The sequence below is a fragment of the Lepidochelys olivacea genome (assembly GCF_965140295.1).
Source record: "Lepidochelys olivacea isolate rLepOli2 genome assembly, chromosome: 1".
In the NCBI taxonomy this organism is placed as follows: Eukaryota; Metazoa; Chordata; order Testudines; family Cheloniidae; genus Lepidochelys; species Lepidochelys olivacea.
The window spans coordinates 48906740-48958296 of NC_140411.1; the positions used below are offsets into that span (position 1 = coordinate 48906740).

The 51557-nt window shown below is 45.8% G+C and overlaps 1 protein-coding gene across 1 annotated transcript; it reads left to right on the forward strand.

The window, feature by feature from the left end:
• The first annotated feature begins 14959 nt into the window (after nucleotides 1-14959).
• On the forward strand, nucleotides 14960-48421 carry MEDAG (mesenteric estrogen dependent adipogenesis). The gene is given in 6 exon segments (XM_084617896.1): nucleotides 14960-15356; nucleotides 35401-35513; nucleotides 39425-39543; nucleotides 42783-43057; nucleotides 43059-43066; nucleotides 45975-48421. Coding segments are annotated over 6 exon segments (843 nt in total). The 5' UTR covers nucleotides 14960-15102; the 3' UTR covers nucleotides 46049-48421.
• Nucleotides 48422-51557: the final 3136 nt, after the last annotated feature.

Below are 51557 nucleotides of genomic sequence, written 5' to 3' on the forward strand. Positions count from 1 at the left end.
ACTCACTGGCCGCTGCAGCACGCAGCACACAGCCAGTGCTGGCTGGAAACGGGTTGGGGGCGAGGCCCTGCTGGCCCTGCTGCTGCACTGACAGACCAGCAGGGGGAGTGACCGGCCCTGCACTCTACAGCTTTGACCCGCCACCAGCCTTGCACACTCACCCCCATCATCAGCAACTGGACCCTCCCTGGCAAGCAGGGATCTGGCCAGCAGCAGGACCTGTCAGTACTGATGGGGGGAGACAAAAAATATGGGACAATTTGCCAATTTTTAAGAAAAAGTCGGGACACCTGCAGGAGGGCTTAAATACGGGACTGTCCCTTTAAAACCGGGACGTCTGGGCAGCCTACATTAATGCTCTGCCAGGTATGGCTAAGGTTAGCAGCTTAAATAAATTATCTTAAAGAGCTCCACCTAGTGGCTGAACACTATAATACAGTTTAGTTTTCCATTATATCTCCCCCTTTAAGTTTTACATTTCTACCATTTACAAAATATAAGCTATTGTGCTATCTTTGACGTTCGGTACATATCAGTCTATTAAATGTCTCTGAATTGAACTGTTTTACTAATTACATGACCCAGACACATAACAACTTGGTCATCTGGCTGTCCATTAGTTACAATGACTGGCTGTGGTCATTTCTGAATCTCAGAGTTCCCTTCTTCTTGATCTGCACCTACCATCCGTAGCATTTGCCATGTTGATTGCTCTTACTGAGGAACAAACTACAGATGTCGACAGTTTCTGCTGATCTCTCCACTGGTGGTTTCGATCATATATGACCTGGGCACTGAATTCTTTTTCTTTACAACAGCTGGAGTTTTCCATCCTTTTTCTCCATCCAGTTTGACATGAACAGTCACCAGTCTACACCCGGCAGTTCTCTAACTGAGTGACATCTGTTTAGCATTCCACTACAGTGCATTTCCCTATAAATGTAAAATAATTTAGTTTTGTTTCATAATCATGCCACTATAGTACAGGATTATTACTCGCTGACTGAGCCCTGGTCTACACTACGAGTTTAGGTCAAATTTAGCAGCTTTAGATTTATTTAACCCTGCACCCGTCCACATGACAAAGCCTTTTTTTTTCGTCTTAAACGGCTCTTAAAATCGATTTCCTTACTCCACCCCCGACAAAGGGATTAGCACTGATATCGGCCTTGCCGGGTCAAATTTAGGGTACTGTGGACGCAATTAGACGATATTGGCCTCTGGGAGCTATCCCAGAGTGCTCCATTGTGACGGCTCTGGACAGCACTCTCAACTCAGATGCACTGGCCAGGTAGACAGGAAAAGGCCAGCGAACTTTTGAATTTCAATTTCCTGTTTGGCCAGTGTGGCAAGCTGCAGGTGAGTGCAGAGCTCCTCGGCAGAGGTGACCATGATGGAGTCCCAGAATCGCAAAAGAGCTCCAGCATGGACCGAATGGGAGGTACAGGATCTGATCGCTGTGTGGGGAGAGGAATCCGTGCTATCAGAACTCCGTTCCAGTTTTCGAAATGCCAAAACATTTGTCAAAATCTCCAAGGGCATGAAGGACAGAGGCCATAACAGAGACCCAAAGCAGTGCCGCATGAAACTTAAGGAGCTGAGGCAAGTCTACCAGAAAACCAGAGAGGCAAACGGCCGCTCCGGGTCAGAGCCCAAAACATGCCGCTTCTATGATGAGCTGCATGCCATTTTAGGGGGTTCAGCCACCACTACCCCAGCCGTGTTCTTTGACTCCTTCAATGGAGATGGAGGCAACACGGAAGCAGGTTTTGGGGACGAGGAAAATGATGATGTTGAGGTTGTAGATAGCTCACAGCAAGCAAGCGGAGAAACCAGCTTTCCCGACAGCCAGGAACTGTTTCTCACCCTGGCCCTGGAGCCAGTACCCCCCAAACCCACCCAAGGTTGCCTCCCGGACCCGCCAGGTGGAGAAGGGACCTCTGGTATGTGTACCTTTTAATACTATACATAGTTTAAAAGCAAACATGTTTAATGATTAAATAGCCCTGGCATTTGCGGCTCTCCTGGATGTACTCCCAAAGCCTTTGCAAAAGGTTTCTGGGGAGGGCAGCCTTATTCCATCCGCCATGGTAGGACACTTTACCACTCCAGGCCAGTAGCACATACTCGGGAATCATTGTAGAATAAAGCATTGCAGTGTATGTTTGCTGTCATTCAAACAACATCCGTTCTTTATCTCTCTGTGTTATCCTCAGGAGAGTGATATCATTCATGGTCATCTAGTTGAAATAGGGTGCTTTTCTTAAGGGGACATTCAGAGGTGCCCATTCCTGCTGGGCTGTTTGCCTGTGGCTAAACAGAAATGTTCCCCACTGTTAGCCACGGGGAGGGGGGAGGCAAAATGAGTGTACCCATTGTTCTATAAAATGTGTCTTTTTAAATACCACTGTCCCTTTTTTCCTCTCCACCAGCTGCATGTGTTTCAAGGATCACAGGATCTTCTCCTTCCCAGAGGCTCGTGACGTTTGGAAGGTGAAAAAAACACACTCACGATTAAATGTTCTCTGGGCTCATGCTGTCCTCCCACACTGAGAGAGCACAAACGAATGCGTGGAGGCAGACAATGTTAGAGTGCAGGAAAGCACAGAATGACTGGGAGGAGAGGTGGCGGGCTGAAGAGAGTAAGTGGCGGGCTGAAGAGAGGGCTGAAGCTGAAAGGTGGCAGCAGCGTGATGAGAGGAGGCAGGATTCAGTGCTGAGACTGCTGGAGGATCAAACTAATATCCTCCAGCATATGGTTGAGCTGCAGGAAAGGCAGCTGGAGCACAGACCGCTGCTACAGCCTCTGTGTAACCAACCGCCCTCCTCCCCAAGTTCCATAGCCTTCTCACCCAGACGCCCAAGAACGTGGTGGGGGGGCCTCCAGCCACCCAGCCACTCCACCCCAGAGGATTGCCCAAGCAATAGAAGGCTGGCATTCAATAAGTTTTAAAGTTTTAAACTTTTAAAGTGCTGTGTGGCCTTGTCCTTCCCTCCTCCACCACCCCTCCTGGTGCTTCTCTCCTCCACCACCCCTCCCAGACTACCTTGGCAGTTATCCCCCTATTTGTGTGATGAATTAATAAGGAATGCATGAATGTGAAGCAACAATGACTTTATTGCCTCTGCAAGTGGTAATCGAAGGGAGGAGGGGAGGGTGGTTAGCTTACAGGGAAGTAGAGTGAACCAAGGGGCGGGGAGTTTCATCAAGGAGAAACAAACAGAACGTTCACACCGTAGCTTGGCCAGTCATGAAACTGGTTTTCAAAGCTTCTCTGATGCGCACCGTGCCCTCCTGTGCTCTTCTAACCGCCCTGGTGTCTGGCTGCGCGTAACCAGTGGCCAGGCGATTTACCTCAACCTCCCACCCCGCCATAAACGTCTCCCCCTTACTCTCACAGATATTATGGAACGCACAGCAAGCAGTAATAACAGTGGGAATAACCGAGTCAGTAAACTGCACCAGTGCGCTTTTAAACATCCATATGCACATTCTACCACCATTCTGCACTTGCTCAGCCTTTGGTTGAACAGCTCCTGACTACTGTCCAGGCTGCCTGTGTACGGCTTCATGAGCCATGGCATTAAGGGGTAGGCTGGGTCCCCAAGGATAACTATAGGCATTTCAACATCCCCAATGGTTATTTTCTGGTCTGGGAATAAAGTCCCTTCCTGCAGCTTTTGAAACAGACCAGAGTTCCTGAAGATGTGAGCGTCATGTACCTTTCTTGGCCATCCCACATTGATGTTGGTGAAACATCCCTTGTGATCCACCAGAGCTTGCAGCACTATTGAAAAGTACCCCTTGCGGTTTGTGTACTCGCCGGCTTGGTGCTCCGGTGCCAAGATAGGGATATGGGTTCCGTCTATGGCCCCACCACAGTTAGGGAATCCCATTGCAGCAAAGCCATCCACTATGACCTGCACATTTCCCAGGATCACTACCCTTAATATCAGCAGATCTTTGATTGCGTTGGCTACTTGCATCAGAGCAGCCCCCACAGTAGATTTGCCCACTCCAAATTGATTCCCGACTGACCGGTAGCTGTCTGGCGTTGCAAGCTTCCACAGGGCTATTGCCACTCACTTGTGAACTGTGAGGGCTGCTCTCATCTTGGTATTCATGCGCCTTAGGGCAAGGGAAAGCAAGTCACAAAGTTCCATGAAAGTGCCCTTACGCATGCGAAAGTTTTGCAGCCACTGGGAATCGTCCCAGACCTGCAACACTATGCAGTCCCACCAGTCTGTGCTTGTTTCCCTGGCCCAGAATCGGCGTTCTACCACATGAACCTGCCCCATTAGCACCATGATGCCCGCATTGCCAGGGCCCGTGCTTTGAGAGAAGTCTGTGTCCATGTTGTCATCACTCTCGTCACCGTGCTGACGTCGCCTCCTCGCCTGGTATCGCTTTGCCAGGTTCTGGTGCTGCATATACTGCTGGATAATGCGCATGGTGTTTAATGTGCTCCTAATTGCCAAAGTGATCTGAGCAGGCTCCATGCTTGCCATGGTATGGCATCTGCACAGAAAAAAAGCGCAGAACGATTGTCTGCCGTTGCTCTGATGGAGGGAGAGGTGACTGATGACATGGCTTACAGGTTTGGCTTACAGGGAATTAAAATCAACAAAGGGGGTGGCTTTACATCAAGGAGAAACAAAAACAACTGCCACACAGAATGGCCCCCTCAAGGATTGTACTCAAAACCCTAGGTTTAGCAGGCCAATGCTCAACCCACTAAGCTATCCCTCCTTCTGCTATTTCAGACAGGACTGAATCTCCATTAAAGTTTTCAAGGTGCCCCTGACAGACCTCACGAAAACGATTGTCGGCTGTTGATTTCAGGGAGGGAAGGAGGGGAGAGCAAATGAATACAAAACAAATCTGGTCTATTTCTTGTTTTGATCCACTCCATCTATCTTTTACATCTTTGGCTGGCAGCAGATGGTACAATAGGACTGCTAGCCACCCTCATCTCCTGCTTGCTCACCATAAGATGGTACAATAGGACTGCCTGCAGGACTGAAGAGAATGACCTGGTCGAGTCACTTCTAATTTAGTCCCTACACCCATATCTGCCTACGTGCTCCTGATCGACCTTACCGCGGTGGCCAGGAGCACCTCGGACACGATGAGGATGGTTTTCAGCCCTATTGCACCGTCTCCTTCCACAAGGCAATGGGTTGCTACTGCTGTGTAGCAATGCAGTACCTCGTCTGCCAACACCAGGAGACATACGGTGACAGTGAGCTGAGCGGGCTCCAGGCTTGCTGTGGTATGGCGTCTGCACAGGTAGCTCAGGAAAAAAGGCATGAAACGATTGTCTGCCGTTGCTTTCACAGAGGGAGGGAGGGAAGGAGGGCCTGATGACATGTACCCAGAACCACCCGCGACAATGTTTTTTGCCTCATCAGGCATTCGGATCTCAACCCAGAATTCCAATGGGCAGCGGAGTCTGCGGGAACTGTGGGATAGCTACCCACAGTGTAGCACTCCGGAAGTTGACGCTAGCCTCGGTACTGTGGAAGCACTCCGCCAAGTTAATGCATTTAATGCACTTAGAGCATTTTGTGTGGGGACACACACAATCGACTATATAAAAACAATTTCTAAAAAACCGGACTTCTATAAATTTGACCTAATTTCATAGTGTAGACATACCTGACTCAAGCCTATTCCTAGTTACTTGGGCTGTCCAGTGGGAAAAGGTTTTAGCCATTAAACATGATCTGTGAGGAAAGTTTGAAAGAACTGGACATTTTTAGTATAGCAAAGAGAAGACTGAGGCAGGACATAAGTCTTCAAGTATGTAAAAGGTTGTTATAAAGAAGATAATGATCAATTGTTCTTCATATCCACTGAAAGTAGGACAAGAAATAATTTGTATAGTTTGCAACAAGGAAGATTTAATTTAAATATTAGGAAAAACTTTCTAACTAGGAACTGGAACATATTACCTTGAAAGATTGTGGACTCCCCATCACTGGTGGTCTTTAAGAGAAGGTTAGACCAATCTGTCAGGGATGGTCTAGGTATCTAGGTATTCCAGGTATCTAGGTCTAGGTCTAGGTATTCCTGTATCTGCACATGGGCACGGACTGGATGACCTCTTGAGGTCCCTTCCCACCCTATGTTTCTTTGATTTCTATAATTAATAAGATGAACAGAAAATAGAGAACACTCCACTTATGCCATTTGACAGAGTTAATGTTGTTGTGCAATCCTAAACTTTTGAAGTTGTTGACTTTTTTATTTTTAATTGTTTGCATCCTTAACATTACATGAACATAGTCAGGTCCTCACCTAGTGTAAAGCATTGTATCTCCACTGTATAGCTCCGCTAAAAACAATGGAATTATAACAAATTACATTAGTTGAGGATTTGGCTCAGTGTTTTATTCATTTAATTTCCCATGGTTTTTTTAATGGAAAGATAGAGATGGATGAATAAACATTGCCTGCCTGCCTGTGGTGCCCCTGTGAAGTACACACTTTTTTATCTATACCATGAATACTCAAGATATAAGTTACAAAGTGTGATACTGACAGACTGGTCAACTTGGGCATGACCCCTAACAACCTAACAAGAGGCACTGAAATGTAATCATACAATCTACTTGTATGTGAATTTCAGAGAGAGGTCCTAGACCAGCAAACCTAACTCATTTATTTGTAGGAATAGAAATCAAGGGTAGATGCTCAGTGAATTTGTCTGTGTTTACTTGTATCTTGTTAGAAGTTTAACAAAATTATCTAATAAGCTTGTCAATGCTAATCCTGTTTCTGTCTCATAATGCTTCATTAATGTATTCTATTGATTCACAGATCAAAAGGGGACATTATCATTTAGATGGGACTTGTGGTGTTGTCAGAGTTCCTTCCCCACTCTGAACTCTAGGGTACAGATGTGGGGACCCGCATGAAAGACCCCCTAAGCTTATTCTTACCATCTTAGGTTAAAAACTTCCCCAAGGTACAAACTTTGCCTTGGCCTTGAACAGTATGCTGCCACCACCAAGCGTTTTAAACAAAGAACAGGGAAAGAGCCCACTTGGAGACGTCTTCCCCCAAAACATCCCCCCAAGCCCTATACTCCCTTTCCTGGGGAAGGCTTGATAATAATCCTCACCAATTTGTACACGTGAGCACAGACCCAAACCCTTGGATCTTAAGAACAATGAAAAATCAATCAGGTTCTTAAAAGAAGAATTTTAATTAAAGAAAAGGTAAAAGAATCACCTCTGTAAAATCAGGATGGAAAATACTTTACAGGGTATTCAGATTCAAAACACAGAGGATCCCCCTCTGGGCAAAACCTTAAAGTTACATAAAACAGGAATAAACCTCCTTCTTAACACAGGGAAAATTCACATAAAACAAAAGATAAACTAATCTGCCTTGCCTGGCTTACCTATACTGGTTGCAATATTGGAGACTTGGATTAGGATGGGTTGGAGAAGATGGATTTCTGTCTGGCCTCTCTCAGTCCCAAGAGAGAACAAACACGTAAACAAAGAGCACAAACAAAAGCCTTCCCCTCCTCCCCCCAAGATTTGAAAGTATCTTGTTCCCTTATTGGTCCTTTGGGTCAGGTGCCAGCCAGGTTAGCTGAGCTTCTTAACCCTTTACGGGTAACAGGATGTTGCCTCTGGCCAAGAGGGATTTTATAGCACTGTATACAGAAAGGTGGTTACCCTTCCCTTTATATTTATTACAGGTGTAATAATATTATTGTCCTGTTAGCTCCTCAAAACTTGTAATTCCACATAGTAAATCACTTGTGAACTGTCGTGATAGTTTGAATGGCTAATTGCCTTATGTAAATGAATGCAACTAGTTTACCTGTGTATGCATAGGAAATAGAAGTTTAGCTTCAAGGCAAAAATCTGCACTGCCTATTCTTTGTCAGGGGAAGGTCCTGATGTGACAACTGCTGTCGAGAGGCTTATCAGCTGGCTAGAAAACTATAAAGAAAGCTTCAGGCCTGATCCTTTTTTCCCCAGGTCTGCTTAAACTTTAACAGGGAAGGTCTAAGACAGAAGACTGAGATCTCCAGATTTTCTATGGATTACCCTGGAATTCTCATGGAAGAACTTGAACAAACTCTACACCTGGGCTGCCTTTTAAATTGATTCCAGAAAGAGTTTTACAAATCAGCAGCCTCATCGTCTCTGCTATGAAACTGACCTAAAGACTTTTCATATATCTGTATGTATATTGATCTTTTAACCACAGCAACTCTTTTCTTTCTTTTTCTTTTTCTTATTAAACCTTTACTCTTTTATTTACTAAAGGATTGGCACCTAAGTATCGGGTAAGATCTGAGACTCATATTGTATCAGGCCCTTTGGGACTGGTCAACCCCACATATAGTGAATCAGGTATTCAATAACCTCTCACTATATTAGTCTTGGCTCTCTGGGGACTGTATTCGGCTTCTTGGTAACCACTGTGGTATTACAGAAGCTGTTTTGTTACTGGCTTAGTGAATCTAAATTTAGAATAAACCACCAGTTTGGGGATTGTCTGCCCTCTTCCTTGCAGTTTGCCCTGAGTATAGCATTCTCAGTGTGGCCCATCCAGGCACCCGTCACACAAGGAGTGTACACTTAGTAAAGACCCAGATGCAGTGGTACCTTAAGGGATGCTTGGTGAGCCGCTTCTCAGGCAGGGAATAGTTTGGGGAGCAACTTTCTGATCATGTATCTATTTCATGGTCATTGGAAGCTTCAGTGCATTCTGGAATGCAAAGCAGACATCCCAGGAAATTTTAATTGAAGGTGTGATCCAAAGATTATTTTAAAAAAATACCTATTGTGAATAAAGAGTAAGATGGCTGGATAGGGGCAAAGATATCCATCAGATGACAGGGGAGCATGCAATGGAAGAGCATGGTTCCTTGGGTCCATCCCCTGTGCCTTGAAACACTCCATTCCAAAACCACAGAGCCCTGACCACATGGCTGTTAAAGTGGATAGAACTGTCCAGTCTCAGAAGGAGGAGAGCACAACACATGTTGTCTCTCCTCCCTTTGACATTATTATGCCATATCGGTGTATTTTCCACTCCTTTCATCTCATTCATGCCATGCAGTGGTGGGGATGATGTGGCCCTTAATTTTCTTCTTTTAGTAACATTTCCTACTTTTTCCTTTTTGCAAACTCCTGTTTTTCTGGGGCAAGGGCATTGAATTGAGCATTACTCCTTTTCATTTTATTATGGCCTTCTGGTGCGAATTCTTCACAATTTCCATTCTCCTTTATATAAACAATCTATCTTGGCTTTTAAAATAGTAGAAAAACTACAATGAATGATTTTGAGAATCTTCTCTGTCAGCCATACTTTTATCTTTTTTTTAGCAAACTGCACTCAATGGGAAAGGGAGAATACACTGATCTTCACTCAGTTTTCCCCTTTTCTTGAGTGGCTTCTCAGCCAAGCTTATGAACTTTATTTCAAGAGCGTACTTTACAATTAAAAGGGAAAACAAAAGTAGTTACAAACTGATCTGAAAACTAAAGGGACCTGACTGATAGAGAACCATAGGTCATGGCCACTTTTTGTCATTTCTATATACCCATGAACATTACAAAAGGAGCAGGAACAAAGTTGAATTCTGCTGTAAAACACGTGCTCAAATCCCATTAAAGTCAGTTGGAGTTGAATGTGCATGTATCTGAGGAGAGAATTTGGAACAAAATAACTGATTCCTCCCCCCCCTTGCAATTTTCTTTTATCTTAAATTAATTTGAAGGCATACTTGCTCTAGGACCCTGCAGAGTCTCTGCTGCAGGAGATTTCATTTTTCTCTCTGGTTACACTCATACAGCTGTCATTTTCCCAAAGGCTGTTTTGAAGTTGGTTACACCATACTTCACGCCCAGCCATGTCTAATAGCTCAATTAGTTTATCAGTCTGTAAAAGTTGAAGTGGCTGAGCATGATTAATTTGTAATTCCAATAACAACTGGAGCCACCATACCTGAATAAATGTAATCACAGCTTAATTTTCTTGGAGCTAAAAATCTCCAGTTGTTTTTATTACATATGAAAACACAGAGAAACTTTCTAAGATTAAAAACAAATCTCAGGCTAGCAGACAAGCGTCTCATTCAGATTGTCAAGGTAAGCACAAGAGTTCCTATGTACAATATGGCACGGAAGGGAGCAAACCAGGAATAAAGGAAATGTCCAAAAAGCAGAAGTATGGATGTTGTGAAAACAGTGGCTCTGTAGCATGCTCCTCTTCTTCATGGGAGCCAGAGAACCTCTCCTGATTCAACTTTGCATAGCGTCAAATGCCACAGAGAGATATGAGCATGAATGGAGGAGATCATCATTAGTGTTATTAGGGCAGTCTGTGTCCCATGTAATCTAACTCAGATTAGAAAATACAATAGAATAGGGGGACCAGATGTCCCATTTTTAAGGGACAGTCCCATATTTAAGCCCTCTTGCAGGTGCTGCCAGGTCCTACTGCTGGCCAGATCCCTGCTCACCAGCCGCCCGCCCACCAGCGGTGAGTGGGAGGGTCCAGTGGCCAAAGATGGGGGTGGATGTGCAAGGCTAGTGAGGGGGAAAGCTGCAGCGCTCCCCTGCTGGTCCTTCAGCGTAGCCCCCGCTGCATGCCAGCTCTCAGTCAGCAGGGTCTCACCCCCTGTCCTGTTTCCGGCCAGCACTGGCTGCGCACTGCAAGCTGTGGTGGCCAGTGAGTGCGGGCAGGGCCAGGCAGTGGCTGGTTATGTGTCGCCTCTGCTGCCCACCCATTTGCCCTTTACGTGTTCCCCCTCTTCCTGTCCTCTCCCTGCTTTTCCCCTTCACACCCCACTGCTCCCCCATATCCATCCCGGCAGGCCGCATCCCATTCCCACTGCTGTGCAGAGAACCAGCCCCTGGTCAGAGTGCTCAGCTCACCAACAGTCTGGCCAACAGGCTCCTTCCTTTCCCTACTACTTCTGGCTGGGCCGGCATCCTGGGAAAGCCCAAGACCCTCCAGCTCGGGGTGCTGGACAGGAGAAGCCAAGCCCTGCATGTGCTAAAGCCCCACACAGCACTGGTATGGGGAACCCTCTCCGCCCCTCAGCTAAGCTCTGGAAGGGGGAAATCGATTTCCAGTCTGTTCACATCCCAACCCTGCAGGCTCCACAGCAGCCCCATGGGCAGGGGCTTAGCATCCTCTTCACTTACCCACCCTCCAACCTGGGTCTTGCCCCCAGGGCATGCAAGGCTGCTCTGTCCCCTAAACACCCTCCACTGCTGAGCCACCTCTCTGGCGGGTTCGCTGAAGCCCCTGGAGGCAGGTTCTCCCTGGGCCCTCGTGCACAATGCATCTTTAGTTAACCTTTTCCTGCCCACGCTGTAGCCAGTGGGGACAGGAGGTGGCTGGGTTATGTTGGTGTCCAGCAGCAGCCCGGAAGTGTTAGCTGCCTTTGACACTGTATGGGCAGGAAGGGACAAGCTGCTTCCAGCCACCAGGGCAGTGGGGCGGGGGGTAAGAGATGAGCTCTGCAAAGACAGGGGCCAGGTCATCCCTTCCCCACCTCTCCCCTGGGGCAGGAAGCAGCTCCTGTCCCTTCCTTCCCACACAGTGTGGAAAGGCTGCTGCTGGTCATGTTCTGGTGTGAACCCTGGTAGAAATCTGGGGGTAGGGGATGTGACACTTCATGTTCCCCCACGTGTTGCCTCAAGAAGATGCGGCGCCAGGTACCAGAAGAGGCAGGTCCGTCCTGGGGGCCCAGCCAGGCATGGAGGACAGAGAGCGCCAGGCAGGAAGGGTCAGGTTGATCAGTCACCCCCAGTGTGTGAGAGAGATGTATGGGAGTGTGTGTGTATCACCTCTCCCCGTGTGAACCCTAAAGGCTTAAAGATAAGAAGGTAAATAAAAAGAATCCAACTAGACAGTATTTCTTTTTAACAGGGGCTCAGTCAACTTGATGTTAATTTGAACATTTGTACTGCATAGTTCTGATTGATTACCGTTGAACTCGCCTGAATACGAGTAATTTTACCTGTATTCAGCATAGGGAAATATGGTCAACCTACAGTAGAACCTCAGAGTTACAAACACCTCGGGAATGGAGGTTGTTCATAACTCAGAAATATCCGTATCTCTGAACAAAATGTTATGGTGGTTCTTTCAAAAGTTGACAACTGAACTTTGACTTAATACAGCTTTGAAACTTTACTATGCAGAAGAAAAATTCTGCTTTCCCTTTATTTTTTTAAAAGATTATGTTTCACACAGCACTGTACTGTATTTACTTTTGTTTGTTTGTTTGTTTCTGCTGCTGCCTGATTGTGTACTTCTGGTTCCAAACGAGGTGTGTGGTTGACTGGTCATTTTGTAACTCTAGTGTTCGTAACTCTGAGGTTCTATTGTGCATGAGATTATACACTTAGGGTTTGTCTACACTACCCACCAGATCGGCGGGCAGCTATCGAACCAGTGGGGGGTCAATTTAAGATGCGATAAATCGACCACTGAGCGCTCTTCCGTTGACTCCGGTACTCCACCAGAACAAGAAGCGCAAGAGGAGTCGACAGGAGAGTGTCAGCTGTTGACTTACCACAGTGAAGACACCGCAGTAAGTAGATCTAAGTACGTTGATTTCAGCAACGCTTTTCACGTAGCTGAAGTTGCGTATCTTAGATCGACCCCGCGGGGTAGTGTAGACAAGCCCTTAGTTACAATGTAAACAATTACAATAGGTTACTACTACATAAAAGCTTCTTCTCTCGCCTCCCCAAGAGAAAGCCTTTGTTGGTTCCTGAACTGAACAAAACCAGCAAGGCCTTAAAAAGGAATTAGACTACCTAGAAATGATGTAGCATTGCTTTCATGAGGAGAAGTTACAAGTAAAGCTTCTTTAGGAACACACAACTGACCAAAACATTTATTTTAATAATCCAAAATACTCTTGGTGTAATTTCTCTAAATCAATAGCATTACAACAGGGTGACTATATGAAAGAAGACTGGCCTAGAGCCAAACAAAAGCGATTGAGTAGATGTGTGAATATGGAAAAACAAGGAAGATGTGAGCAGGGTTCACAACACATTTGTTTTAAATATTACTATACACTGTATGTTCAAACAAATGACTATGCATCTTGGGTGAATACCATCTGGTCCTGGTGACTAATTATTGTTTAGTTTATCAATTTGTTCCCAAACCTCCTCTACTGACACCTCAATCTGGGACAGTTCCTCAGATTTGTCACCTAAAAAGAATGGCTCAGGTTTGGGAATCTCCCTCACATCCTCAGCCGTGAAAACTGATGCAAAGAATTCATTAAGTTTCTCTGAGATAGCCTTATCATCCTTGAGTGCTCCTTTATTATACGAGGTTTGAGGAAAATATAGTTCTCAGAAAATCTGGAAGGTTCCACAAGATTTTACAAAGGTCCAGAACATTCTAGGAGGTTAGTGAAAAGTTAATCCACGTATGGAATACCTGAAACAATTTACTTCAAACATTCTATTTTCCCTTTGTCGCTAACAACAAAAATAGTACCCTGGGCCCAGCACCTCATCAGGGGCTGCTTCCCATCTGCTTCTGGCAACTCCCTCCCGCCTTGGAGCTGGGCACCCCTGCCTCCTGCAACCCTTCCTCTGGAATGGCTTAGCTGAACCATAATGGGACCTGTGCACCCTCTGTGAAACCTTCCTGCACTCCACACCCCCAGCTGCACTCCTGTCTGGTCCCCCACAATCCCCAGGGTTGGCTTTTTATCTAGATCAAGTAACATTTCTATGCTATGGAAGCAGACATATCATAAGGTCCTGTCTTAGTAATGCAAAATGGACTAGTTATCAAGATCTCCAAAAAGCACTGAGGATGTACTTTGGTTTTAATTGCATGGTGGTATGGATCTTTTGTTTGGTTTCTGTGACACAGAGACCACATTTTCAAAAGTGGTCTGAATGTTTGTGACACTTGTTTGCATTTGGTGCCTGGCCACATGATGGCTGAATGCAAAGCAAATGCTCTTTGTGCTCAGATTGCAAGTTTTTTCATGGGCAAAACTGTGGGTTCTTGAACCCCATTGAATCACTCCCCTTTTGTAAAAAGAAAAGGAGTACTTGTGGCACCTTAGAGACTAACCAATTTATTTGAGCATAAGCTTTCGTGAGCTACAGCTCACTTCATCGCATTAATTTAGTTCCAGTAGTGTTGTACCAACTTGAAACTAGAACCATACACTGGTGACTGAAAACCTTTTGATGTGCCCTGCTACTTAAAGTTTGGCATCCAAAAGCTGATTTACAGATGTTTTATGTTGATACAATATATGTATTTATTACTAATGTTTGAAGTCTCATAATTCCTCTTGTGCACACTTTCAATCAGATACAATTTAGCTGGAAAACTGTTAGGTTTTCAATACGGGAGCTTTACCTTATGATATCACGGACAAAATTTTGAAGATTATCTCACTTGGGACAGAATTACCAATTTGAGGTAATTTCTGCAAGGCTCCTGCACTGTAAAATTTAGCACTACATCACTGCCAGTGAGCATTCTGTATAAATGTGTAAACAGAACGTGTGTGTGTGTAGATGAGCTACGTCTTGTTCAGATAACAGGGGTATATGTTCTGATTTTCCACGATGGGAAAGGGAAGCAAAATGCTAGATTTCAGACTCCTGGGCGAGAGGGGAACCTATTCCTGCACCAGGGCCCTCTGGGCCTGGCTATGCCCCGCTGGCGAGCCTGTGAGGGGACGAGCCCAGCTGCTGAGGAGCTTGTGGGGAGCAGGGCACAGCAGAGGGCAATGGAGAGTGTTGGGGGCGATGGGGACGAGCCTGGGGCAAGCCGGGCCGAGGCAGCCCGCGGGGCTGTCGGCCACGCTGGCGCAGCCAGGCCAGACTGTGGAGCCAGGCGGGGCGCTGCAGGGGAGAGCGGCACTCGCCGGCGGCGGCTTGCGCCAGGTTGCTGGCTGTTTTTCCGGCCAGAGGCGGAGCCTGGTGGGGGATATATACAACGGGAGCAGCGCGGGGCGGCAGCACCCTGGGCCCTAGGTTCGCCCGTGCGAGCCGCAGCCTGAGCCCGGCCCCCCAGCCCCGCCGTCCGCATCGAGCCCCGGCTGCTGCCGCGGCCTCTCCATGGCCAAGCCCAGCCCGAGCCCCATCTCCGCGGGGGAGCTGCGCGGCCCGCGGACCTGCGACTGCGAGCTGGCCCTGCTGCCGCTGCGCCAGCTGCTGCTGCTGCAGCCCGACTGCTTCCAGCTGCGCGGGGACCAGCTGGCCGTGCTCCGCCCGCCGCGCCACGGGCCCGCCGGCGGCTTCACCGTGCTCAGCGACGGCGCCCTGCACCATGACGGGCAGCGCCGCTGCCGCCTCACCGGCCACTTCCAGAGGTACCGAGCCCCGCCCGCTCCGGGAGCCTCTCCCCTGGGAGCCCCGTCCCGGATCCTCCCTCTGCAGCGCCCCGACAGCGCCTGCTGGGGTCCCGCCCACCTTCCCTCGCCGGGCTGGGGACGCTAGCAGGGAGGCTCCCTGCCCCAGACTTCACCTCCCAGGGGCCCTTCCCCAGCCCTGTGCAATGGTGGGACGTTAGGGGACCGATGTGGGTGCTGTCTGGACTCCAAGAACGGCCACACCGGGGCAAACCAATGGTCCATGTAGCCCGGTATCCTGTCTTCTGACAGCGGCCAGTGTCAGGTGCTTCAAAGGGAATGAACCGAGCAGGACACCAGCCAGTGATCCCTCCCCTGTCTCTAGTCCCAGGCTCTGGCAGGCAGAGGCTAGGGGCTATCCCGAGCATGGGGTTGCGTGCCTGACTATCTTGGCTAATAGCCATTGATGGATCCACTCTCCTGAATTTATCTAGTTCTTTTGTGAATCCAGTTATAATTTTGACCTTCACAACATCCCCCGGGAATGAGTTCCACAGGTTGACTGTGGTGTGTGCAGAAATACTGCCTTTCCTTTGTTTGTTTTTAAAGCTGATGCCTATTAATTTCATCAGGTGACCTCTGGTTCTTGTGTATGTGAGGGAATAAATAGCATTTCCTTATTTACCTTGGTCACACCAGTGTAGATTTTATAGACCTCTATCATGTTGTCTCTGTTCCAAGTTAAACAGTCACAGCCTTTTTAATCTCTCTTCATACTGTCTGGGCATGTAGCGCATGTCCAGCACTGCAGCTTCACGGTGCAGGGAGGACAGGGGACAAAGGGCCTAAGGCGAGTGTAAGTTATGCTCTTGTGGGAATTCTGCCCCACTGCATACATGCAGAATTCATGTCCCTTGCAGACAAATGACGGGGAAGCAAAGGGAAGCTACAAGAGCAGTCATGCCTCTCCCCAGCAGCACAGGTGCATAGCTTCGGGGCCTGGCCGGCGGAGAGGTAAATGAGCATGGGGCTAGGAACGTCCCAGCCACTAGCACCTACCATCTGCTGGGCTCAGCTGCTAGTCCTGGAGAAGTGGGGGAAGAACAGGACTTCCTCTTCTCTTGCAAGGAGTAGCTGGGTTAGACCCCCCCCCCCGAAACCTCACCCAGCTACAGGAAGCTCTGCATCTCCTCCTGCCCCCATGGAGAAGTGATCACTGTATGGGGAGTTGCTCATCCATCTGCCCAACCCCTATGCATGCTGAACCCTGCCACTGCACCCAAGCCCCCATCCTGCAGAGCCCCCCACCCTGCATCCAGAGCCCCCTGCACCCAGACCATCCCCAACTGAGCTCCCCCACACTCAACCCCCCCCTCAAATGCAGGGGTGCTGGAATAGTTTATATAGTGGGGGTGCTGAGAGCCATTGAACCAAACTGTAAACCCTGTATATAATGGAAACCCCTTCAAGCCAGGGGCTGCGGCAGCATCCCTAGTTCCAGGTGAAGGGCTCGTTGGGGCACAAGTGCTGGAACACCCTGACCCCCACCCCACGGAGCCCCAACCAGCTGCATGCAGACCCCCACCCCACCAAGTCCCACTCCGCCAGAACTCAAACTCCCCACCAAGCCTCATCCCCCACATCCAGACCCCCCCTCCTGCACTGAGCCCCAACCAACTTCACCTGGACCCCCCTGCAGAATCCCATTCCCCTGCATATGGAACCCCTCAATGAGCCCATCTGCATCCCGATCTCTCATACACCTGGGCCCCTCACCAAGCGGTCTACATCCAGATCTTCCCTCACAGAACCCTCTCACCCCACACCTGCATCCCCCCACATTAAGCCCCTCCACACTCTGATCCTGCCAGACTGAGCCTGCTTGTTCCACACATGGATCAGGGCTGGACGTGCGAGACTCCGTCCCTCTCGCTCACTATTTTGGTGCGCCTGGCATAGAGAGGTAGGGCCCCAGGGTGTTTCTGGGGCAGTCCCAACCCTTGCGCTGTGTCAGGGTCAGGTGTAGCCTCATCTCCGAGTCTGTGTCCCAGGGTGCTGCAGGGTGATCTCCCACCTCTGTACAGCCAGTGGCTTTTGCTCCCTGCTGCCATGCTGGAGCCAGGGCCGGTTTAAGGCATAAACGAAGTTACAGCTCAGGGCCTCACAACATGAGGGGGCTCCAAAAAAAGAAAAAAAACTTACTCCATTTCAAATTTTATCAAAAATAAAGGCTAAATAAAGGCCATATGGGGAAAAGATTCTCTTTAAATATAAACACATTTGTTCAAATATGACAAAAATATACACATCTGGCTACACACATACCCTTACCCTTCACTAGTTGTTCATTATTGATAGACGGGCAGCCAGGGCTGAAAACCCCCCCTGCTAATTGCACTTGTAAAATTAGTATTTCTAGGTGTAAGTCTGCTATCAGCCTTCTAGGGCAGCGTTTTGTTGGCCAGGTGCTGCAGGTAAAATTCTGACTGTGCCTTCATAACTTATTTAGATAAATAATCTCACTGCTGATAAAATTGGGGAAAATGTGAGGCCACAGATGGCAGTGTCATGAAGCAGTCCTGCCAAGCTCATACTCGTATTGGATTTGTCCTAGGAGTGATGTCCTGTTTAGCGTCCCCCTTGGCTAGTAATAGCCGGAAGGCCCCCCATCTTTTGTTTACAGTCCAGCATGCACAGCCATATAGTGCCTTCGCTCCTGTTTTCCTTCGTTTTCTTAGGTGTTAATGTGTTTTCTTCTTTCGATCTGTACATATGTACAATTGTGTATTTTAGTGCGCGTGCCATTTTCTGCTTCATGCGCTACCCATGCTTCACGTGATTGAGTCTGCAGGTGATCGTTTTATGGACTTGGGTCAAGTGGATCTTGAGGAGGATACATTTGTGTTGGCTTCCCTTCTCAGAACCTTCACAATAAATACAGAGTGCTGATGAAAAGATAGATAGAGAGGGTTTTGAGAGAAGTGAAGTGAAGGAAGATACTCAGAATATTTTGATATATATGTGTACTTGGTGAGCAAGTTATTTCAAACTATGTACATATACAGTAACTCCTCACTTAACATCCTACTTATGTTGAAAAATGCAACTTTAAGTGAAACAATGTGAAGCAAATCCAATTTCCCCATAAGAATGAATGTAAATGGGGGTTAGGTTCCAGGGAAAAAATTTTTTGCCAGACAAAAGACATTCTATACATATACAGCAAACAAACAATTTAATACTGTACTCACCGATGATGATTGTGAAGCTTGGTTGAAGCAGGCGTGTAGCGGGGTCAGGATGTGGGGGCTTGCCCTGCTCTGCCTGCTGAGCATTCCAGCCAGGGATCGTGTTGGGGCACGGGGGCTTGCCCCATTCTGCCTGCCCAGGGCTCCTGCTGGGGATTGGGGTAGGGGTGTGGCGGTGTGCCCCAACCCAGTCCCCAACAGGAGCACTGGATGGGCAGAGCCAAACAATGTTATAAGGGAACATTGCAGAACTTTAAAGGAGTATGTTCTCTAATAGGTCCACCACCTAATAGTGAAACAACATTAACCGGGAGGATGTTAAGTGAGGAGTTACTGTATGATTTATAGCAGTGGTTCTCAAACTTTTTGACTGGTGACCCCTTTCACATAGCAAGCCTGAGTGCGACTCCTCCCCCCCCCCCATAAATTAAAAACACTTTTTAGTATGTTTAACACCATTATAAATGCTGGAAGCAAAGCGGGTTTGGGGCAGAGGCTGACAGCTCGCAACTCCCCATGTAAGAACCTTGTGACCCCCTGAGGGGTTCTGACCCCCCCCCCCAGTTTGAGAACCCCTGATTTTAGGCTATTAAAGCCTATAATATTATATTTGCTTAAATATAAGCTAGGTTTTCTCACTGCCTGTCTAGAGATTACCAGTCTTTTTTTTTTTTCCTGGTTAATTTTTTCCATCTCTCTTGTACATGTAGCTTGTTGTCACTCTGTGTGCCCAAGGTGTTTACTTGAGATTAGTCATCGTGAGGGAGACTGAGGATAAGAGAAGCAAACGGGAAGAGAGGTCCGCTTTTCTTGTAGCATTTCCTAGGCAATTGAAAGTGACAAACTCGGTAGCTTATCATTTGAGGACATAATCAATGACTTTGCTCTCCAAAAATCACATTCATTTTAACACTGAAATTTAAAACATTCTTTTATGATGTGCAAACAGACATACTGCAGGTTGTATGGCTTCCATTAAGTAAGCTGGTCTGTGTAACTTTAACTGCTTTTGTGTTGCTATAGGTATAAAGTTTTCATATCTATTCATTAAGAAATCAGATGAAAATGTTAATTTGAAACTATTTTATAATGCAAACAGGCATATTGCAAGACATTTGTTTTAGATAGATTATTCTATTTTTACAACTTTACCTTTGTATGTATGCAGATATAAAGCTTTCATCTTTATATATTCGATGTCCTTTCTATAATTTTTTTTTTTTTACGGTATGGGGCCTCTTTACACTTTACCTATCTTAAGGCCTCAAAATGTCATAATCCAGCCCTGGCTGGAACCTTCACATTTATTTATTGATGAATAAAATATGCAGCATTTTGCAGAATTTTAAAATACTAGGTGCAGAATTTTTATTATTTTTGGCACAGAATTTTTAATATTTTGATGCAGAATTCCCTCTGGAGTAAAATTCAAAGAGCTGCAGCCCAGGGGGGAAAGGTGGTCCTACCTCTAAACCCTGGGTAAAGGGCACATTGAAACCAAATGAGAGCACCATGATCTCTGGCACTGGGAGGAGTGGAAGAAGGTAGCCATGTAGTTCTATGGAAATCTCTGTAAAATGGTAATAGAAAGTTATTGGGGTTTGAGTGTACAAATAAGAGCAGTGGTTTTGGATGGGGCCAGCAGATCTGTCAAATGGCCCTGTAAAGAGGTTAGCCGGGGCTTGTCCCTCTCCAGGGCAGCAGGGAGCCACAACACCTCACTACACACTGGTGATGTCTAGGGGGACTTAATCCGGCCACGGGCGTCTCAGTTGCCACAAGGGCCACCAAGGGAAATGAGCACCGTAAACCCGGGCCCTAGGTCAGGGCGGGGCAACAGTGAGTCAAGTGATCAGGCCCTCAAGCAGGGGCTGGGCAGTAGCAGTGCACGAGTAGCAATAAGCCCAGGCCCCCAATGAACCTGAGAGAGGGGGAGACTGCCACCCACGAGTTGTGTGGCAGGGGGACACAGGCCCTCCCACTCCACTGCGTCCCAGCCTGGGACCCTAGCAGTGGCAGAAGACCTGCTGCTATGTCAGTGGGGATCCTGGCTGCAACACACTGATATAGACTCTGGCAGTGCTGCAGCCAGACCAGGGTCATCTGCCCCCGGGCTACTTCCAAACTCCCACTCGGGTGTTACCTGGGTCACGGTGGTGTCCTCCGGGTAGCGGGTGTGGGGCAGGTTGGAGGCATCTAGCCTCCCCGGCAGCTGTCTTCCCAGTGAGTTCGGAGGTCGAGCCTTTATACTTCCGGGGCGCCGCCTGACCCTCTGAGGGGCGGGCTCGGAGCTCCCTAGCTCCGCCCACTCTGATACCCGGAAGGGCTCGTCCTTCTCCGGGACGGAGGGGAGCCACACTGCCTCACTACAGGCCCATTGAAACAAAACAAACTTTTTTCACCAAAAGAACACGATACTTAAACAAAACAAAACTGCCTTTACAATGAGGCTGAAATGAGGGACCTCTAAATGAGCAGGACTTGGAAAGTTTGGAAACAGAAAAATTGCAGTTAGGTGTGTCAAGTCCAAAGCAAATTCTTAGCATAAAGGTAAAAAAAAAATAATTAAAGGTCTACAAAGTAGAAACCAAAACAAACAGAACCCCTGTTCTTGAGTGTTCAAAGATACAGAGGGACAAGGTGGGGGAGCTAATATCTCTTATTGGACCAACTTCTGTTGGTTAGAGAGAGAGGCTTTTGAGCCACACACAGCTCTTTGGGTCTGGGAAAGGTACTCTGAGGGTGACAGCTAAATACAAGGTGGAACAAATTGTTTAGCATAGGTAGTTAGCTCATATTCTAAAAGGGCCATTCAAGGTGGAGGGGTCCGTTAACATCTCTGCAGTCACAGAACAAAGAATAAGGGATTAGTGGGTTACAGATTGTTGTAATAAATAATAAATCCAGTGTCTCTGTGCAGTCCATGAATGTTAGTGTCTAACACTGCATACAAAGATAAGCAGGGCAGTTATGGATTGCAGCGGACTTTGAATGGTACTTTGAGTTCCTCATTCCTAGAGTCTAACACTTCTCCCTCCCTTCCTATGTCCTGGTGGCCTCCCAATTTGAATCTGCTCCCAAATTTTCTGCACCCTGCATGTAGGTGCCTCTATGATCCTTTTTCTGGGGGAGGAAACTAACCCAAAATTAGTTAAAAATAATTAGTGCAAAAATTAGATGATTCTTTCAAGTACAGAGGGAGAAGCACCTGCTCAGTGATTTGTTAAATTGGTTTGTCTCTTCTCAAAATTTAGGTTGCACTTGCCTTTGGAAATTAACTGGGGCCAAAATTGGGAAAGCTGAGTGCCTAAAGTTAGTCTCAAATCCATATTCAGGCGCTTAAGTACTAGTGACTTAATTTTCAAAGGTGTTGAGCACCTTGTGTTCTAACTTCAGTGGGATTTGTCAGTGCTCAGTACCCGTGGAAAATCAGGCCACTGTCTAAACTTGGACTTAGGATCCCAAATTTTGGCACCCAAATTTCTTACCTTAATGTGTTGTGAGTTACTTGAACTGTTTGTAGTTTTGATTTGGAGTTGATGGTTTTGTGTGTACTCACAATGGTATAAATGTCTAGTAGAGGCTCTTTATTTGTATCTTGTATGGTGCTGAGCATGCTAGCAAGTAACTGGTAATAGATTACAAACTCATAAGAGAAAAATAACTATCCCAACTCCACTGTAATACCCTACTCTCCACAAGAGGGATCTAAGCCAGAACTGTGACTCATGTGAGTGTGCAGCCTGTTCTGTTGCCTCCCAGCCCAGCTTTCCTGTATCTGTCCCGCATCCTGCAGTGTATCCCTGCATGTTCCAAAAAGTGACTTATTTAGTTCTGGTAGGAAAAAGAAAGGGCGGGGGAAGAAAACTACAATCTCCTAAAACTAGCAAGACCAGGTTTACACTTCAAAGTTTTGCTGGCATAATTATTTTGGTTGGGAGAGGTAACTTATTGTATGACATAGCTATGCTGGCAAAAATCCTAGTGTAGATGCAGTTACACTGGTCAAAGAGTACTTTTGCTGTTACAGCTTTTTGTTCACTGAACAGGAATAATCTTATACCACCTATAAAAAAGGTGCTTTTGCTGTCCCAGTGTGGCTGTTAAGTATAGATAAGACCCATAGATGCTGGAACAGTTTGTCTAGTGGGGGTACTGAGACCCATTGAACCAAACTGTGAGCCCTGTATATGATGGAAACCACTTCAAGCCAGGGGATGCAGCAGCGCCCTTAGTTCCAGCGCCTTTGATAAGGCCCAACTTAATTATTTGAAAAACAAAAAAGACAACCAATGAGTCAATCTCCCCAAAAGCATGAGATTAGTTGTTTGGGTTTTTTTTTTTTTAATCACATGATTTTAAAGCCAAATGTGAGGGGTTTTATTATTTACCCTCTGGTTATTGAGTCTTGGGGGTTGTTTTCCAATCTTTCTCTAACTATGAAGGCTAGAAACTTACTTATTTTAATGAAAGTTGAGAATCATTCATAATCTCATAATTCCAGAAGCAGAGACATTAAGGAAAACAGCTAATACCATGAGTTTTTCAAGCAAATCTACAGTATTGGCAACATTTTCAAACGGTGATGCCTATAGATGTGCATCTAAATTAAAATTGCAGCAGTTCTCAACAGATGTTTTACTTAGCCCTGGTCTACACTACAAGTTTAGGTCAAATTTAGCAGCTTTAGACTGGTTTAACCCTGCACCCGTCCACACAACAAAGCCATTTTTGTCGACTCAATGGGCTCTTAAAATCGATTTCTGTACTCCGCCCTGACTAGGGGATTAGCGCTGAAATCGACATTGCCGGGTCGAATTTGGGTTAGTGTGGACGCAATTCAACGGTATTAGCCTCCGGGAGCAATCCCACAGTGCTCCATTCTGACCGCTCTGGACAGCACACTCAACTCGGATGCACTGGCCAGGTACACAGGAAAAGCCCCGCAAACTTTTGAGTTTCATTTCCTGTTTGGCCACCGTGGCATGACCACACAGAGTTCATCAGCAGAGATGACCATGGAGTCCCAGAATCGCAAAAGAGCTCCATGAGGGACCAAACGGGAAGTACTGGATCTGATTGCTGTATGGGGAGACGAATCCGTGCTATCAGAAAACTCCATTGCAAAAGACGAAACGCCAAAATATTTGAAAAAATCTCCAAGGGCATGAAGGACAAAGGCTATCACAGGGACCCGCAGCAGTGCCGCGTGGAACTTAAGGAGCTCAGGCAAGCCTACCAAAAAATCCAAGAGGCAAACGCTCACTTGGAGTCAGAGCCCCAGATATGTCGCTTCTATGATGAGCTGCATGCGATTCCAGGGGGTGCCCCTACAACTACCCCACACCTGTATGTAGACTCCTGCAAGGGAGTCTCATGCAACAGGGATGAGGATTTTGGGAACGAGGAAGATAGCACACACCAGGCAAGCGGAGAAACCATTCTCTCCAACAGCCAGGAACTGTTTATCACCCCGGAGCCAATACCCTCCCAACCCTCCAACCCAGGCTCCTGGATCTTGAAGGCAGAGAAGGCACCTCTGGTGAGTGCACCTTTGTAAATATAATACATAGTTTAAAAGCAAGCATGTTTAATGATTGATTTGCCCTGAAGACTTTGGATGCATTCATGGCCAGTACAGCTACTGGAAAAGTCTGTTAACGTGTCTGGGGATGGGGCGGAAATCCTCCAGGGACATCTCAATGAAGCTGTCCTGGAGGTACTCCCAAAGCCTTTGCAAAAGGATTCTGGGGAGGGCAGCCTTATTGCATCCTCCATGGTAGGACACTTTACCACGGTAGGCCAGTTGCACGTAGTTGGGAATCATTGCATAAGAAAGCATGGCAGCGCGTAGTCCCGGTGTTTGCTGGCATTCAAGCAACATCCATTCTTTATCTCTCTGTGTTATCCTCAGGAGAGTGATATCATTCATGGTTACCTGGTTGAACTAGGGGAATTTTATTAAGGGGACATCAGAGTTGGCCATTCCTGCTGGGCTGTTTGCCTGTGGCTGAAAAGAAATAATCCCCGCTGTTAGCCACGTGGTGGGGGGAGGAGTGAAGCAATCATCCCAAAGAATTGGGTGTAGGAGGGGTTTAGTTGGGTTTGTGCTGCACGTTAACTCAAAAACATCAGCCCCTCCTTTTAAATGGCCAATGTGTCTTTTTTCAATTTTAATCTCCCTTTTTTCCTCCTGCATCTGCAAATGTTTCAGTGCAGTGACTAGCATCTCTGTCCCAGAGGCTAGCGAGATAAGAAGGTGAAAAAAACACACTAGCGATGAAATGTTCTCTGAGCTCATGCAGTCCACCCAAACTGAAAGAGCCCAGCAGAATGCGTGGAGGCAGACAATGGCAGAGTCCAGGAAAGCACAAAATGAATGCGAGGACAGGAGGGACGCGCAAGAGGATAGATGGCTGGAGCAACAGGAGAGGTGGCGGGATCAAGAGGAAAGGTGGCGGCAGCATGATGAAAGGAGGCAGGATGCAATGCTGAGGCTACTGGAGGATCAAACTGATATGCTCCAGTGTATGGTTGAAGTGCAGGAAAGGCACAGACCACCACTGCAGCCCCTGTGTAACCAACCACCCTCCTCCCCAAGTTCCATAGCATCCTCACCTAGATGCCCAAGAACGCGGGGGGGGGGCCCTCCAGGCACCCAACCACTCCACCCCAGAGGACTGCCAAAGCAACAGAAGGTTGGCATTCAATAAGTTTTGAAGTGCAGTGTGGCCTTGTCCTTCCCTCCTCCCCTCATCCACTACCCCACCCTACCCCGTGCTTCCCTCTTCCCCCACCCCTCCCGGGCTACCTTGGCAGTTATCCCCCTATTTGTGTGATGAATTAATAAAGAATGCATGAATTTGAAACAACAATGACTTTATTGCCTCTGCAAGCGATGATCGAAGGGGGGAGAGGAGGACGGTTGGCTTACAGGGAAGTAGAGTGAACCAAGGGGGCGGGTTTTCATCGAGGAGAAACAAACAGAACTTTCACACTGTAGGCTGGTCAGCCATGAAACTGGTTTTTAAAGCTTCTCTGATGCGCAGCGCGCCCTGCTGTGCTCTTCAAACAACCCTGGTGTCTGGCTGCGCGTAATCAGCGGCCAGGAGATTTGCCTCAACTTCCCACCCCGCCATAAACGTCTCCCCCTTACTCTCTCAGATATTGAGGCACACAGCAAGCAGTAATAAAAATGGGAATATTGGTTTCTCTGAGGTCTAACCAAGTCAGTAAACTGCGCCAGCGCGCTTTTAAACTCTAAATGCACATTCTGCCACCATTCTGCACTTGCTCAGCCTATAGTTGAACAGCTCCTGATGACTGTCCAGGGTGCCTGTGTATGGCTTCATGAGCCATGGCATTAAGGGGTAGGCTGGGTCCCCAAGGATAACTATAGGCATTTCAACATCCCCAACAGTTATTTTCTGGTCTGGAAAGTAAGTCCCTTGCTGCAGCTGTTTGTACAGACCAGAGTTTCTGAATATGTGAGTGTCATGTACCTTTCCTGGCCATCCCACATTGATGTTGGTGAAACGTCCCTTGTGATCCACCAGTGCTTTCAACACCATTGCAAACTACCCCTTTCGGTTTATGTACTGACTGCCTTGGTGAACCGGTCCTAAGATAGGGATATGGGTTCCATCTATGGCCCCACCACAGTTAGGGAATCCCATTGCAGCAAAGCCATCCACTATGACCTGCACATTTCCTAGGGTCACTACCCTTGATATCAGCAGATAGGGTACAGATGTGGGGACCTGCATGAAAAACCTCCTAAGCTTATCTTTACCAGCTTAGGTCAAAACTTCCCCAAGGTACAAAATATTCCACCCGTTGTCCTTGGACTGGCCGCTACCACCACCAAACTAATACTGGTTACTGGGGAAGAGCTGTTTGGACGCGTCCTTCCCCCAAAAATACTTCCCAAAACCTTGCACCCCACTTCCTGGACAAGGTTTGGTAAAAAGCCTCACCAATTTGCCTAGGTGACTACAGACCCAGACCCTTGGATCTTAAGAACAATGAACAATCCTCCCAACACTTGCACCCCCCCTTTCCTGGGAAATGTTGGATAAAAAGCCTCACCAATTTGCATAGGTGACCACAGACCCAAACCCTTGGATCTGAGAACAATGAAAAAGCATTCAGTGTTTTACAAGAAGACTTTTAATAAAAAATAGAAGTAAATAGAAATAAAGAAATCCCCCCTGTAAAATCAGGATGGTAGATATCTTACAGGGTAATTAGATTCAAAAACATAGAGAACCCCTCTAGGCAAAACCTTAAGTTACAAAAAAGATACCCAGACAGAAATAGTTATTCTATTCAGCACAATTCTTTTCTCAGCCATTTAAAGAAATCATAATCTAACACATACCTAGCTAGATTACTTACTAAAAGTTCTAAGACTCCATTCCTGGTCTATCCCCGGCAAAGACCCAGCATACAGACAGACACAGACCCTTTGTTTCTCTCCCTCCTCCCAGCTTTTGAAAGTATCTTGTCTCCTCATTGGTCATTTTGGTCAGGTGCCAGCGAGGTTACCTTTAGCTTCTTAACCCTTTACAGGTGAGAGGAGCTTTCCCCTGGCCAGGAGGGATTTCAAAGGGGTTTACCCTTCCCTTTATATTTATGACACGCCCCCCAAATCTCAGCTAGGGTGAAACACTGGCTGGGATTTCTTCCTGGAGCTCTAGGAAAAACAGTTAATAAGACACATGCATCTCTAAATATACTACCAAGTACATAAAGACTAACAATATTTTCCACATCTCAAGGACGATTTTAACCAGTTGATTCTGGGAAACTTTCACGGGAGAGTGCATCAGCCACTTTGTTAGAAGCTCCTGAGATGTGTTGGATGTCGAAATCAAAATCTTGGAGAGCTAAACTCCACCGAAGAAGTTTTTTGTTAGTTTCCTTGACGGTGTGAAGCCACTTCAGTGCAGCATGGTCGGTTTGCAGGTGGAAACGCCGTCCCCAAACATATGGGCGTAGCTTTTCCAGAGCATAGACAATGGCATAACATTCTTTTTCAGTGACTGACCAGTTGCTTTCCATCTCAGACAGTTTTTTGCTGAGAAACACTACAGGGTGGAATTCTTGATCAGGTCCTTTCTGCATTAAAACTGCTCCCACACCACGCTCGGACGCATCTGTGGTTACTAGGAACGGTTTGTCAAAGTCTGGGGCCCTTAGTACAGGGTCAGACATGAGTGTCACTTTAAGCTTGTTAAAGGCCTTCTGACACTTTCCGGTCCACTGAACAGCATTTGGCTGTTTCTTTTTGGTTAGGTCTGTCAGTGGGGCAGCGATTTGGCTGTAGTGCGGTACAAATAGTCTGTAATAACCGGCCAAGCCTAAGAAGGATTGAACCTGTTTCTTTGACTTTGGGACAGGCCACTTTTGGATAGCATCCACTTTGGCCTGTAGGGGGCTGATAGTTCCTTGATCCACCCGGTGTCCAAGGTAAGTCACTCTGTTTAGGCCTATTTGACACTTCTTAGCCTTAACAGTTAGTCCTGCCTCGCTTATGCGCTCAAGGACTTTTTGTAGATGTTCCAGGTGGTCTGCCCAGGAATCCGAAAATATGGCCACGTCGTCAAGCTAGGCGACTGCATATTCTCCTAATCCCGCTAGGAGACCATCTACAAGTCTTTGGAAAGTGGCGGGTGCATTTCGCAGCCCGAAAGGGAGTACATTAAATTCATACAGCCCGAGATGTGTGATGAAGGCTGACCTTTCCTTGGCAGATTCATCTAGCGGTACCTGCCAGTACCCCTTGGTTAAGTCCAAGGTAGAGATGAACTGGGCCCGTCCCAGTTTCTCTAATAGTTCATCTGTGCGTGGCATTGGATAGTTGTCTGGGCGAGTTACAGCATTTAGCTTACGGTAGTCCACGCAAAAATGTATTTCCCCATCTGGTTTGGGAACTAGAACCACTGGAGATGCCCATGCACTTTCAGAGGGGCGGATTACACCCATCTGTAACATATCCTGGATCTCCCGTTCTATAGCAGTTTTAGCTTGAGGAGACACCCGGTAAGGTTGGACCCTAATTGGGTAAGCATTACCTGTGTCAATGGAGTGGTATGACCGTTCAGTCAGTCCTGGGGTGGCTGAGAACGTTGGCGCGTAGCTAGTGCACAGCTCCTGGATCTGCTGTCGCTGCATACGCCCAAGGGTCATGGAGAGGTTCACCTCTTCCACACCACCAGCACATTTCCCTTCGTAGTAGACACCTTCAGGCCACTCAGCGTCGTCTCCTCCCTGGGCTTTAAACTGACAAACCTTTAATTCTCTGGAATAAAAGGGCTTTAGAGAATTAATATGGTACACCTTAGGCTTTCGGTTGGAGGTGGGGAATGCTATGAGATAATTAACAGCTCCCAGGCGCTCCTGGACCATGAATGGCCCTTCCCACGATGCTTCCATTTTATGGGCCTGGAGCGCCTTTAAGACCATGACCTGGTCTCCTACTTTGAAGGAACGCTCTCTGGCATGTTTATCATACCAGGCTTTTTGCTCTTTTTGAGCATCCTGTAAGTTTTCTCTAGCAAGGGCTAAAGAGGTTTGGAGGGTGTTTTGTAGGTTGGTTACAAAGTCCAGAATGTTAGTTCCTGGAGAAGGTGTAAATCCCTCCCATTGCTGCTTCACCAACTGCAATGGCCCCTTAACCTCACAGCCATATACAAGTTCAAATGGGGAAAACCCTAAACTGGGATGTGGTACAGCTCTGTAGGCAAAGAGCAACTGCTGCAATACTAGGTCCCAATCATTGGAGTGCTCATTTACGAATTTACGTATCATGGCCCCCAAAGTTCCATTAAACTTCTCCACCATGCCATTTGTTTGATGGTGGTAAGGAGTGGCAACCAAGTGATTTACCCCATGAGCTTCCCAAAGGTTTTTCATAGTTCCTGCCAGGAAATTAGTCCCTGCATCTGTGAGGATGTCGGAGAGCCAACCTACCCTGGCAAAAATGTCTGCTAGTGCCTGGCACACACTTTTAGCCCTGGTGTTGCTTAGAGCTACTGCTTCCGGCCATCGGGTGGCAAAATCCATGAAAGTCAGTATGTACTGCTTTCCTCTGGGAGTCTTTTTCGGAAAAGGACCCAGAATATCCACAGCTACTCGCTGAAATGGAACTTCAATGATGGGGAGTGGCTGGAGAGGGGCTTTGACCTGGTCTTGGGGTTTTCCCACTCTTTGGCACACCTCACAAGACCGGACATAGGTAGAAACATCCTTGCCCATTCCCTCCCAGTGGAATGACCCCCCCAAACGGTCTTTGGTCCTGTTCACCCCAGCATGGCCACTAGGGTGATCGTGGGCTAAGCTCAAGAGCTTGGCCCGGTATTTAGTTGGAACTACCAACTGTCTCTGAGGATGCCAGTCTTCCTGGTGTCCACCAGAAAGAGTTTCCTTGTATAAAAGTCCTCTTTCTATAACAAACCTGGATCGATTAGAAGAGCTGAGAGGCGGTGGGTTGCTCCGTGCCGCCGTCCAAGCTCTCTGGAGGCTTTCATCTGCTTCCTGTTCGGTCTGGAACTGTTCCCTTGATGCTGGAGACATCAGTCCCTCATTGGATTGGGGACATAGGCTTGGTCCCTCTGGAAGCGATATAAGGGATGGAGCTGTTTCTGTTGACTGTGAACCGCTCTCCGCTGGTGCACTATGTTGGGATTCAGGCTCCGGCTGAGCCTCTTGTGTAGAGTTATCAGCTGTTGCCAGTTCAGGTTCGGTGGGGCCCTCTGGTGTTGAGGTTGCAAGTACTGGATTCAGTGCTGGCACGGGGTCTGGTGTTGGTTGTTTGGCTGGTTCCGGTTCTGGGACTGGTTCCGTCTGGGTCTCTGGGACTGGATCCACTACTGCTGTTGCAGACATTGGCCTGGGGTCCGGGTCCATCACCTCTGACTGGGTCCTGATAGAAGTTTCTGGAACAGAGCTAGGCCTCACGGCTTGTTTAGCCTGGCTGCGGGTGACCGTTCCCACCCTCTTGGCCTGCTTCACATGATTGGCCAAGTCTTCCCCCAACAGCATGGGGATGGGATAATCATCATAGACTGCAAAAGTCCACATTCCTGACCAGCCCTTATACTGGACAGGCAACTTGGCTGTAGGCAAATCGAAAGAGTTGGACTTGAAGGGTTGAATCGTCACTTGGATCTCTGGGTTGATTAAATTGGGGTCCACTAAGGAAGCATGGATAGCTGACACTTGTGCTCCGGTGTCCCTCCACGCGGTGACCTTCTTCCCTCCCACACTCACAGTTTCCCTCCGCTCCAAGGGTATCTGGGAGGTATCTGGGCCTGTGGACCTCTGGTGTGATTCCGGTGCAATGAACTGTAATCTGTTGGGGTTCTTGGGGCAGTTGGCCTTTACATGCCCCAGCTCGTTACATTTAAAACATCGTCCAGCTGACGGGTCACTGGGGCGAGGTGGGTTGCTGGAGAACGGGGTGGTGGGACGATAAGGGGTCTGGAGGGTTCTTTGGGAGGTAGGTGGGGCTTTGGGCGGCCCCCGGTAATAGGGTGTGGTCTGGGGTGGTCCCTTCTGGTCTCCGCTCCAACTGCGACCAGTTTTCTTCTTCTCTGCCACCTCCACCCATCTGGCTCCAATCTCTCCTGCCTCAATTACAGTTTTGGGTTTCCCATCTAGGATGTATCTTTCTATTTCCTCAGGAACACCCTCTAAGAATTGTTCCATTTGCATTAGGAAGGGCAAATTTTCTGGAGATTCAACACTTGCTCCTGATATCCAGGCATCCCAATGTTTCACAATGTGGTAGGCATGTCGGGTAAATGACATGTCTGGTTTCCACCTTAGGGCTCTGAACCTCCAACGAGACTGCTCGGGTGTTATCCCCATTCTGACTCTCGCCTTGGATTTAAACAGTTCATACTTGTTCATGTGTTCTTTAGGCATTTCAGCTGCCACCTCAGCCAAGGGTCCACTGAGCTGCGGCCTCAGCTCTACCATGTATTGGTCAGTAGAGATGTTGTACCCAAGGCAGGCCCTTTCGAAGTTTTCTAGGAAGGCCTCAGTATCATCGCCTGCCTTGTAGGTGGGGAACTTTCTGGGATGGGAAGTGGTACTTGGAGAAGGATTACTAGGGTTTGTTGGGATATTCTGCTGAGCCTTTATCTTCTCCATCTCCTCCATGTACTTCCTCTCTTTTTCTTTCTCCTCCAATTCTTTGTCCCTTGCTTCCATAGCTCTCCTGTGAGCAGCCGCTTGGTGTTGTTCTGCTTCTCTCGCTGCCTCCCTTTCTTGTTCCTTCTTCAGCCGCATGAGTTCTATCTGTCTTTCATGTTCCCTTTGTCTTTCCTCAGCCTGAAATTTGGCTAATTCGAGCTGTAGTCGAGCCGCGGATTTTGCCATTCTAACCTCTCTGTTTATTTCTAAACCTCGGGTGTAAAGGTAGTTAAAAACAAACAAAACTTGGCTGTAAAATTTTGCTGTGCTGGAATAGAATACCTATTCTCTGATAGTGATTGTCAGCCTACAGAAAAAGACAATTCCCTTGTCTCTGCTCTGGGCCCAAATTAAAGCAAAAAACCTCCAACTACTTGGAAACCTGCTTACCCAGCCCAAAGAAAAAGCAAATGGGTAGAACACACACCCCCTATTTACTTTTAGGAAGAAAAGAAAAAAAAACTCTGGGTTGGAAGACTGTGAATTTCCCTGCAGGAGTTAAGTACCCTGCCTCCAGGCAAAGAAAACCTGCAATTCACAAAGATAATCCCCTTTTGTCTCTGCTTGGCCACAGTTTCAGCTTTCAGTTTCAGCTGCTTTCTGGACTTCCTTTCCAAAGGAAAAAAAAAATTTCCTTTTTAAAATCTGTATTTCTAGTTCAAAAAATCTCAACTGGATCTCAAAATGATTTCAGGTTAATCCCACCACTGTGCCACCATGTCAAGGTTCCTCCCCCACTCTGAACTCTAGGGTACAGATGTGGGGACCTGCATGAAAAAACCTCCTAAGCTTATCTTTACCAGCTTAGGTCAAAACTTCCCCAAGGTACAAAATATTCCACCCGTTGTCCTTGGACTGGCCGCTACCACCACCAAACTAATACTGGTTACTGCGGAAGAGCTGTTTGGACGCGTCTTTCCCCCAAAAATACTTCCCAAAACCCTGCACCCCACTTCCTGGACAAGGTTTGGTAAAAAGCCTCACCAATTTGCCTAGGTGACTACAGACCCAGACCCTTGGATCTTAAGAACAATGAACAATCCTCCCAACACTTGCACCCCCCCTTTCCTGGGAAATGTTGGATAAAAAGCCTCACCAATTTGCATAGGTGACCACAGACCCAAACCCTTGGATCTGAGAACAATGAAAAAGCATTCAGTTTTTTACAAGAAGACATTTAATAAAAAATAGAAGTAAATAGAAATAAAGAAATCCCCCCTGTAAAATCAGGATGGTAGATATCTTACAGGGTAATTAGATTCAAAAACATAGAGAACCCCTCTAGGCAAAACCTTAAGTTACAAAAAAGATACCCAGACAGAAATAGTTATTCTATTCAGCACAATTCTTTTCTCAGCCATTTAAAGAAATCATAATCTAACACATACCTAGCTAGATTACTTACTAAAAGTTCTAAGACTCCATTCCTGGTCTATCCCCGGCAAAGACCCAGCATACAGACAGACACAGACCCTTTGTTTCTCTCCCTCCTCCCAGCTTTTGAAAGTATCTTGTCTCCTCATTGGTCATTTTGGTCAGGTGCCAGCGAGGTTACCTTTAGCTTTTTAACCCTTTACAGGTGAGAGGAGCTTTCCCCTGGCCAGGAGGGATTTCAAAGGGGTTTACCCTTCCCTTTATATTTATGACAGAGGCACACAGCAAGCAGTAATAAAAATGGGAATATTGGTTTCACTGAGATCTAACCAAGTCAGTAAACTGCGCCAGCGCGCTTTTAAACTCTAAATGCACATTCTGCCACCATTCTGCACTTGCTCAGCCTATAGTTGAACAGCTCCTGATGACTGTCCAGGGTATGGCTTCATGAGCCATGGCATTAAGGGGTAGGCTGGGTCCCCAAGGATAACTATAGGCATTTCAACATCCCCAACAGTTATTTTCTGGTCTGGAAAGTAAGTCCCTTGCTGCAGCTGTTTGTACAGACCAGAGTTTCTGAAGATGTGAGTGTCATGTACCTTTCCTGGCCATCCCACATTGATGTTGGTGAAACGTCCCTTGTGATCCACCAGTGCTTTCAACACCATTGCAAACTACCCCTTTCGGTTTATGTACTGACTGCCTTGGTGAACTGGTCCTAAGATAGGGATATGGGTTCCATCTATGGCCCCACCACAGTTAGGGAATCCCATTGCAGCAAAGCCATCCACTATGACCTGCACATTTCCTAGGGTCACTACCCTTGATATCAGCAGATCTTTGATTGCGTTGGCTACTTGCATCAGAGCAGCCCCCACAGTAGATTTGCCCACTCCAGATTGATTCCTGACTGACCCGGTAGCTGTCTGGCGTTGCAAGCTTCCACAGGGCTATTGCCACTCACTTGTGAACTGTGAGGGCTGCTCTCATCTTGGTATTCTTGCGCTTCAGGACAGGGGAAAGCAAGTCACAAAGTTCCATGAAAGTGCCCTTACGCATGCTAAAGTTTCACAGCCATTGGGAATCATCCCAGACCCGCAGCACTGTGCGCTTCCACCAGTCTGTGCTTGTTTCCTGGGTTCCAGGATGGCCAAATTGCCGGGGCCTGTGCTTTGAGAGAAGTCTGTGTCTATGTCTTCATCGCTCTCGTCACCATGCTGCCGTTGCCTTCTTGCCTGCTTTTGCAGGTTCTGGTTCTGCATATACTGCATGATAATGCGCAAGGGGTTTACAATGCTCATAACTTCCGCGGTGATCTGAGCGGGCTCCATGCTTGCCATGGTATGGCGTCTGCAGGAGAGCAGAGTTGCAGGGAAAGCAGTGGTTGGATGACCAGTTTTGCAGTCCTACTGCACTGTCTGCTGCCAGGACACAACAGCTGAGCGGGCTGCACACTTGCTGTGGGATGGCGAGACAAGAGCAGCCAAGCAGAGTTGCAGTAGGAGCGGCCCTGCAAGACCACTAGGAGAGCAGAGTGCCAACAGAAGTGGTGGATGATGACGGTCATAAAGAGGACCTGCGAGGTGGATTCATAGCATCAGGAGAGCCGAGTGGCAGTGGATGACGATGATGGTTAGCAGTCCCACTGTACCGTCTGCTGAAAGCAGTATGGCGCTCACACGGAAAAAAGGCGTGAAACAATTGTCTGCCATTGCTTTCACAGAGGGAGGGGCGACTGACAACATGTACCCAAAACCACCCGTGACAATGTTTTTGCCCCATCAGGCATTGGGAGCTTAACCCAGAATTCCAATGGGCGGTGGAGACTGTGGGAACTCTGGGATAGCTACCTACAGTGCAACGCTCCAAAAGTCGATGCTAGCCTTGGTACTGTGGACGCATTCCGCCGACTTAATGCGCTTAGTGCATTAGTGTGGGGACACACACAATCGGCTGTATAAAATTGCTTTCTAAAAAATTGACTTCTATAAATTTGACCTAATTTTGTAGTGTAGACATACCCTTAGATGCCTAGCTTTAGCCACTAGAGTTTGAAAATGTTGGTCTACATCCTCAATGAACTAACTGAATCTTGTTCAAGCCCTGCATTTCTCCATGGTTTTATGTGAAAGGAAACTTGAATAGTAGAAATCAAATTAGATTTTTTTAAAATAAAATTATGCTTAATAAGAATGTACTCTACAAAGAGAGTAGCTGCTAATGTTGTAATTGATTTTTAACAGGGATGTAGAACTCACCAGCCATCAGGATTATAAAGACTTCCGAGAAACTATACTAAGCAGACCACTAGTATTCTTCACAAATGTCAGAACAAACTATTATTATTCCTCAAAAGGTATGTATGTTATATAGTTCCTTTTCATTATTCGTGTTTAGACTCGCTTGATTAAAAATAAAGGGTGAGACAGATCCTCCAGTTGGTGTAGATTGGCATAAGATCTGGCCCATTGTGTTGTTCTTTTGGGATACAGTGACAGCTTCCATTCTAATACCATTTTCAATTGCTTATAATTTTCAGTTGGGCTAAAATGTTTTACACCCTTTTTACAAGGCATTGTTTCCCAGAAAATCCACAAAATATGCAGCAGTATTTAATTTTGACAGTTTGGGTTTTAATACTTTTACCCCCTATGGTAGTGGGTTAGAATTGTGCGCCACTATGCGTGCACAGAATTCATGCCACCCCACAGATTTCTTTGCTTCCCCACAACAAAAATTACTTTCCAACAGGGAAGTAAAGGGAAGCTGCAAGAGTGGTCATGCACCTTTCCCAGAAGCCTGTGTGCATTGTTTTAGGCTCCCACGGTAGCTAGTGGAGAGGTAAATCACCGTGTTGGGGGAGGATTTGGGGACATCCATGGGCGTAGTTTGGAAGGCAGAGGGGGCATTGCCCCCCAGACAGAGGCAGGACATGGGGGGGGTCACATGCCACTGTCCCCCACCCAAATTCTGAAAGTGCCAAACTGCCCAGGGCTTGCTCTGCTCAGCCTGCCAGGAGCGCGTGTCGGGGGCTCCATAATTCCCATGCTGCGCCTCTTTTCCCCCCCACCCCCATCCTCCATATCCCCTGGCACACTTCCGGCTCGTTCAGCGCTTCTCCCCACAATCTGGGCCCGGGCAGGAAGCGGAGGACATGGGACAGGGCAGTTTCTCTCCTCCCTGGTGAGGGAGGGTGGGCACTCTGGCTCGCTGATTGCAGCTGGATACAACCCCCTGGGTCCTAGTGCCAGTCATCTTCCCCTCCTACGTATGTGCCCTGTGTGACCATTGTCCTGTTTTAGGTACAAGGGTGAGTGCCTCTGGTGGGGGAAATGGGGTAAGGGGGTGGGAGAGGGCCAGGTGAAGAGAAGGGATGGGGCAGGGGACAATGGGGAGAGGAAGGGGGAGGGGATGAGGTAGAGGGCAGCTGCTGTACTTCTTGGAAGTGTCAGATCAACAGCCTTCCTCAAGGCTCAGTTCTTTCACCGATGCTGTTCAACGTGTACATCAACAACCTGCCAGCTACACTCTCGTGCAAGTTTATCTCTGCCAATGACATCTGCGGCCGCTCCCAAACTCAGGAATTGACACGGCTTTGAATGATGATATGAAGCTCATGGCAGACTATTGTAGTCGACAGTGCCTGCAGCCGAGCTTTTCCAAGGCCATTTCTAGTGTATTTCATCTGCACAATTCAAGCACAAGCCACGAGTTAAATGTGTTCCTCAGTGGCCAACACCTTCAGCATGAGCCAAACCCGGTTTACCTTTGTGTGACATTGGATAGGTCACTAACATACCGCAACCATTTGAGGAAGATGGCAGCCAAAGTCTGTGCTCTGAGCAGGTTGTTCTGAAAATTGGCTAGCTCAACCTGGGGTGTGAGCACCTGGATGCTTAAAACATCAGCCCTTGCCCTCTGCTATTCAACAGCAGAGTACTGTGCTCCTGTCTGGTATCACTCGTCTCACATGAGGCTTAACAAAGCATATTGTTGCCAGGACTTTATGGGCTAATCCGTTGCCACAGCTACCAATACTTGGTAATTTAGCACCGCCCCGTATTCACTGCGAGAAGGTCTCTGTCATGCTGCTGGCCAAGATCTGTGAGAATAGCAACCTGCCTTTGTAATCTGACTTCTTCAACCACCTGCCTCCTGGCCTGTCTTCTAGATGTCCTTTATGGTGATTTATGCCACTGCAGGACAAGACTGTGGAATCTGCTTGGCACAACGTGTGGTCGGTGACAGCAGTCATTAATCACTCTCTCGTCACTGACCCAACCACTTGTCCACCAGGTTTTGACTGGCCAAGGCACCTGTGGTCATCTCTGAACCGGTTTCGAACAGGACAGGGCAACTGTGTGGACAATCTCTTTAAATGAGATTTTTCTAATGATCTACAATGCAGCTGCGGTCAACTTCAGACTGTCACATATCCTTGATGGGTGCCCACTGACTGACTTCGACAGTGGGGCACGTTGTGCATACGCATAGAGGGAAGTGGGGGAGGAAGGGGCATGGGATGGGGAAGAGAAGTGGATAGAGGAATGGAGGGGGGGCGCAGGGGAAGCCGGAGCCTGGCATGTGGCATCCCCTCGGTGGCAGCCGCTGGGGCTCCCCTGTTAAGCAGGTCCATCCCCTGCACTGGCAGCCTAGGTACCACTCGAGGTAGGGGGAAGGGAGCCAGTGAGTCAAAGGATCTTGCGTCACCCCCATACCCCAAGATAGCCATCAAACTATGCCTATGGGGATGCCCCAGCTGGTGGCTCCTATCAGCGCTGGGCTCAACTGCTAGTCCTGGCTGGGTTGGAGGCGGCGGAAGGGGGTCTTCCTCTTTCTCTGCACAGAGCAGTTGGGGCTGGGTCAGACCCACCCCCAGAAATCTCCCCCCATCTGCAGGAAGCTCCTCATCCCTCTCCCCACCGTTTTCCTGCACCTTCAATCTTCAGCTGTAGGGATAGGGGTCACTGTATGGGGAGCTGCTCCCCCATGCATCCAGACATCCCCCCACCCCGCCCGCCCCAAGAAGCCTCACCTCCTGCACCCAGAAGCTCCCCATGAGCCCCTCAGATCTGCCCCCCACCACCCCGCCGAAGCTGGACTCCCCCACTGAGCTGCCCACACCCAGATTGCCTCTCACACCACACCTGGATCCCCAGCACACTTGGACCCTGCTGGGCTGACCTTGCCTGCCCACACCTGGTGCACTTGGCATAGAGGGGCAGGGCCCTGGGGTGCTTCTGGGGCAGGGTTGGGTACAACCTCACCTCCTAGTATGTGTGTGGGGTGGAGGCAGGGTGATTTCCCACCTCTGTGCAGCCAGTGACCTGTGCTCCCCACTGCCATGTTGGAGCCTTCACTTTTATTTACTGACCAATAAAATTTTCAGAATTTTTAATATTTTGGCATGTAATTCCCTCAGGAGTAGTTATTATATAGGTGTGGATCCAATGGCAGCATGGCTCCCTAAAGAGCGGTGCAGACGTACATATATCAGGGTCATCGGAGAGGATCAAATCCGTTACCTTTGACACCAAAACCACAGGCTTCTAACATGGAGCTAAAGGAGTTCTCCAGTATCTGCTCCAAATAGCTGTTCAGGCTTTACCAGTTGCTGGGGCTTGCTACTACAGGGAGATGTGATCACACCATTTATCCAGTTGTTTTATGTGCATTAACAGACCTATGTGGGGATTCTTGCACAAGGCCTGCCTGAACTGTATTAGAAGAAAATTCAGCCAGTAATATTTGGGATATGGGTAGAGAATGGTCTAAATCAGTGGTTCTCAACCAGGGATACTCCTGGGGGTATGTAGAGGTCTTCCAGGGGCTACATCAACTCATTTAAATATTTGCCTAGTTTTACAACAGGCTACATAGTTTTACAACAGGCTACATAAAAAGTACTAGCGAAGTCAGTACAAACTAAAATTTCATACAATGACTTGTTTATACTGCTCTATATACTATACGCTGAAAGGTAAGTACAATATTCATATTCTAATTTATAATTATATGGTAAAGATTAGAAAGTCAGCAATTTTTCAGTAATAGCGTGGCTGTGACACTTCACTATTTTAGGTCTGATTTTTGTAAGCCAGTAGCTTTTAAGTGAGGTGAAACGTGAGGTATGCAGACAAGTCGGACCCTTGAAAGGGGTACAATAGTCTGGAAAGGTTGAGAGCCACTGGTCTAAAGACTTCAGTGCATGTTAATGAATATTGCTGATGTCAGATGTAGGAATTAGTGACATTTTAACTGTATCAGTTTCAGAAAAAACGTACGCATTTATCGTGAACACACGACATCCTAAGATAAGAAGACAGATAGAGCATGGAATGAACACAATAATATCCTCAGTGTTCGGAGAAAGTTACAAACTGCGGGTGAGTCCTGGATATGTGCTGTTAATAAGATACTCAAAGCTGTTTGTACTTAACATTAACTTTCCTTTTGGCTTGTGTGAGGCACAAACCAAAATGGTTTCTGGAGGAAACTTGCAAATAAACAGATGTTCTTTAGTTGCCAAACTCAAAGTTCTGTGTTTTAGAGTGGTTTTTTTGTTTTGTTTTACATTCCTAGCAAGTAAGTGTCAAATTTTGCCCTCATTTATTTTTAATCTGATGAAGTTAAAAGCATTCAATGGATCCTATTGAGCAGAGGACATAAAATGTTGTTGTTGTTGTGAGAGTACCCAAAAGGGTAACCAAATTCGTTCCTGCAAATGAAACTAATCTGTAAAATACTGTGAACCATAACAACATTATACCAGTCTATTTTAATGTTGTACATAATGTGCATTGTAAGAGACCATTCAAGATGATGTGGCCAGTTATCACCTCCACAGTCATAGGACAAGAAAGGGGTGGTTAGTGGGTTACAGCTTGTTGTAATAAACCACAAATCCAGTATCTTATTACCACTGATTGTGATAGCATCTCTGCAGTCATAGCACAAAAAAGGGGAGGTTAGTGGATTACAGACTAACGGGCCATTTTACCTTGAATGGGCTCTTATAACTTGTGTTAACGAATTATGCTAAACAATCTGTTCCACCTTGTATTTAGCGGTGACTCTCTTGAGTACCTTTTCCAAACACAGAGGAACAGCTCTGTGTAGCTCAGAAGCTTGCCTCTTTCATCAACAGAAGGTGGTCCAATAAAAGATATTACCTCACCCATCTTGCCTCTCTGATATCCTGGGACCAACATGGCTACAACAACACTGCAAACAATATGTGAGCATTTAGAATCATAGAATCATAGGTAGCCTACTCCATTTAGTACTATATTTCAGCTACATCATGATCTTTTGTAAAGCGTGGATTACCAGATCTGCAGATGAAGCTGGTTGTGTTAGGCATTTCCATCCCCACCAGGCCCCCTCCATCCCAAAAAAGGAATACGGTCTGACTAAAAGTAGGTGGAAACATAAAGTAGCACTAGTCCATTACAGTGTAACAGAAAAAGATGACTCAAAGGAATACAATTTGTGTAAATTAAATGTCAACTTTGGAATTCAACTTAGTTGGAATTATTTATGTCTTTCACCTCCAGATGTGTAGTCACTAAAGCCCAGATCCTAAGGTATGTACATGCCTAATGGATTTTATTTAAATGTACTTCACTTTGCAGATGGCCCTGGGAGAGATTTTCAGATCTGCACTTCAGAAACACATGATCAATTAGCTAATTGCTAATAAAGGGAGTTAAGTGCCTAAATTCTTTTGAGGATCTGGGCCTAGCTAACTATATATCAGGTTACATGTTTCTTCATATCTGTAAGAAAAATCAGAGATGCAAAATTATTATAGGGGGTGTTATGTGGATTGCAACAGTCTCAAGAGGACTTAGAGGTCATAAAGCAATAAATGAATTACATTGAAACCTGACTGTAGCATTTTCATCTGAGACTTGTTGAATGTTACTCCAGTATTGCTTAACGTTCTGTAAAGGAAATCAGTATTCATTTTGTTCAGACCAACATTCTGAATTTTCAAAAGGAAAAAAGCATATCTAATGATGAATGAACTGAAAAGTATATATCTTTTTAAAACTTCCTCTGGGATGAAAACATTGGCATCGTGTTCAACTAAGTGTTTTATACCATCATGTGTGAGCAGCACTTCACAAAGCAAATTGTGTATGTAAAATGTGTGATGCTAGGTCATGCATATCTGATACTTAGGCTAGGTTTACATTAAAAAAAGATTTGTTGCTATAGTTACAACGGCAAACTCCTCTATGAAAGATGCAGTTTATACTGGCAAAAAAATGCTTTTGCCAGTGCAACTTAGACTGGCTTGGCAAACTAAATAACCTATCCTGGCAAAACACTTTTGTGCTGGTATAACTGTATCTACACTAGGGCTTTTGCCAGTATAGAAATGTCACAAAAAAATCCCATACCCAACCAGCGTTGCTGTACTGGTAAAAGTTTCTAATGTAGACCTGGCCTTAGACATTATTCCTAGAATTGCAGAAATATGTGCTCTGCATGCATGAATAAATTATGTGTACAAATGACTATTTAGATGTCTAATAGCCATTTGTGCATGTCATTTTTGCAGTTGCCTGTACAATCACTGTAATTGCATGTGCAAGTTTTTCATGCACACATCTGTATATGCAATTCAGAAAATGTAGGCTCTGATAATTAGGTTTGCACTCAAATATACTTTTGATAATGCTGTCCCTTGGTAGGAAGACAATTAATATCCTTTCAGGCAAGAGAACTTCTAAGAAGTATATTTTGTGCTGTGAAGCCAGAATGAGGCACTAGGATATAGTCTATCCCCCAAAATAGGATTAGCTATTTTATTAGCAATTAGCTAGTTGATCCTGTGTTTCTGAAGTGCAGATCTGAAAATCTCTCCCATGGCCATCTGCACCATGAAGTACATATTTATAAACGGGTAAGATCTGGTTGGTAGTAGGCAGTCTTCATGTTCTACAGAAGTCTGCTAAAATGTGTGGTTTCAGCACATTTTTTACTGAGAAGACCATGGTATAGTCATGAGCATGGAATTTGAGCTTTAACTTGAATTTTTTTGCTGCTGTAAGATTAGACGCTTGTCAGACTAATGTAGTTTTCACCCTTCACTCTTGTCTTCGTGGCGCAAAAAATCTAGGACAAGTGAAGTTTGTCAGGTTAATGTTTTAAGGATGAGGAAATTCTGACAATACAGATATAGGCCATCTCTAGGGGCAAAAAGGAACTATAATCATAGGAGTTCAGTATTCAAATATCTCTTCGTGCAACTCCCTTGCCCATTATATTAAGTTTATTTGAAAGCATCACTGCACCTGCTAGTATCGCTAGGGTCACTGCTTTAACACTCTTTCTGCACCGTTGCTGTGTCCCCCTCTCGCCCCAATCACAAGGAAAGCAAGGGGAAAGTGAGTCAAATGTCAAAGCAGTGACGCTAGTGATAGACAGCTGTGTGGTATAGGGGATTAGAATGCTGCAGGGTCTCCATATCTGCAACTGCAGATTCAAATTCTATGGGTAAGTTTTGGGTTTTTTAAATAGGATGTCACATCTAAAGTATAAGTTGTAAGCTCTTTGCGGCAGAGATCATGCCTTACGTGGTTTTAAACATTTAATTTTTTTTTTTTCCCTCCAGTTTGATTTCCAAGAAGTTGTCAAGAGTTTTTTCCCTCCAGGAAGCCATTTAGTTACCGGAGAAGACTTGAGCTTTTCCTATGAGTTCAAATCTGATGCCCTGTTTGATTTCTTCTATTGGTTTGGGATCAGCAAAAACACAGTTGCAGTGACTGGGAAAGTTTTGAATTTGTCCAATACCAGTCCGGAAAAGAAGGAAATAATCACTATGTTTCTAGAAAAAATGAGTGAACCTTATGTCCGTTTGAACAGTTTTTCAGACAGAAAATTCAGTGTTCCCTCGAGGTAGGTTGATATCATACAAGACAAAATCCTACTGTTACTGCTTTTTAATATACTGTAACTCAACCCCAATTATTTGAACTCTGATTATCTAAAATCAGGATTATACAAAATTCAGAAATGTCCCCTGAAACAAATTCTGGATGTCTGCAATTCCATTTTTTAAACCAGCAATTTCAAATGTCTCCTACATCATTTCAATAATTAGTGTGTACCTTCAGTTAAAGGTGAAGCTGTGCAGTGAGCAATGTAAAACCAACATCATTTAGCATATCTTTGTGACATAGAGAATGATTTTGTTATATACAACACAGGGCTTTGAAAAACCAAGCTCAGGTAATATTTACTCTTAACACTTTTCCTGCTCTAACCCATGCACGTATCATTAAAATCACTTGTATCACAGCCATAATTAGAGTGCAAGTTCTTTGGCAGAGAGGAGGGAAATCATGGCATGATTTATTTGGGCTGCAAAGGAATTTGCACATTTTTTGGTGTTGCATAAATAATTCTGTAAATCCAATAATCAAATGCCCCATAACCAATTGTCAACTAGTTTGTAAAAAAATATTTCATTGTTATAAGACTAAATTTGTAAAAATGTTCACCCAAGTTGAGTGCATACAGTAGGTAATTGTCCATGCTATTGGCAGGTTCTTTGTGTCTCCTCTGCAATCTTTTCAAAATGTCCTGCTTTTTTACAGGATGGCATGACTTGTGCACACATACCTGCAACCCACAATGTCAGCTGTAGACAGCTGAAATAAAACTTTGTTTTGGTTAATTACAGAAACTGGAGCTGTCTATGAGCTTTAATAGTGCTTTCCTGTGTTTTTTGTAGGTTTATTATGATTAAGATTTTTAAAACATGATATTTAAGAATACTTTGTGGTTTTTTAAAAGAAAAATAGAAATGGATGGGAGTTTCTGCTTTAGGTTATTTTGAGGGACTGGCTGTCCCCATCTCCTCTCCTCTTGCTTCCTTTATCTCCTCCACCTTTTTTCTTTTTTGTCTTGTACCTCCTTTTCCTCTCATCTGTTCCATACTACTTTTCCCAATTTCATCTTTCCCTCCTCTTCTCTTCCCTTTCTTTATACTCTTCTCAGCCTCCCCCACTTTTCTTTAAAAAGAAGCTCTTTAACTCTTGACACATTAGAACTATAACCACTGTATCAAAAACCAACAGGAGGATAAGGAAAAGGAGATGGGAGAGAAGCAAGAAACACCTCCACTTTTTTGCCAATTTGTAACTAACACAGTGACAAACTAATGCTCCTGCTCATAATGCACAAATAAAACTAAGCCCCCATCTTTCTGGATTGTCCAGTGCTTTAGCCTTGGCTACATCCCAACTATGCTAAACCTTCTAACCTTGTTGTAAATGTGTCCTGAGCTTGGTTACAGCTGAAAAGTGAACAGGGCCTAAAGTCTCCTCTGCATTATCCCCACAGCACAGTTAAAACATATTCCATTTTGTGGCATGCGTGGGAACTTAACCATACCCCTAAACTGTACTAAGTCAAAGGCCCCATCTATGACAGAGAAACAGTTTTGACAGTTATAATTAAATTCTTTAGCCTATTGACTTGTCTTTTCGAATATATTTTGGAGCTTGGTCTGTGAATATTGTGCTGAACTATGTTCTAATCAGGCTAAAATTATTCTATCTAGAGAATTTAGCCTAATTCCCTCCACAGTTTTTGAATCTGGCTAGAACATGGCCCAGATATAGCCACGCAGTTCAGCCTGATCTATTAGAATGTGGGCTGAGATTCAACAGAGCTTAACAACCATTGTCAAACTTGTGTGGTTTTTGGTTTTTTTTTTGAGGACCTCTGGATATTCCCACTTGTGGGATCTGGCACCTCTGGCACTGAACTACCTTGAAAAGCTGCATGCTCTTGTATATAGAGTAGGGTGACTGCGTCACCATCACACAGGAACACTTGTGGAATCCCCAACAGACATGGCTTTTCAAGGCAGTTCTGCAGCTCAGCAAAAGTGGTGTCAAATCCCACAAGCTGTGAATACCAGAGGCTACTCTTGAAGAACAATTACTGGTAAGTTTCAGAGTAACAGCCGTGTTAGTCTGTATTCGCAAAAAGAAAAGGAGTACTTGTGGCACCTTAGAGACTAACCAGTTTATTAGAGCATAAGCTTTCGTGAGCTACAGCTCACTTCCTCAGATGCATATCGTGGAAACTGCAGCAGGCTTTATATATACACAGAGAATATGAAACAATACCTACTCCCACCCCACTGTCCTGCTGGTAATAGCTTATCTAAAGTGATCATCAGGTGGGCCATTTCTAGCACAAATCCAGGTTTTCTTGTTTTCAGGTTTTCACAAAACCTGGATTTGTGCTAGAAATGGCCCACCTGATGATCACTTTAGATAAGCTATTACCAGCAGGACAGTGGGGTGGGAGTAGGTATTGTTTCATATTCTCTGTGTATATATAAAGCCTGCTGCAGTTTCCACGATATGCATCTGAGGAAGTGAGCTGTAGCTCACGAAAGCTTATGCTCTAATAAACTGGTTAGTCTCTAAGGTGCCACAAGTACTCCTTTTCTTTTTGCGAATTACTGGTAAGCAACCTTTCTTTATAGAGGAGATGAGGCTTTAAATATGTGAAATACTACTAATTGTCCAGCAAAGGCTTTTTATCCCAAGAAGGGAAAATTTTTCCCCTTCTCTTAACTTTCAGTGGGAGTTGGGTGTCTAGCTGCCCTGTGTGCTTCTGAAAATCTCCCTTAATCTCCTTTTTGGTGCTCTAGAGCACTCAGCTTCTTTACTCTTCAAACTTGTAACTAAATCACTTCTTGCTCATGCTTTGGTGGTGAGCCTTACTGGTTTGTTTATTTCTTAGTAGGCTTGTTGTAAACCATGCTCTTCTTACTATTTTTCAGATTCGGTAGATGCTTTTAACTGCAGTCTGACACCACAACCATCTTTAACAAATCCTCCTGTGAGAATATGTTGAACTCCACGAGTTCAAGAATCAGAAGGAAGACCAAAACTATTCATGAAATTGGTATACAAATCATAAGACTTTCAACTGAGAATGCAAATGCACATCAACGCATTGCAGGAGCGAGAAGTTTGAGAAGGGAGGAGTGAGGGAACTCTTCGTTGTTTGTGTCTTCTAGGATACCAGGAGGGGATTCTGCTCTATTCTTTACTCTTCCATCCCCCAGCATGATCCTCTTTCTTTTGAAAAGGGCATCTCCATGGGAAGCAGAGTTGTCAGTGGGTATTGTGTGGCTCCTCCTTTCCTCTTTCCATAACACCAAGTCTGTTTGCTTACTACTGCAACACACACTGAGTACAGAACTCTTCTGTGATTGCTACTTCGCTTGCTTTGCCTAAACCCGGATGACGAGGTGATTAGCATGGTTCTCCTGAAGACTTGGCAATGTGAGAATAGGTCTCAAATTGTTGGTTAGGAAACTTATCACAGTGTTCCAATAAAGATCCAAGTTCGGCCCTGTCATCGCTGGCTGTGGAATCATATTTAAACACCTTTTTGCTGCAATTTCTGAACTTTCTTACAATGCTGGCCAAACTATGTTAAGCCAAACAATCTTCATTAAAAAATGTTTAAAACTGTTCTTTGATCCCTGTCCACACAAGTAAGCCTAGCAGGGTTACAAACTAGTTTTACTGCAATCTGTTTTGATCTATGTTTAAGTGTATTTTTAAACATGTTTCTGAGGCTGGTCAAGACTTGAGGACTGACCAGGCTGTTGTGAATCTAGAAGCTGGGTATAGTATCAAAGATTGTTTTCCCAGTCCTGGGAACCTGAGGTCCAACTGTTGATCTAGAAATTTGAGGGTGGGGGAATAGAATCTTGTGGTTAAGGCAGAGGACAGGGAATCAGAAGATCAAAATTCTGTTCCCACCTCAGCCACATGCTGCTTAAGCTCTCTGTGCTTCTATTTCCAAAAATATGTAAAATGGGAATAACATTTAATCTCTCTCTCAGGAGTGTTGAAGCTTCACTGATGTTTGTAAAACCCTTTCAGAGCCTCCCGTGGGAAGTGCTAAATGAGTCCAATGTTGCTATACTTGTACTTTTTTTTAAAGTGGTCTGGGTATGCTGCTATCTCACTTGGAGATGACTGAAATTTGACACTACAAGTTATGCCTTGAAGCAAGTACACTATCTTCTGGTACAGTAAACCAGTTAGTAAAAATCCTAAACTTGAATATTGTTACTTAAATCACAGTGTGTTTTGTTACTTAAAATGTTTTCCACTTATTGCTGTTCTTTTACAGGTAAAAAAATTTCAGTATAAAACCCATCAGTAGTAATAAATCTCTTTCCAAAGGAGGCTTTAAGACAAAACAAGGCTGTACATTCACTTTAGCTCTCATAGTTTGAGATTTATTTTTTTTATTATCTGTAATTTGTTAGTTTGATGTCTTCATTTATCTTGTGTGTTTTACTGGTAATATTTAAAGTGTCAGATGGGTCATGACTTTAAAAGCTTTTTAAAATCAGCCACTGTTAACAATGGTTGAGCCATACATCATCTCCCCCATTGAATGATTGATCATGGAAGAACTTCTTAAGAAACAGCTGCATACAGTACACATGGCTCCTGAGATTAAAATGACTGACATTCTTGATGACTTGGTGGAAGACTAAATTTCAGAGTATTTTGTAGACACTTCCAGATATTGGTGAGAATCCACATTGCCATAGACACTGGGAGCACCCTGGTAATTACGTTATGAATCAAAGAAAGACTTATGATAGCTGAGAACTTGTCTCTCTGCCACAAAATTCTTTCTTTCCAGGATACCTGTAAAGCAGGCCTTGGAAACTGTATTAATAGCAATCTTACATCTTGCAAAGTTTAGACTGAATAACAATATGAAAAATGGGATTCTGAATTTTAATAAGTTTTCAATTATGCAATTTGACATGGTGACAGCTGGCCCTGGTGACTAATTTTTTTCTATATGTATGGTGTCTGAATAAAACTGACTTTAGTAATAAACCTAATATACCATATCCTTTATAATCAACATTGTCATGAAGTTCTGTATTTTACTGCTGGCCTTCGTGTAATTTTATTAAGCTCATGCATACTGTACAGTAGTCTTTTTATTCTGTTTGAAGCTGTCTATTACTGTATATACTTGCCCAAATACCTTCATCTTGCTTGTTCAGAAAAATATTCTATGTGGAGTGGAATAATACTCACATTGTTAGAATACAGCATTAAATGTTGCTGGACTTCTCATATAAAGGGACTAGTCAACAAATTTTAAATATCTTTTAAACTAATTTTAGACATTTTCTACTATTGTATATGACACAAATATTTTGTACATTTTTTGTACTTCTGTTTAAAATGTTATTTCCAGTTCTAAAGATTTGTTTTTAATGTATGATTCTACCTTTGTAGGCATGTGCCAAAATTAGGGCTTTCAAGTGATTAAAAAAAATTAATCGCACTGTTTAAATAAATGGTATTCTATTGTTCAATATTTTTGACGTTTTCTACATTTTCAAAGATTTTGAATTACAACACGCATACAGTGCTCACTCTATATTTTTTATTACAATAACTTGCACTGTAAAAAAACAAAATATTTTTCAATTCACCCAATACAAGCTGTTAGGATATAGATATTCAGGTCTGTTTGCAAAGGCCTATACTTTAAGAATTTAGGTGTATTTTTACCACTTAACTAGTTATGAAAGAAAGAAAGAATCACAGTTTGCCTGTTTGTAGGGCCTTTTCTCACTGTGACCATCTGAGGCCCTGTTCTTAAGCTAAGGCCTTTGGCTAAGCAGTGGGAGCAGCCATAAGCTGGGAAGTGAACGGTCACATCTTTACATTCCAAACTAGTCATATTGAAATAAGGCAATCTGGGGCTGTTAGGAAGGTGATCTGATCTATCACCTCCAGAAAAAGGGAAGAGCCTAGAACAGGGGCGGGCAAACCTTTTGGCCTGAGGGCCGCATCCGGTTTCTGAATTGTATGGAGGGTCGGTTAGGGGAGGCTGTGTCTCTCCAAACAGCCAGGCATGGCCCGGCCCCTGCCCTTGCCCCTACCCCTTATCCTACCCCCCACTTCTCACCCCCTGGTGGCCCCCCAGGGACTCATAGATATTTAGGTCAGAAGGGACCATTATGATCATCTAGTCTGACTTGCACAACGCAGGCCACAGAATTTCACCCACCACTCCTGCAAAAAACCTCACACCTATATCTGTGCTACTGAAGTCCTCAAATCGTGGTTTAAAGATTTCAAGGAGCAGAGAATCCTCCAGAAAGTGACCCGTGCCCCATGCTACAGAGGAAGGCGAAAAACCTCCAGGGCCTCTTCCAATCTGCCCTGGAGGAAAATTCCTTCCTGACCCCAAATATGGCGATCAGCTAAACCCTGCGCATATGGGCAAGATTCATCAGCCAGATACTACAGAAAATTCTTTCCTGGGTAACTCAGATCCCACCCCATCTAATATCCCATCACAGGCCATTGGACCTATTAACTATGAATATTTAATTACCAAAACGATGTTATCTCATCATACCATCTCCTCCATAAACTTATCGACTCCTGCCCCATCCAATCCCCGCTGTTCCCTGATGGTCCCCTGGGGACTCATGCACCCCCCCCTCACTCTCAGTCTCCTGACCATTTCCGGACCCCCTGCCCCTGACTGCCCCCTGGGACCCCTGCCCCATCCAACCACCCCTTCTCCCTGACCAACCCTGGACCCCTCGCCCCCAGCTGCCCCCCACCACCCCATTCAACCCCTTCTCTCCTTCCTGACTGCCTCCCAGGCTCCCTGCCCCCATTCAACCCCCGCCCTCTGACCGCCCCGACCCCTATCCATGCCACTGACCACTCCCCAAACTCCCCTGCCCTCTATCCAACCCTGCTCCCTGCCCCCTTACCACACTGCCTGGAGCACCAGTGGTGGGCAGCGCAGCTGCACCAGGACAGGCAGCCATACTGCGCACCACGGAGCACCGGGTCAGGCCGGGCTGTGCAGCCCCACCACGCAGAGCATTGCATCATGCAGTGGCATGGCTGCAGGGGAGCGGGGACAGACAGCCCCCCGGACCAGGAGCTCAGGGGCCGGGCAGGACAGTCCCACAGGCCAGATGTGGCCCGCGGGCTGTAGTTTGCCCACCTCTGGCCTAAAAGATGTAAAAGGAAATTTAGTTTGATAGTTTTCTGTTTGGTAAGAACTCACTTATTAATAGTTAATTAATTCACAGTTGGGAAACCCTTATGTCTTTATAGTTGTAAAATTTTCACTTCTGTATTTTGTCATTATAGTTCCCACTTTGTTATTGTTTATTTGCATAATTTCTGTCTGGTTTTGTGATTGTTTTTGTTTGCTGTATAATTAATTTTGCTGGGTGCAAACTAATTAAGGTGGTGGGATATAATTGGTTAGATAATCATGTTACAATATGTGCGGATTGGTTAGTTAAATTTCAGTAAAATAATTGGTTAATGTATAGCTAAGCAGAACTCAAGTTTTACTATATAGTCTTCAGTCAATCAGGAAGTAATGGGGGTGGGGAAATTGGAATCATGTTTTGCTAAGGGGAGGGGAACGGGAACGGGGACAGGGACACAGACAAGGCTCTGTGTTGTCAGCTGGGAAGAGGGACTTTAAGAAAGAAAATTGAAATTATTGCTTGCTGGAAGTTCACCCCCCCCTTAAATATTGAATTGTTTGTACCTTTGGACATTGTTGCTTTCTGTTCATGCGAGAAGGACCAGGGAAGTAAGCAGGTGAAGAAATAAGCCCCCTAACATCGTGGTGCCATGACTCGGCTGCATCCCATCAGATAGGTGAGTGGCAGCCTCTAAGTCCCCCTCCCCAACAGTCCGCACAGCTGCTTGGAGGGTGTATAGCAAACTCTCGTGGTGGTAGTTGTGGGTTCTGGCAAGCCAGGGTAAAGGATTTTTTGGATAAATGGATAAGGAAGAACCAGGGCCCATACCAGGTGCAGGGGTCAACCTGGGATGAGATTAAAAAGGAAATGGAGGCAGTGTTAGGGGACCCAGAGGGATGGGGGGTGGCTGAGGAGCCCACCCTCCTTTGGTATATGGGTAGTGGAAGAAGGTCCCTGCCCATTGGGACTGAATGCCTTCCAGGGAAAGGAGGCACTTCAGTCCATTTGTGAGAGGTTTGAAGTATGGGCAGTATTATGGGGAAACTGCCAGTAATCTTTCAAGTTTGGTGCTGCTTCAGCAAGGGCTGCTGAAGGGGTGTAAATTAGTTAGGGGTGATTTGGCACAACAGAATTTAGAGTCAAAAGCAGAGTTAACAGACTACCTTTAGAGATCGGAGCTGGGACTTGGTCCTAGGGGAGGCAGGGAGGAAGGTTTCAAAGTGAAAATGGCAGGGTTTGCAGGAGCCAGTAACAACCCGCACTCTTCTCTCAGTGCCAGGATGAAAATCTGGGGCCTGGGGGTCAGGGTTCCCAACTGTTTCAACCCAGAGAGCC